This window comes from Phodopus roborovskii, unplaced genomic scaffold, assembly GCF_943737965.1.
Source record: "Phodopus roborovskii unplaced genomic scaffold, PHOROB, whole genome shotgun sequence".
In the NCBI taxonomy this organism is placed as follows: domain Eukaryota; kingdom Metazoa; phylum Chordata; class Mammalia; order Rodentia; family Cricetidae; genus Phodopus; species Phodopus roborovskii.
In genome coordinates this window covers 29,361,740-29,429,044 of record NW_026125052.1, presented here as the reverse complement: position 1 = coordinate 29,429,044, position 67,305 = coordinate 29,361,740, and the positions used below count along the sequence as shown (strand labels likewise).

Sequence of the window (67,305 nt, the reverse complement as noted above, 5' to 3'; positions counted from 1 at the left end):
GTAGCTGTCCTGGAACTCACTCTGTAGACCAGGCTGGCCTCAAACTCAGAGATGTACCTGGCTCTGCTGGGATTAAAGATGTTTGCCACCACCACCCTAGGGTGGGGGTGTCAGGAAATGGACTCAGCATTTGTCACGATGATGGTGACACTGAGCTCCCCTCTGAGCTACAAGCTGAGATGGAGGAAGTGTGTGTTAGTGTGAGGGTTTCCCTGAAGGACTGAAATCAACTTCAGACAGGGGGAGAGGAGGGGAAATGGGAAGCAAACGCACCCATTCAACTTGTACCAGGACAGAAAATGGATCTATAATGCTGAGCTTTGGGCCACCTAAGGGTCATGGACCCAGAAGCCACCTAGGGGACATGTGTGGATCGCGGAACAAGTTAAGCAGAACTGTAACCTTCTGTATCATTTTTAGCTGTGTGTCTTGCTATGGGAGGCATGGGCTTTGCCCTCCAGGCAGGAAAAGTCCTGTAGCCACAAGTGAAGGAAATGTGGCTTCTGTAAACGTGATTCCCTCAGTTTACTATTTATGCAGGTGTCACTTGACATGTCCTTCATGCTGTACAAGTCTTAACCGGATTTCTAAGCATTGCAGACATGCCATGTCCCTGTGCAGCACCCCTGTCCTGTGTCACCTCCAAACAGGGTGAAGGGAGTAAACCACCTGCCTGGGGCAAATAGAGAAGTCGGCTGAGTGTGGTGGCACACACCTTGAATCCCTGTGTTTGGGAGGCCCAAGTTGGGAGAACTCTGAGTTCAAGTCTAGCCTGGTCTTCATAGCCAATTTCAGGCTAGCCAGAGCTACACAGTGAGACCCCCCCCAAAAAAAGAAAACAAAACAAAAAACCAAAACCAAAACAGAAAACCTTAAGAGAAGGCAAAAAGCTCTACCATCCAGGTGAAAGTTTAATGTAATATTTTTAGAAATTATGACTATTATGGCCCATGGAGTAATTACCTGGTTTTGTGAATAAAATCTTTATTGGCCTCGGGTCTGAGATTAGAGTAAGATGGGGCAAGGAACCCACCGTCGTCGTGGATCTGCTCTTCACCGTTGTGATGGTCTGACCACTGTGGGGTTTGCACTAATGTCGGGAATCTTATGATAAAGTGGTGTGCATCGAGTTCACACCCCTCTTGTGTTGTGCTCACCCTCCTCTTACATTTTTGGTTGTGAGCCTAGCCTTGAATGTCTGAGCCATCTCTGCAGCCCATGCCCACCCTCCTCTAAGCACCTGAGAAACCCCAGGAGTCTATAGTCCTCAACAGACAGGTATGCCTTCCCAGCACAAGCTCTTTCACAGGTGCAGAGAATGACAGAGAAAAGTACTGAGCACAGCACCTGCCGATGGGTCACAGCCCAAAGCGTCTTCAGGGAAGGTGGAAAGGGAGGCAGAGGCAGACAGATGGGTCCTGACCCCTGCCGAGGTGCAGAAGACACAGTCAGCCTCAGGGTGTTGTGGGGTATCTACCAGAGAAGGTTGCTAGGACCTGGGTTTAAGCCAATGGAAAGTCTTTACTAGCCAGCGACTACATTGGGAGTTCAGGTTCCCAGTGTAGCACTGAGCCTTTCTCAGAGTGAGCTTTTAAACACAAAAACTGTATCCTGGGTTGACACACTTCACTTAACAACAGCCAGGAGCGGAACTTCAGAAACCAAAAAGCAAGGTTGGCACATATAGAGACTTTCCCAGATCTATGGACTTTGATGGATCAGGTTTTCGTTTTGGACGGAAAACGTTTTCATTTGGCAGGTGGTACTGCTATGTGTTGTTTTATGGCCTGAATTGTACTTCCATCATGGAGACAGTTGTGCTAGGGTCTACTAAGGTCTGTTACCAAGGGGAGGAGGAAGAGAGACAGGGAAGGAAGTAAGACAGCTCCCTGGTGGCCACACCCCCTCACGTGACTGAGGATTCCAGTGGTCTCTGCACTCACACTAAGGAGCGTTCCTGCAGTCCTTTAACAACTATTTATGATCTGCTAGGTATCAGGTGTTGCTGTCTGTCTCTTTCCCAGCCAGCTCCCAAATCATGATACGGAGGCTTATTAATTATGAAAGCTTGGCTGATAGCTGGACTTGTTTTTAACTAGCTCTTATAACAACCCATATCTTTTATAACCTATGTTCTTTTATGTGACTCAGTTACCTTTACGTTGTAATGCCTGTGCTGTTTGCTCTGTATCCTGGCATCTCCCCCTTCTTCCCAATGCCCTCTCTGCCCTGAAAATTCTGCTTAGCTATTGATAGTTTAGTGTTTTATTAAACCAATCTGAGTGACACATCTTCATAGTGTACAAAAAGATTATTCAACAGTATTTTCCCCTTTTTGTCTAAATAAAATCGTTTAACTCTAATATAGTAAAACTATATACGATAAGAACAATTATCAAGTAAGAAAGAAATACATTTACAACAAATCCATATAGTATTTGACAAATTTAGAGAAAATATTCCATTATCTATCCTCTCTTGATGAGTCTAAAGTTTTGTAACTAATTCACTTTCTTTTTTCTTTTTTCTTTTTTTCAAGACAGGGTTTCTCTGTGTAGCTTTGGAGCCTGTCCTGGAACTCACTCTGTAGACCGGGCTGGCTTCAAACTCATGGAGATTCACCTGCCTCTGCTTCCTGAGTGCTGGGATTAAAAGCAGTTGCCACCACTGCCCAGCTATAAACTATTTTTTTTTTTTAATGACTGTCTATACCAAGTTTCTTGTCTTTTTAAAGCCTATACCCATTTTTTTTTATATACAAAAACACACTGTAACCTGTTTAGAGATTTTTTCCTGCTTGGGCCTGTCTTTATTGTGCATCTGTAACTTTTTCTGTGTGCATGAGCAAAGCTTAAGCTGCCCGCAGCTTAGCTCAGTGTGCTGGCAGCTTAAGCCTGCAGACAGTGGCTGGGAGATGCATCTGTCTACCATAGCCCGCATGAAAGACTGCAGAACTGGAAGCTGTGTTTGGCTCCATTTTTGTGTGTCTGGAACCTTTTTAAAAGCTTTCTCAGGTCTTATGTCTAAATATGTGCCCCTAGGTTGGATGTCATTTGTTGAGTCTGCTGGCTAGCTCCCAAATCACACCATGGAAACTTATTATGAAAGCTTGGCTGATAGCCTGGGCTTGCTTCTAACTAGCTCTTATAACTTAACCCATATTTTAAAATCTATGTCCTTTGATGTGGCTCAGCTGCCTTTACTTTGTAATGCCCATTGCCCTTGCTGCTTTCTCTGAGCCCTGGCCTCTCCACTTTCCTCTTCCCAGCACCGCTCTGCCCTGAATACCCTGCCTAGCTAATTAGCAGTTCAGCTTTTTATCGAACCAATCCAAGTGCTAGTTAAAAGCAGAGTTCCATGGCTGATGAGTTGGCTCAGCAGGTAGATGTACTTCCTGCCAAGGGTTTGATCCCTGGGACCCACAAGACAGAAGGGTAGAACCGACTCTGGCAAACCATGCTCTGACCTCCAAACATGTACTATGGCACATGCACACACAGACACACACACACACACACACACACACACACACACACACCAAGCAGGAATTTAAAAACACTAAAGTTTTTTTTACAACTAAAGATGACTACCTGTTGTTCACCCTACACTCTTAGCACTAGGGGAGGGGAGAGGCAGGAGGATCAGGTGTTCAAGGCCAGTCTCAGCTACACTAACTTTGAAGCCAGCTTTATTACATGAGAGCCTGTTTCAAAACAAGATGAGGCAAAACACATAAAAACCTCAAACCAAACCAACGGTTCCCGTTAGAGATAGTTCAGGGGCGGGGTCTGTGTGCAGCGTGGACAAAGCTAAGCTCTGACTTTTCTATCTCCATCTCCATCAAAGAGATTTACCAAGTCCTAGAGCAGGGACTGGAGAATTTAAATGTGTAGGTGGTACTCCAGAGGGAGTTCCTGCCCTGGCTTCTTCACCTGGCTGGGAGCAGGGAAGAAGGAGGGGGCAGCAATTCTAGGGCACTTGCTGACCTTGTCACACTGTAAGTCCCCTTCTGTGATACATACTTAAATTGACATTAATGTACTCCTGCTTACCTAATGGTTGTAGTATAATTCATGCACAGTGATTTTTTTTTTTTTTTTTTCCTGTGCTGAAGGTTGAACTTGGGGCTTTGAGTGTGCTAGGAAAGCCCTTACCATGGAGTGGCATCCCCAGCTGGGTACCTGGGTACCCACCACGCGGAAGTCCCAGGATACCAGGGCTTCCCACACACCATCCTGTGCCTGTGTCCCGGGGGTCCGGGGAGTGGGGGTGGAGGGGTTGGGGGTGGAGGGGTTGGCACAGCAGGTTGGTCAGCTCCTTAGAGGAAGCAGCAACCCTCCTGCTTCAGCGTCCCGAATGCTAAAATTACACGTGTGATCCACCACATGCCCTGCTGACTCCTTCCCTGATGCTGGAAGAGTGAGAGTTGGGTGGGGAGGCATGATCTAGGCCTTGGGAGTAAGGAAAGCCTCTGCTCAACATGGTGGGAGAGTTCCATAGCCTTATCCCCTACAGGGACAGCAGCCCATAGGAAATTAGTCAGGAGCTGTGGAAGAGTCCAGGTGGAAAGGTCACCTCTCAGGCATAGCCAGCCACAGGATAGCACCTCAGGACACCTTCAAAGCTCAACATTGCTCTCCTTACCCCAAAAGCAGCTCCTCAAGGAGAAAAGAGTGTTACTGATTTCTGCCTGAACAGGCAGGGCAGGGCTTGAATTCCCAAGTGTCCTCGTGGTGGGTTCCGCCTAGTCTGGCTGCCAGCTGCCTTGCCCTAGGGGCTTTCTCTCTTGTGACCTTTATCAGTTCGTGGATCATTAACTTGGCTGAGAGCTTGCTTTAGACCCACAGGAACTGTGGCTGGCTGAGTCTGGAAACTCAGGTTGCTTTTGCAATGGACAGGAACCCTCGGCTTGGGGTGTAGGGGGTGGGCAGGGTCCCTTAGCAGGGGCCTGGACTGGCCTTGGGTGAAGCCACTACAGACTTCCAGGCCTGGGCAAGTTAGATGAGAAAAGCCTGGGTGTCCACTGACCCCCCTCAGGGGGAGGGGCAGGGAACTGCTCTCACTAATCATAAAGATGATGGTGGGCGCTATCCACAGCATTATCCACAGCCTTCCATGCTGCAGACACCACTGACTGCAGACACTTTGTTCTAGTGAGGTCAGTTGCCCTGCCGGTAGGCTCGAACCTGGACCTCCAACCTCAGCCCTCTGGTCTTGGATCTAAGTCAGGGCTGGGCTCCCCAGCCCTAACCTTCCAGTCCGCAGATAAGCTAGAACTCTGGCCAACTCTCCAATGCCACCCGCACTTCATAGTATGGACACCTGCTTGGCTCCAGCCTCACCCAGTCTGAGGCTTCACAGGCTTTGAAGGTAGTGGGAAATGACGTGGAAACCAAGGGTTGCCAATGCTTGGGAAAAGGGCGGTGAGCAGAGCAGGAGTTTGGTTTTTGAAGGGCATGCATGGGCTGTCATCCCTGTTCCTAAGGACCTTCAGTCTGGTTCAGGTCCCTCTGGGTGTTGCTGGCAGACATAGGTCTGGGAAGCGGGCGGGCCACCCCAGGGGACCACGCCAGTGCATAGAGTCTGTCTTTATTGGCAGCTGCCTATGCCTCCGGGTACTGCTTGAGTGTGAGGGAGGCTCCGCTACTGACCATGACTGCGGGGTACAGGGGCTCCAGGAAGGAGGTGAGGAAGCGGTAGAGGAGGCTCACGCCTCCCGTCACGCCATAGAAGGACAGGCAGCCGGCACCGAAATCCAGCGACACTCCGAGCGTGTGGTGGTAGCATCCATGCAGCACTGTCTGCGTGTTGTTGTGCCACACAGAGAACTTGAGCGAGTCCCACTCCAGACACCACGAGTAGGGGTTGCGGCCCAGCAGGTAGATGATGTTGCGCCGGGGGCGACCGCCCAGCGGAGGGTTGTGGCGGTATGTGACACCCAGGCACATCCACGAGTTGGACACCTCGGCTTCCCAGTAGTGACAGCCCTCCGTCAGGCCTGGGCAGCACAGGACCTGGGGCCACTGCCTGAAGCCTGGTAAAGAGCTGTTGGTGGTCGAGGGTTCCAGAAGGATGCCCAGGTTCAACACCGAGTGCGTTTCCCTGAACAAGAACAACTCTTCGCTGGCCGTGGCGGGGTCGAAGTTCAGGTTGCAGTAATCTGGGGTGGGGGATGAAGACACAAGGCATGCGGGGGTCATTGTTCCCAGGGCAGGGCGCTAGCAAGGAGCAGGTATTCCCAAACGAACTCAGACCGCTTCTACTCCATACTAGAAGTAGCACCCTCTCTGCCTAGTGGTTTATTTTATTTTTGTGCTTTTGAGCCCAGGCTGACCAACTTGAGGCAGCTGTCTCGCCTTAGCCTCCCAAATGCTAGCATGAGCAGCCACACTACTTAAAATAGCCCAATTTAACTGGACAGTGATGGCACACTCCAGATCTCAGGAGGCAGAGGCAGGTGAATCTCTGAGTTGGAGGCCAGGGTGACTTACAGAGAGAGTTCCAGGACAGCCAGGGCTACACAGAGAAACCCTGTCTTGACCTCCCCCCACCCCCCTCAAAAAAAAGCTCAATACTGGTGGGGCTGCACCAGGCAGCCTGGAGGAAGTGTGCAACGGTGTACTTTCTGGAGGGGTTGGGAACAGGGATCTGTCCCCCAACCCCAGATCCTAACAATCACTTTTCTTATTTGTTCAGGGATGAGGCTGCTGAAGGTAAAGGGCTTCTGGCTGAGGTGACCCGCAGATCAAAATGTTCCATATCTGATCCTCACTATCTCAAAAGCCTTGGGATTTGGTCCTAGGGCCAAGGCCAGGAAGAGGGCTGATAGGGACAGCAAATAAATGGATATTTGGAGTTGGAGGCAGAGATAATGCCTATTCCGGTTGACTTGGCTAATTCCCCAGGCGAGCTGGCACCCACCAAGATGAGGGCAGCAGTCATGACACACAAGGCTCAGAAAACCACAGAAGAGCAGCCTTTTGAGGCAGGAAGGGACAGGGTCTCCCTCTCTCTCTGTGGGGGACCTCAGTCTGCAGTGAGAGGTCAGGGAAAAGAATAGGAAGTGCCTCAGAAGCTGGGAAGTCACAGCCCCCTTTCCTTCCCCTCCCCCAGGTTGGCCTCTGGTCTGAGAACTCACTCTGGAGTAGCGTTTTCCTGTCCACAGCTGAGGGCAGCACCTCATAGGAGTTCATCTTGATGCCTGGAGGGGGGGGGGGGAGACGGATGGATGGAGCAGCTTTGCTGGAGACACTCTTACAGCCCAGCATCCTTCCACAGAGAGGCATAGCCAATCCCAGAGCCCCTGTGACCTGGGAAGGGTGCACACAGGCAGGCAGGGCTCCACAATCACTGCCACGTGGGGAGGCGCTGCTCCCAAGTGACAAGACTCCAGACCTCTCAGACACTAGACTGACCCTTCAAGAGCAGCTGGTTGACGAAGCTGAGACCGATGTCCATCAGCCTGGTGCGGAGCTGGGCCAGGGTGTCTGGCAGCTGGAGGAACCCATGCTCCTCACAGTTGGTGCCCATCAAGGGTTCCACACATGCAGGGAAATGCTTCAGTCTGGGGAACTCCTGCTAGGCAGAGAGGGCAGCTAGTATGCTATTGGCCCAGGGGCACCTCCATGGGCAGGTGGAGGAGATGTTGCCCCTTGGCAAACGTGAACATCTGTCTCCTCCTAGTTGTTTGGATAGGGCTTCACTGATGGTCTGGCTGCCAGAGAAAACAACTGGAGGATTTCAGGGGAGCCTTTAGTTGCTCGTAAAGATCACTGCCAAGTCCATCCTGCTGTCCAGGGAGGGACAAGGAGGGCGTGATCTTTGAAACCAGTCCAGGGCTATGAGGACAATTTAAGGGAGGAGACCCAAGACATAAGGGTTTGTCCCTGTGCAAAGAGAAAATCGCTGCAGATTTCACTAGAGTCCCCATCACTACCTTCACCTCCCACCACCTTGCAGGAGGAGCAGACCACAGCTAGGGAGGAAAATGGATTCCAATGCATAGACTGGCTTGACCTCTTTTCTGGCTGTGGTTTGGGGGGAGGTTATCTTACACGCTCTGAATCCCAGGGCACTCTGCATGTTCTCCTGGGACCCAGAAGCAGGAAAAAGCAGTGGGTGCCGACCTGGGGCTCTCCCAGCCAGAGAGTGGGCAAGGGGATGCAGAGCCACACCGTGGTCGCTTTGTCAGGGTGTGTGTCTGTGTGTCTGTGTGAGTCTGTGTGTGTGTGTGTGTATGTGTGTCTGTGTGTATGTGTCTCTGTGTCTGTGTGAGTCTGTGTGTGTGTGTATGTGTTTCTGTGTGTGTGTGTGTCTGTGTGTGTGCGTGTGCCTGTGTGTGTGTGTCTGTGTGAGTTTGTGTGTGTGTGTCTGTGTGTCTGTGTGTGTGTGTGTGAGTGTGTCTGTGTGAGTTTGTGTATGTGTGTGTCTGTGTGTGCGTGTGTCTGTGTGTCTATGTGTGTGTCTGTGTGTGTGAGTGTGTCTCTGTGTGTGTGTGTGTCTGTGTGTGTCTCTGAGTGTGGTTGTGTGTGTGTCTGTGTCTCTGAGTGTGTGTGTGTGTCTGTGTCTGTGTGTGTCTCTGTGTGCATGTGTCTGTGTGTGCGTGTGTCTCTGTGTGTGTCTGTGTGTGTCTGTGTGTGTGTCTGTGTGTATGTGTGTGTGGTGGAGGGACGGGGCCTGGTCTAGAGAGGGGGTCTTGCCTGTAGGAACTGCTCATCATTCCTGTTGTTGAGCAGGCTCTGGAGCCAGACGCTGTCCCCCTCCAACTTCAGGAGCCGGTTGTGGCTCTGCTGGATAGAGTTGCCCAGCTTTCCGAGGGCAGCCGCCTCCTCTTTCTCCACAAAATCCAAGACCTTTATCTGTAGCTGTTTAATCTCATGAAGGATCTCTGAGAAGCAGTTGTTCACCTCATCTCGCATTGTCTGAGTCATTTTCTGGGGTGGGTGTGTAGGGAGGCATCCCTGAACCCCACTCCTATACCCAACTATCCTGGTCCAAAGCCGAGCCATGCATCCCATCTTCGTCCACTGGTTCCCCTTCCCACAACCCCCTGTAGTTAGTTTCTGGGAGGTCCCAGGAGCCTGATTGAAGATACTGGGACAGCCTGGGATGGGGGCAACCCACCTTACCGAGAGAAAGCTTACTCGTCCCTGGTGTTTCTGGCTTTCCGAGGCAATGATTAACATCTGGTTCTCCACGTTGGCCTGAATCTTCCGAACCTCCACCTGGAACGTGTGGTGAGGAGAGGCAGAAGCGAGTGAGGGGCAGAGGAAGGGCCCCGATTCAGAGAGAGGGCTTTGGAGAAGCCTGACTGCCAATTCAGGAAGAGATGAGCCCCTGGTGATCATAGGCTTCAGTGAGCATAAAACCAGGGCCGAAGGGCGGATGTCTTATTTATGCTTCTGGGTTTTGTTCTTTCACTGTGCTGGAGTCTGGTTCCTCACACAAAGGAATCTGTTTCTTTGCTAATGGTGAGGACCACAGGGCTTCAGGACACAGGAAGGAGCTGGGAAGGGTTCCATGGCTTGAGCTAAGTGGGTGGTGGTGAGACCACACAGGGTGGAGCTTGTATGTAGCCATCTGGGTACCCCGGGCGGTGCTGCTAGCTCCAGCTCTACATAAGCCCACAGGTACTTGTGTTATCACAGTACAGGGGGAATAGAGCTTTGGCGAGTTCCTGTATGGGAAATGGTGCTGGCCAGCCTGTGAGTCCAGGCGCGGCTTCCTTCTTTTGAGAGGCTCACAGTGAAGCAGGGGTCAGTTGAACTAAATGATGTGTTTAGCAATACCATTTTTTTTCCCTATTTACCAGATTGATGATGGTTGGTTGAGTATACCTCGTGGGTTAGCTAAGATCCAAGGAGCTCACTTCTAAAAATAATGCAAATAAATTAAAATTTGAAAGCAGAACAGAAGTGTAGGTGGGAATATCAGAAGTTCAAAGTCATCCTCAACCTCATAGGGAGCTCAAGACCAGGCTGGGCTACTGGAGACCCTGCATGGGAAGGGGCTGGAAGGAGCAGAAGAAAGAGGAAATTAACTTAAGCTGCACTGTGTGTGTGTGTGTGTATACATACATACATATGTGTATGTACATACATATGTGTGTGTACATACATACATACAGGTACATATGTGAGTACATGCGTATGTGGAAGCCCTATGATGGGGGATGTCCTTCTGTATACCATGATTATATGTTTCTCTTATTGGTTGATGAATAAAGCTTTTTCAGCCAATGAACAGACAGGATTTAGCCAGGTGGCAAATCCAAACAGGGATAGAGAAAGGTAATAGGTGGAGGAAGGAGACACCATGTAGCTTGAGAAAGCAAGAGGTCCTGGCATCACTGGGTAAACCAAGACCACGTGGGGATGGGATGCACAGATGAACAAAAATGGGCTAATAATTAAGAGAGAGCTAGCCAATAAGAAGCCTGAGCCAAATTATAAACAAGTTTATAATTAATATAAGCCTCTGTGTGTTTATTTTGGACTAAACAGCTGCAGGACCAGGTAGGACAGAAACCACACACAGACACACACACGCACACTCATACACACACAAATCAACACATACAAACACACACACACACACACACACACACACACACACACACACGGGTGTTTTGCCTGCATGCATGTAGGTGTACCGCATGCATGCCTGCTATCAGATCTCCTGGAACTGGAATTACAGAAGTTGTGGTGCTGGGAACTGAACCCAGGTCCTCGGCAAGACCAGTGTTCTCAACTCCTTGGCCATCTCTCTCTCCAGCTCCTCCTCCCTCCTTTTCTGTAGCAGGGTCTTTCACTGAAGCTAAGGCTCATTGTAGAGAGCCTTAAAGATGGCGCTGGCTTCCACCTTCCATCTTCCCGATGGTGAGTGCTCTCTGTATTAAACAATTCCATATTTGGCTAAAGCGGAGAATCTGGCTTGCTTCCATGTATGTGGACCTGTCTTTGTTTTTCACAGCATGGCATTCTGGGGTTGACTGCTCAAGGGCTTTTAAGCTGTGGGCTGGGCTGCCCCAGGGTGAGAAGATTATACAAGGTTCCTGAATAAACTGCTTAAAGAAGAGTCTGAGCGTTGCATTTTCCTTGCTGGTCAAGGTAGATGCGACAGCTCATTGATAGTTAGACTAGCCAACCAGCCCCAGTGATGCCTGTCTCTGCTTCCCTGGTGTGCACCACTATGTTTGGCTTTTTTTACATGGGGATTGGTTGAACTCTGGTTCTCATGCCTATAAAAACACGCACTTTATTTACTGAGCCATCTCTCCATCCTAGATTTTATTCGGGTGGGGGCAGAGTTTATTTTATGTAGTTCAGGTTGACCTTGAATTTAGGGTCCTCTGGCCTGAGTCATTTAAGTGTTGGCACTCAAGATACACCCAGGTTTTGTTTAATCATCATTATTTTTTATGTGTGTGTGGGTTTTTGCCTCTGTGTAACTTGTGCGTGCCTGGTGGCTGTGCAGGCAGAAGAAGGCATTGGATCCCCTAGAACTAGAGTTGTGAGCCACCATGTAGGTGCTGGGCATTAAACCTAGGTCCTCTGGAAGAGCAGCCAGGGCTCGTAGCTGCTGAGCCATCTCTCCAGCTCCCCCTTCTATGGCTTCTTGAGAGAAGTCACGTGTTCCCTAGATACCTCGAGGGGAGACTGCTGTAAGCACCATCACCACCCGCAGTTCACTGCAGATATGGAATCAAATTCTGTACCTTCTTTATTAACCTCACTTACCGATGCCTTCCTGTGCTGTGACATGACCCATCATGTCAGCAACTGCCTAACTTAGAAACATTATTTTTGTGGGGCCATGTGTGCATGCCAAGGCCTTTCTGTGGAGCCCTGGCTGTCCTGGAACTGCCCGGAGTGCTCGGATTAAAGGTGTATGCCGCCACCACCAGACCACTTTTTTTTTTTTCCCCCTTTTGAGACAGGGTCTCACTATGTAGCTCTCTGGCTGTTCTGGAACTCACTGTAGACCAGGCTGGTCTTGAGTTTACAGAGATCCACCCGCCTCTACTTCCCATATGGTGGGATTAAAGGCTTGCATCGTCAAGACCAGTTCTCCCTCCACTTAAATGTAGGTTCTGAGGATGGAACTTGGGTTATTCGGCTAGAAAGTGCCTCTACCCTCCCAGCCATCACGCAGGCCCTTCCTAACTCTTTTGAGACCGTTCTCTTGTTGCTTACATCGCCCGGGCTCTCTCGAGCCCCTGCCTTCGAATCCTGGCCCGAGCTGTGTTACTTTCCTTCAGGGAAAGGGGGCAGACTTGGAGAACGTGGAGCATCCCTTCCTCACCCTCCTCACCTCTTTGTGGGCTCGTTCATCCTCCAGGGGAGTAGAGTCATGGTTCTTGTGTTCCTCGAGCAGGCAGGCTCCGCACACGCAGCTGCCCTCCGTGCGGCAGAACAGCTGCCGAAGCTTGCGGTGTTTGCGGCACAAGCGGTTCTTGAGGTCCCACACGGGCTCCAGCAGCTGGTGGTCCTGGAACAACTGGTCTTCAAAGTGGCTTCGCAGGTGCTTCTCGCACAAGGAAGCCATGCATTGCAGGCATGACTTGACTGACCTCAGCTTCTGCGGGGAGCAGAAGTCACAGGGCACATCGGTGGGGCCAGCCAGGTTCCACAAGGACCCGGAGGTCTGGCCCTTGGCCTGGGTGAAGCAAGCCACCATCTCCCCAAGGATGACATTCTTGCAGAGGCGGGGCCTGGTAGGGAAGATCTCTCTGCACTGGGGGCAATAGTATGTCTCTCCGATGGCAGCCTGGTGGTCCCAGAAGCTCTGGAGGCAAGACATGCAGAAGTTATGACCACAGGCAGTGGTGACAGGGTTTTGGAACACCTCTAGGCAAATGGGACAGAGGACTTGGTCCTCCAACATGTGCTGACTGCCGTTGCTGCTGCTCATCAGGGCCTGGATTTGAGAGGCTCTGCAGGACTGGGAGGAACGCTGTGAGGGGACCTGGTCCTGGGCTGATCCTGAAAAGACAGAGAATCCAAGTACAGCAGGGGCTGGGGGCAGGGCGCTGCCCTTCACGCCAGGGACACGCGTGCTCCACCCCGGGCATGCTCCTTCTTTATGTAAGTTTCTCTCAGAAGCAGCCTCCATGGGGGCTCATATTTCCTGGTCTCAGCCCCAGTTACGGGTAAGATGGTGGAAGGGAAGAAGGACGGGATGATGCGGGGAAGGGGCCACTCCCTTGGCACTTGGGAGGGGAGGTCAGAAACTTGAACTCACGTGAGACCTTCTGCATGTCAGCGAGAGTCAGAGAGTTCGCTGTCCTGTGCCAAGAATGGAAAGGCCCACAGACACTCAGGTACAGGCACCTGGCCAAGGCTCGCTCAGCTGTCCCCTTGTGTCCTACCTGGGGGCTGATGATGGTCACCTTCTCACCTTCCCCTGTGGCTGCTGTTTCGTGGTCTCCCTTCCCAGAGCCTGACTTTAAGGATGGTCCAGGTTGTGCTGATGTCATAATCCAGGTGCACCCAGCTCCTGCACCCTGCCTGTGATGTCATCAGGGCACAGGTGTGCCATGGGGCAGGCTGCAGTGCTGTGTAGAGCTGATGCATTTTGCTTCTCCATGGATGGATGCTCAGCTCCAGAGTCCCCATCTCTTGGGGGAAGAGAAGCTTCTGGCAGCTAGGACCACTTGCGCTGATATCTGCTCATGAGGGATAATGACCAGTGAGCAGTAGGAGGGTCTTGGGAGCTTGGTTTTTTTTTCCTCTCTGGAGTGTGATTCTTGTGAGTCGAAAGGACAAGACCTCTTGTTGGGCTAACATGCAATCCAAGCATCATTCTGGTATTCTCTTCTTCAAAGATTTGTTTTTATTGTATGTATGTTTTGTCTGCATATGTGTATGTATACCACATGCATGCAGTTCCTGAGGAGGCCAGAAGGGGGCGTCGGATTCACCTGCAACTAGTGTTACAGATGATTGTGAGTCACTGTGTGAGTGCTGGGAACTGAACCCAGGTCATTCGCAAGAGCGGCAAATGCTCTTAACCACTGGGCCATCTCTCCAGGATCCCCCTTTCCTCCTCTGCCTCTTCTCTATGGTGGTGCTCAAACCCAGGTCCTTACACATACTACATCCCCAGCCCTAAGCGTCACCTTGATGGGATATTCTGTCTGCTTTCACTTTGTTTCCAACCTGGGAAGAAGACATCAGGGACTCAGAAGCTGAGGAGAGCCGCCATCACCCTGGTTTAGTGGCTTTTCTCGAATCTTCTGTCTTTCTGAACCACGCAAGAAGCAGCTTTCTAAGAAGTTTTTGGTCTGTCAATCTGCCTCAAAACACCAGCCTGACTCCTCTTGTTGGACACAATTGGGGAACAGAAGGCAGTCCTCCTTCATTGTGGGGTTCAGAGGAAGCATGCCAGCATCTTTTTCTAATTACTGTGTCTGCCGCAAGGTCTTGGTAGAAATCTTGTGTGAGACTAATGGGTTCTTTTTCTTTAGGGTGTTGGACATCAAACCCAGGTCCTGGTGTATACTGGACCCCAGCTTTTCACACACTGGGCTTTGGAAAGTTTCTGGGTTCCCCCTGACAAATGTATTCAGGACCTGATGGCAGCACTCAGCTGCCTTAGGCAATTTCACTGAGGTCTGCACACACACACACACACACATACACAAACATACACCACATGCAGTTTGCTCGATGTGCGTCACCACAGCCCAGAACCACAAACACTTCCTCACACACCCCTGCTCAGATGGGATACTGTTGTATGTTGTGAACTGCAGTGTTTTGACTGTACATATGACGTTGTTGTGCTCTTATGGAAACATAACGCTTTAATTACAAAAATACAACATTTTACTACTGCTTTCCTCAGAATGCATCATATCAGGACGCCATTAGAGCGTGGCGTTGAGGTATTCCCTCAGCACTCTTTTTCGTTTCTATTTCGTAAAAGAGTGAAGTTGCACAGACTGGTCTTGAACTCATGGCATAGCTAAACATAGCCTCAATTCACAATCCTTCTGCCTCCCAACAGATGACACTAGGGGTTTGCTAGTCTTGGGCCCAGTCCCCCCCTTAGTTTGCGGTGTCTGACACTCCAGGCATGGATAGATATGGCTGCCTAGGGGTTTTGTTTTGTTTTTTTTTTTCCAAGGGGATTAAAAATAATAGATTACATTTATTTTTAATTACAAATGCTTTGCCTGTGTGTGTGTCTGTGTGCCACGCGTATGTGACTGGCACCTAGGGAGAGCAGGAGGCATCAGTTCCCCTGGGACTGGAGTTACAGGTGAGCCTGAGCTGCCATGTGGGTGCTGGGAACTGAACTTGGATCCTTCGGAAGAACAGCAAGTGCTTTAACTGCTGAGCCATCTCTCTAGTGCCAGCTTTAGTTTTCTGTGTGTTACTTATACTTTTTAAAACTCTGTAGAGGGCTGGAGAGATGGCTTTGTGGTAGGGAGCACTGTTCTTGCAGAGGACCCAAGTTCAATTCCCAGCACCCACATGGCCCACAGCCATCCATAATTTCAGTTTCGGGGAATCCAGCTCCCTCTTCTGACTTCTTAGGGCAGTAGGAATGCATGTGGCACACACACACTTCAGTAGTGCATGGGGCTTTTAATCCTAGCACCCGGGAGGCAGATGCAGGCAGACCTCCAAGTTTGAGGTCAGCCTGGTCTAGTGAGTTTCAGGGCAGCCAGAGCTACATAGTGAAACTCTGCCTCAAAATAACTAAAAGGTTCAAGGGGGTGGGAGTGTATGTACAAGTACTTAGTGTGTGTGAGGACCTAGGTTTCCCATCACCACAGAAAAAGAAAAAAAAAGTAATTCGGGTTCCAATGTCAGCGAATCTCATACAGGGCTAGGTTCCTATTGCTGGGCTGCAGGAGGCCCACCGTGGTTGGCTGGCTCTGCCTGGGTCATAATCAGTGTATTGAGTATGGTAGAGGAGAAATGAAGGGCACTCTGAGGCCAAGGGTAATGCTGTATTCCCTCAGAACAGAGTTAAGATTTCTGGGGAGCTGGAGAGATGACTCAATGGTAAGAGCACAGGCTGCTCTTCCAGGGGACCCGGGGTTCAGTTCCCAGCCCCCACATCAGGCTGCTCACAGCTACCTGTAACCCCCAGTGATCCCAATACCCTGTAGCCATCAGGCACACATATGGTGCACAGCCTCATATACCAGCAAACACCCACATAAAATAAAAGATAAAAAATGGGCTGGAGCACTAGCTGCGCTTCCAGAGGTCCTGAGTTCAATTCCCAGCACCCACATGGTGGCTCACAACTATAACGAGATCTTGTGCCCTCTCCTGATGTGCAGACAGAACACTGTATACATAATACATAAATCTTTAAAAAATAAAAAATTAAAAAGACTCTTGCCAGAGGCCACGGGATCTGAATCCCCGAGGCCCCTTGGTCCGATTAGAGACCAGTAGAACCCCAAGCCTCCCTCCGTGGCAGAGGCTTCCCTGCTTCTGCGTGGCTCTGCTTCAGCTGTGCCCTGAGCCCACAGCAGTGGGCTTTCACCGGTGGCCCTGACCTGGCATCCCTGGCTCTCCGGCTTCCCTCTCCCCTCCGCTGGGTGGGAGTGAAGGAGAGCTTTGTGAGCCCATCTGTCTGGATTAGCAGGTCCCCCCCCCCCCAAACCCAGGCTCTAAACACAGGGCATGCCCCTTTGAGTTTCCTCCAGGATTGAGATCCTTTCTTTGCCACACCGTGGCGCCCTCCACCCCAAACACAGGAACCAGGGCTCGTCAGAATCTCCCGCGCTTGACTACCAGTGCCACAGCGTGTGCCATCCCCGCACTGGCCTGGCTTCTCCATTCCACCACTGTGGCTTTAAATGCCCACACTGAGTGCCTCACAGAAGCCAGGCGCTGCACGCAAGCAGATGGCCCGCCCCTCCCGCTGGGAGCCGGACACGTCCCCAGCACAGTCACCCCTCTGTGGACCTGCCGGCCGCCACGTGCGTTCCCCACCACTTCCTCTTCCTGCCGTTTACAGCCTTCTGTCCATCCCAGGGACATTCACCCCACTCTCAAGGCGTCCCCCTGCTGGTGCCAGTCTGTGTGACCGGGTTGGTGCAGAGCTGGATTCGAATCCTCCCTGCTTGAGGAGCCAAGTGTGAGGACTGCAGTTGGACCCGTGACGTGATCCACATCGCTGGGCAGAGACATGTGAATCGAATACACCGCTCCCAGCCCTTTGATAACAGATTCGGTAATGTTCGCGGCCACCATGAAGCAAGCCAGCCTCTGTTGAAGGTTTGGCTGTGTGACTAAGCAAGCTGCCCTAGCCCTCTCTTCCCACCTTCCTGCTGGATGTAACTTGGCCCAGAAGGAAGGCCTGGACCTGCCACAGGGGGATGCTGTGCTTGAAGGTGGCAGAGCCTAAAGGGAGGACTCACACTTTCCAATGGAACCGCCCACCACACCACCTTAGTATAGCTGTGGTGAACTCTGCGAGAGAACCTGCCATGCTGAGGTCGTGGCATTTATGAAGGTCACTGACGGTAGCACCCCAAACAATGGCTTAAGAAAGCTCTACTTGTAAAAGTAAATTAATAAGTTAATTAAAAAGTAAATGTAAGCCAGGCATTGGTGGCACAAACCTTTAATCCCAGCACTCAGGAGGCAGAGGCAGGGGGATCTCTGGGAGTTCGAGGCCAGCTTGGTCTACAGAGCGAGTTCCAGGATAGGCTCCAAAGTAATACAGAGAAACCTTGCCTCGAGAAACCAAACAAACAAAAGCTCTCCTCTCCTTCCTCCCCTCCCCTCCTTTCTCCTCCTCTCCCTCTCCCTCTCCCTCTCCTCCCTCCCTCTCTCCTCTCTCCTCATTGGCTGGTGAGGTGGCTCAGAGGGTAAAGACCCTTGCAGCCAAGCCTGATGACCTGAGCTGATGGTAGAATATTATTTTCAGGTGTGTGACTTTTGTTTATGCTGCATTTGCTTAACTCTGTGCCTGTCTAAAACACCTGATGGTCTAATAAAGCACTGAGTGGTCAATAGCTAGTCAGGAGCAAGGATAGGTGGGCGGGGCTGGCAGGCAGAGTAAATAGGAGAAAGAGGAGCAAAGAGAGAATGAGGGGAATCGGTGGCCATACCACCCTGAATGTGCCCGATCTCATCTGATGTGGGAGAATAAGGGGAGGAGGACATCAGGGGCCAGCCACCCGGCCACCCAGCCACCCGGCCACCCGGCCACCGGGCCACCCGGCCAGCCATGGAGTAAGAATGAAAGTAAGATATACAGAAGTAAGAAAGCTATAAGCCCAGAGGGAAAAGGTAGATGGGATAATTTCAGAAAAGCTGGCAAGAAACAAGCCAAGCTAAGGCTAGGCGTTCATAACTAAGAATAAGCCTCTGTGTGTGATTCACTTGGCAGCTGAGTGGTGCCCCCCCCCAAAGAGCCAAAAATTGTAAAAGAGCAGCAACAGGGTCCTGTAACCTCACAGTGCTGTGGCTTGAGTGATTCCCCCATAAATAACACTTAAAAAAAAAAAAAAAAGTAGCAGGCTACACTCAGCTTTACTATGTGCAATCCGATAGTTCCCAATGTTAAGAAATTTTCAAATGATTTGCTTGCATTTTTAGCATTATGGGCTCCTGTAGCTCAGGTTGGCCTCAAACCTGCTACGTAGGGAGCTTGATCTCCTAACCCTCCTGCCTGTCTTTCCTCGGGGTAGGGATTATAGGCATGTGCCACCATATCTGGCTAGAGCTGTTAGGGGACTAGGCATATCACGAGGACCTGTGAGATGGATAAAGATGTGGTATGCAGGCCACATCACTGGGTCCCACGGATGGTAGTCAAGAAACAGCCCACGTGTGTCATGGCATGTGCACCTACACCCATAAATACATAAAGTGTCAAGAAAAAAGATTTAACATGGAACTTGATGTGAGAACATTGACTGGACTTTGGCTTACAAACAAACATCTATGGGGCTGGAGAGATGGCTCAGGCAGCAGTTGAGAGCACTGGCTGCTCTTCCAGAAGAGCTGGCTCCTAGCACCCAGATGTTGGCTCACAACTGTCTGAAGCTCTAGTGCCAGGGGATCTGATGTCCTTTCCTGACCTCTGTGGGCACCAGATACTCGTGTGGGGGACTCGCCGCTCCCCTTTCTCCTATTTACTCTCTGTGCCTGCCAGACCCGCCTATCCTTGCCCCTGGCTAGTCAGAACACTCCTGTATATAAAAACACAGTACGTTAAAAAGCACCCAAGTGTTTGGACAACTGCAGCAATCTGCACAAGGACTAGATATTTAGGTGACATGGTACATCTGTTTTTTGAGACAGGTTTGGTGTATCCCAGGCTGCTCTCTGACTCGCTGTGTAAATGAAAATGACCTTGAATCACCAGTCCTTCTGCCTCATTTCCCAAGAGCTGGGATGGCAGGCTTGTGCTGCTGAGCTCAATTTTGCATGGCTGGGAAATAGCCCAGGGTTTCCTGCACGCTGGGCAAGCAGTCTAACTGAGCTACATCCCCAGGGCCAGGTATTGTGGGATTTATTTATTTTGGAATTTTAATTTTTATAGCTGTGCTATTGCTATTGCGTTTGTGGGGAAGAATGTTTTTATTCTTAAAAGATGCTGGCTGGCCAAGCAGTGGTGGCGCACGCCTTTAATTCCAGCGCTCGGGAGACAGAAGCAAGGGGAACTCTGGAGTTTAAGGCCAGCCTGGTCTACAGAGTGAGCTCTTGTTTGCTTCCATCACTGACAAACAGCAACATCTTGTGCTCTGATGTCAACAGCTGGGTTGGAAGTAGGGCGGGCTCACTGAGCCCTGGGACAGCGGTGCCAGCATCTCCTCCTGACACGTTGCTAACCCAGCCTCTTCCCTCTGCTCCCGTCCAGAAAGGGCAGCTGACACCCCACCCCGGCATCTGTGGTGCGCAGGCTCTTCCCCTCACTGGCGGTAACTGCACCAGCCAGTTGCCCCTGGAGACCCGGCAGCACTGCCTGCCCTCCGCTCATCTTGTGGGTCCCCCCTTCCCAGCTGCAGCCCCCTGGCCTTTAAAGGTTCCCCTTATCCCAGTGCCTGTAAGCAACACCTGCCGCTTGGTTCCTGGAGTCTCACCACCTGCTCCTCACCCTGCCTCTGCCTGGTAGAAGATGGGCACCTGGTCCCTCCTCTTCAGGAGCTCCTCCGGCTCTGTCCTCTCCTGCTCTCAGCACGCCCAAGCCTTTCAGTTCGGAGAAGGCCTAGTGTGCCTCTGACAGCTTCAGCAGGGCAGGATGACTTGAGAGCAGGTTCAGGAAGCCTGTCCCCTGAAACCAGCCAGCCCATCAGGAAGTGGCCATAGGAGGCGGGAGCCAGCAAATGCACACATGGTCCAAGATCCAGTGCTTATTTCTTTATTGACAAAAAAAGTCACATTTCAGACTTGTCCAGACACATGAGCAGTCACCAAGGGCAGCAGTGACTGGCATGGTCCCAGAAGCATGGAACAAAGGCCATGATGGAGGGGTGGGTGCCCCTTTGCCCTACTCCCTTAGCATCTCATCATCCCCTCCCCACACCTTGCTGACAGCCAGGAAGTGTGACTGTGGAGATGAAGTCACCTGAGGGGAGGCTGGTCCCATCCTGGGACAAAGGAAAATGCAGAAAGACACCTCCCTTTTGGCAGTCCTGGGGGACACAGCCACCCCCAGCTGACAGATCTGCAGTGGTCAGCAAGACTCCAGCAAGGTTTGCAAAACCACAGTTACTCAAAGAAAGCAGGGAGTCCCCTGGATGCCTGGAACACAGGGCTGTTGAAATAACCCCGGGTACAGCAGGGAGCCATCAACACTGCTCTCTGGGGGTGGGGAAGGGTGGGACACATTAATGTCTGTCTCTGGGTTTAGGCTTGAGGCTCGGTGGTATTCTTTACACAGGACCAGCTGGGGCTCTCTGGAATGTTCAATGAGGATAACACTTACCAGGTACTTGACTAACCCCACTCTTGGTGAATGTGCGGCTCGAGGCACCAGGCCTGTCCGGGTCCTGGTCTCCACAGACCGCCTGGTGTGCCTGAGAAAAGCTGAGGGACAAGGGGCCTTGGCAGGGTGAGTGAACAAGAGCTTCCAAATGAAGACTGCATCTCCAACAGAGCAGGTCCCTCTGCTAAGTTCTAGCTATTTGGGCAGAGCAGCCTGTCCCCCACAACAATATTCCTTGAATACTCGCATCTTTTCTTTTTTTTTGAAAGAGATAGCAGGATGGGTGACTGGGACCCTCTGGAAGGTGGGCCACTTTTCCTGAAGGCAGGCCATCTAACATGGTATGGCTGTCAGTGACGCAGCCGGCTGGCCTAGTTGACATGCAGGGACCTTGGACAGAGTTACTTCTGTGCTACACTGTAGATACAGAGGAGGGAAGAAGCTCCTGGGGAACAGCGAGGCCAGCTGGGCAGTCAGCCACAGGATGGGAGCTGGCACAGGAGGTGGCCTTTCTAGAAGTCACTACCCTTGAGCCCGTGGTAAGCAGCTGTGCTATAGGATGTAGCGTTCCCACTGTATAAGCACGGAATTCTTGTCTGCTAACACTGAATGCCCAGGACAAAGTAGGGGGCAGGGGTGGAGATGCAGGGAGTATACGGACTGCCACCATACATACGTACGCACGCACGCACACACGCACGCACACACAAGCCCTGCGGCTGCTTTGCCAGTTAGAAAGCATCGAGAGACACAAGTACAACCTATCAGTCAGTGCATGTTCCGGACAATCACAAAAACACCGCCACCACTTTTAGCTATGAAAACATGACACATTTGGCAGCTTCCACAGAAACAGCCTTCCTCACCCCAAGCCATTACAGAGGTTCACAAAGACCCTTCTCTTTGGTCCAGTTCACGAGGCTGGGGGAGGAAGACAGGGCCAATCAGGTAAGAAACAGGCAGTTACAGCAACTGCTTAGTACCGGTGTCCGTCCAGCCCTGCTTAGGGTACCACAACTTCTAATCTCCTGCCCGAGGCTGGGCCAGCTGGGGCCCCACCGTGGGACAGACACCAGGTGAAGCCACCCCACGGGAACAGGGCAGTGCTCCAAGCACACGGGACACCTCATCCTCCCACCTCTGAGGCTCCGGTCATAGGATTGTGGGTCCTCTGGTAACTCTAGTCTGTACTTAAACCTCGGTTCAATGCACTAAGGCTGGGCTCCTCTACCCCCGCCCCCAACCTCAAAGAACGCCTCAGTCAGGGAGGAATGGTCACGGGACTGCCAATGTCCATCACGGCACACACAGGCTGCTTCCTCTACTCTAGCCTCCTTGGCGTCTAGATGGTTTTCCCCCAGCTCCCCACAAGGCTCCAGATGCTCTTGTGAAGGTCTATCATAACACTGGCTAGAAAACAAAAGCAGGTTTCTGGAAAGGGGCCGTGGGGCCAGAGGCGCACTGTCTTCGTCCGAGGTGGGCGGGGCTCCTCTGGTTTGAGCGGACACCACTTCTCTGGGACCAGGCGCAGCTTTGCTTCGCAGTAGCTCAGTTACTGTACAGGTGCAGGGTTTCCCTTCACAGCTGCTCGGCCGATCAATCGCTCTCTTGCCTTCAGAGTTCTGGAACTTCAGATTCTCTGTTTACATCCGAGAGCCTCTCTCCTGAAGAATCTGAAAGTGGAAGACGCCAGCAGACGGTGAGCTGGGCGTCTGCTGAAGGGGACGCAAGAGCAGAGGAGCTTCGGGGAGGCTCAGGGTGACGCATGCAGCAAGGCAGGCTTGAAGCCCCCATCTCACTGGCACTGAGTGCCAAGAGCTCTCGCCAAATACACGCATGCAAGGCTGTTGTGGAGCAGAAGGTTCTGTGCTGTGGATCAAAGTCCTCGGTCACTACAGTCAGGCTCTCGGGAAGCGTGTAGTGTGTGTGTGTGTGGGGGGGGGCAGCAGGGTAAGGGACTAACCGGCTGTCAGGAGCAGGGCAGACCCTGCCTGATGGAGTCGGGCGACACTGAGGAGTGCCATCAGTGAAAACCCCAGCCTCTTCACCATCCTGACAGGCGGCACAGCCCCCTCACCAGTGTGTGTGTGTGTGCGTGCGTGCGTGTGTGTGGGTGTGCACCTTCCGTTATCACTCTCCACCTCTTTTTGGAGGCAAGGTCTCTTCACGGAAGCCAGGGCTAACCAATTTGGCTATGCTTGTTGCCTACAAATCCTGATTTAAACCCAGCAGCCGGGAGGAGGAGAGAAAACTCATAGTTGGAAAAGGAATGGAAGGCAGTTTGGGCAAAGGTGGACAGAGCCTGGACACAAAGGAGGCAGAGGGCGCTTGGGGAAGCCGTGCCTTACCTTGGCCTTTTCGCTCGGCTCTATGACGATGCCATTGGTAGAATTATTTAGTTCTCTGGACACAACACAGAGGAACTCTGCCTGGTCTTCGTTTCCATAGTTATAGGAGGAGCCAATGTTGATGAGCTGGCGAAACAGGAGGGCGGTGACTGTGCGCCCGTGTAAGCAGGCTTCAAACACGTAAGCCCGGCCAGGCTGGACGCGGTGCTGCACACTCGGGATGCAGGGTTAAGCAGATCTCTCTGAGTTTGAGGCTAGCCTGATCTACATAGTTTCAGGGAAGCCAGGGATGTTTAGTGAGACCCTGTCTCAAAAAAAAAAAAAAAAAAAAAAAAAAAACAAGGCGGCAGATGGGGAGATTCACAACTAACCACTGGGCCGAGTTCCCAGAGCCCAGTCGAAGAGAGGGAGGAGCAATAATACGAGCAAAGGGGTCAAGACCACTTTGGGGACACCCACAGAGGCAGCTGGCCTGAGCTAGGAGGAGCTCACTGACTCCGGACTGACAGTTTGGGGAGCCTGCATGGGACCAAACTTGGCTGTCTGAATGTGGCTTCGGCAGGCTGTGAGGCCACTGGCAGTGGGACCAGGACTTATCCCTAGTGAATGAACTGGCTTTTTGGAGTCCATTCTCTCTCAAGGGATACCTTGCTCAGCCTAGATATAAGGGAAGGCCTTAGTCCCACCTCAAAAAGATATGCCAGACTTCGTTGACTCCCCATGGGATGCCTTACCCTCTCTGAGGAATGGATGGGGTGAGGAAAAGGTGGGTAGAGTGGGAACTGGGGTTGGTATGTAAAATGAGAAAAGATTAAATTAAAAAATGTTAAATAAATAAAAAACAAACAAACAAAAAAGCACCCCAATGCCACAGGAGTCGCCCCCCCAACTGGGCAGTTTTATGCTTCAAAGGATAAAAATTCTCAGGGGCAACCAAGGTCCAGAGGAATAAGTGGATCCTAATCCTGTATCATCACGGAGAAGCAAAGTGAGCTCCATCCTGTCCCCTGACCCCATCCCAAGGGCATCAGGAGTATTAACATGGTCACTGCCCTATCAGCATGAAGTAGTCCAGTATTTCTACAAGCATTCCCTTCAGCCCCGCCTGCTCACGCTGGCTCTTTCTCCCAGAACCCAGAGAGACCTGGAAGTATCAAGCGAACAACCCCGCAACCACCGAAAGCTGCATGCCATGGTACTTTTAGCCCTTTTGGAGAAACAAATTCAGCTTTAGCTCTACATTGGAAGCTTGGCACAGAGCACACGTGGCCTCACGGACACAAGGCTGAAGTTGGGGCACTCCTGCTGCAGGGGTGGGCACCCCACGCCCAGCTTCCTCATCCACACATGGGAGGCAGGAGGAGCAGACCCCATCCTCCTTCAGGACATCAGTGAGGTTCCACATGAGGACTAAGCGCAGATCAGGGTTAGGGAACTCACCAAGACTGTGTGAGGCCATGGGTTCAAGTGCCAGGCCTGGGTTAATACTTATACGCACCATTTAAAATTATGTTACCTTCACAAAGAACATTCACATACACATAAATGCATTTAAAATAATCTCTGCTTAAGATTATGTATCAGGGAAAAGAGCTGCGACAATAAACCCTGGGCGGCATTTGGCCACCCATCACTGACTGGGAACTAGGGACCTATATGACGGGACTGGTTATGCAGTGCACACAGAGGCATCTCTGCCTCTAGCTTTAACTAACAGTGTTTACACAGCTGTAGCTTCTGCTCTGTAAGTGAGCTTCTGGTGACAGTTCAGCTGGCCTCTACAACTCCACATAAACAGCTTCACACAATATCTCATTCCCTGTGTGCAGGCTCAGCTTCCTGGTGAGCTGAGGCAACAAAACAAACGAGGCTGCCATCTAGTGGAAGAAAATGGTAAAATCAAGGTCCTCAGGGGCTTTGTTTTCATAATCTCAATTGAACCCACAGAGAATGCTTCCAAATGACCATGGCACACATGTGTCTGGTCCCCTCCTAGCACACCTAAGCCCCATATATCCAGAACTGTAAGCTCCAGAAAGCTAGCCTGATGATGTCATTTTGAAAGGAATGTTCCAGGTTAAAAAAAAAAAGGCAAAGGGAGGTGCTTGGGTCTATAAGCTCTGTGACACCCGGCACTACTGTCAAGTTCAAACTCTGGATGTGAAACCAAGAAATGTGGCCCTCCTCCCAAGCCTTCACAAGTAATCACACCAAGGCGTGATTTCCGAATTATGAAATGGGTCACACCTGCCTCACCCACTCCCAGGGCCCCTGGCTGGCTGGTTGTGGCTCCCTGGGAGGAGGTGCTGGGTCGCTGCTCTTTGAGAAATATACCTGTTCAAATTTCCAGCCGTCAGACATGGTGGAGACCATCTGAGTGAGTTCTTCCTCTTGACACTGCAGGACCCTGTACACGTGCTTCACGGGGCCCTGCAATGACAGGCAGGCTAGCATAGCAGCACAGGGACACCACGCTGACCCCACCAGGACCCCTGCCTCCCGCAGCTGCCTGGGACCACCCACTACCTCTCTCCAAACAGCACTGTGGGATCAATGAAAACTCATCCGCTATAAGAACAGAAAGCAAGACCCAAGGGATCGATGCACACACTAGCTCTCAGCTCCAGAGGCACAGTTTGTGTGAGCAGCTTTGCTGAGACACTTAGAGCAACCCTCCTCAGCCACTCTGGGGAGGAAAGTCGCGTTGTTTTTAAGTGGTTTGGATGCGATTTGGATACTAAAATGCACACCATATTTTGGTGCTCCAGACTGCATAGAAATGATTGTGTGAATGGCCTTTTTGAAATTAAAGACATTTGTTTATGTATCATATGTTTCTGGGATCCCTTGGCGCTGGAGCCATCTAGCATAGGTGCTGGGAACTGAACCCCAGCCCTTGGCACTCAGCATGCACTCTTACCCGCTGAGCCATCTGCTCAGCCTAACCCTTTTTCTTTTGGGGAAAGGGTCTCAAATGTCATCTTTGCAGTCCTGGAAGTCATTGTGTATAGCAGACTGGCCTTGAACCCAGGTCCATTTTTCTCTGCCTCCCAAGTGCTAGGATAATAGCACGCACCACCACATCATGCATGTCTGTCCAAGATGTCCTGGAACGCGCTATTTATCTCAAACTCCTGGTTTTGCCCCTGCCTCAGTATCCCGTGTGCTGGGATTATGGCACACCACCTGGCAATGGGCACTGATGTTAACCTATTATCTTATCAAGAAGAAAACACATATTGTACAAATATTCATTAGTTTCCCCTTTTGCTGATGCTACCAGGAAGCCGCAATGTTTAACAGTACATTCCTGTTTCAGCGGTGTGGGATAACAGAAAAGAAACATTTACTTTTTTGTCTGCATTCTTGGCAGAGCTTCCCAACCCCTTAGGATTTCCTGAGTAGCTGTGGGGGGCATGGAGCACATTTGTAACCCTTGCACTCAGAAGGCTAAGGAGGACAGCTGGACTGCACAAAGAGGCTGTATGGCAAAACCGAGAAATAAAAAAGTGTCTCTTGGGGCTGGGGGTGTGGCTCAGCAGCAGAGTCATTGCCTAGTATCTGTGAGGTCCTGGGCTCCATGCCAGGCACCTTAAAGACAAAATAATAAGCCTGGTGGTGCTGGCACACGCCTTTAATCCCAGCCCTCAGGAGGCAGAGGCAGGGATTTCTGCCTTTGAGGCCAGCCTGGTCTACAGAGCGAATTCCAGGACATCTGGGGCTAAGAAGAGAAACCCTGTCTCAAGAAAAAAAAAAAAAGGGGGGGGGGCTGGAGAGATGGCTCAGTGGTTAAGAGCACTGCCTGCTCTTCCAAAGGTCCTGAGTTCAATTCCCAGCAACCACATGGTGGCTCACAACCATCTGTAATGAGATCTAGTGCCCTCTTTTCTGGCCTGCAGGGAAACATGTAGACAGAACACTGTATACATAATAAATAAATATTATAAACAAAATCAAACAAACAAAAAAACCTAGGCAAAGAAGGGAACATGCCCTTCTTTGAAAATACAGACAAATCCCCTGACAATTCTCTGTGGTTCTCTCCATACATTTACCCACACATCAGAGGCAGGCAAATCTTTGTGAGTTCCAGCCTGCTCTCAGAGTGAGTTCTAGGACAGGCTCCAAAGCTACACAGAGAAAATCTGTCTCAGAAAAGCCAAAAACCAACCAACAACAACAACAAACAAGCAGACAAACAGGGAGGAGGAAAGAAGGACAAGAGGCCACTGCAAAAGGGGCTCAGGCTGCCAAATGCCTGCCACGCACAGCCGACAGTGCCCGTGTTGAGGGTTATCTGGGAACCTGCAGTCTCAGAAGCATGAGGGACACAGGAAGACAGAGCCTTTGAATATCAACCCATCTCTCAGAGTTCACTACATAAAAAGGACAGATGAAAGGTCAGTGAACATCAAAAAGGTCTTGACATTCCTGGAACAAAAAAGCTCCCGACTGGGTGTGAGTCCTCAAGCCTTCAGAATCCAGGGGACTAATTAAGTTAATTGCTGCCATCAAATAGAAATCTTAGGATGCTCTCAAGGAATCTACTAATGGCAAAGAATGCAGAACGTTCAGGTTCTGTGATTATGGATGGTTTCAGATTATGCAATTCAGGGTACCATCAAAATTTCTACTAAGCAATCAAGTTTATTTTAGAATGTGGGAAACTGGGGACAGAGCGAGACTTCTGAAACATCTAAGCTACTTATTAAATATCTACAAAGCAAAAGATGCCAGGGAAATGTAAGCGGCCGAGACTAGGGAACGCAGGGCCCTGTTTCCTACCTCCCAGGTATAAATCTCCCTGTGAACACCAACAAGACTCCTAAGCACGGGCCAGAATAAATCTATCTCTGCAAACGCCTGAAGGCAAGGGCTCAGCAGCGCTGACTCCCTTTCCTTTAGTAGTGACAGCCAACACCATGACAGATTAAGGGAAAAAGAGCCACCACAGGGATCAGGTGGTGTAAGAAGCAACTGTGCCACTCAGACAGGTGGCCCCGGAAGGAGGGAGGGGCACAACCTCCTGCCTGGGCCTGCAAATCTGGAGCTGCCAGTTCTTAGACACAAGAAAAGGACAATAGCTGCTCACCCACGTGATGGACGGCACGGGAAGCAGGCTAAGTCTGCCCAGTCATCTGCTCTCCCCCAACAGGAGACATTTCTCATCACGTCTACTGACTTAGTATGAAAATCCAGATATTGTGATACAAAAGGAGGCTGGGCTTCATCTTCTCAGTAGCACATTTCACACCTCTTTTTAAAAAGTGGCTTGCAGATACTGGCGTGAGGTGATCACAGCTTAAAGACAGCCCCAGTACAAGACAGGAGCAAGTGAGACAGTTGGCTTTCACACGGAGGGAGGCAGATGCTTCATCAGCAAAAGCAGAGCTCTGCTGGGCTTGGGAATCCCAGCACTAGGGAAGCTGAAGCAGGAGAGCACAAGACGTGGCTGGGCTACAACCTGGAGAGCAGGCGGTGGACCTAGAGCGGGCTGGGATCCCACAACCATATGGTGAACAGCAACGCTCTGTGTATTCTAAGGGATGGGGCTGTTCTGTTTTCTCTGCTATTCCGCCTTAACTTCCGCACTCGGAGCCATTCTGACCCTCCGGCTCTGAGGAGAAAGGTACCCTTTTCACATCACACACAGAGACACCACGGGAGAGGTTTGGCCTTTAGCAGTTTCAGACACCTTACTTGTGAAGTTCTGTTCTCATTGTCTCGTATCCTTTCCTTAACCAGCCGCACGAGGGATGCAATATTGTAGAACTCTGCTTCCTCCAGTACACCTAGAACAAGGACCAGACCTAAGTCAGAGAAGTGTGAGCTCACCCGAAAACAGCAAGACAAGGCTTGCTGAGAACTGCATCTTGATAGCGGTGGTGGCCCATGCCTTTAACTCCATCAGGTGGATCTCTGTGAGTTCTAAGCCAGCCAGGGATACACACAGAAACCATGTTTGAAAAACAAAAAAATAAAACAACAGCAAAAAACCAACCAACCAAAAAAAAAAAAAAACCAAAACCAAACCAAACAAAAACCCAAACCACAGGAGTTTCTTCTATGTGCATTTGGTGTTTTGCTTGTGTGTATGTGAAGGTGTCAGATGCCCTGCAACTAGAATTACAGACAGTTCTGAGATGCCATGTGAGAGTTGAACCCAGGCCCTCTGGAAGGGCAGTCAGTGCTGTTAACCGCTGAGCCATCTCTGCAGCCTCCCAACACAAGGTTTCTTTGCCTTCCATCTTATCCCTCCTGCTTCCTCCTGGCAGCCACTCATTCGCTATCCATATGCCACCTAGTTCCTGGAACCTGCCACACTGGACAACAACTGACCTTGCAGCATTTACCTGTTTTCCCTAGAAAGGGCTGATGGATGGGTTCACGTGCATACACTTCAGAATTTAATAGAGTAATTATTATCTGAACAACATTAAAAGGCTATCAGGGCTGCACAGTGGCAAAATGCTTGCTTAGCAAGGTTTGATCCCCAGCTGGAAAAAAAAAAGGTGTGTGTGTGTGGGAGATGAATCATGGTAAACAAAACCAAAGATCTTACAAGAACTTTGGGATGTATGACCCTGCACTAGGAAAAAATGTTCTAATGAACATTATCACAACAATTGACAAACTGCAAAGATGCAGACAAATGATAGATTTTAAATTTCCTGAGCTGTGAAACAGGGTTATGCCCGGTTTCCATTTTTTAGAGTAACACAGAGAATTAGTAAGGTGTGAAATCTGCATCTATTCTCAAACAGTTCAGAGAAACTCTCCCGGGAATGAGGGAGGAGGAGACAAAGTACAGTGATAAGGTGCGGTGATAAGGTGGCACGCCTTTAGTCCCAGCACTCGGGAGGCAGAGGCAGGCGGGTCTGAGTTCCAGGCCAGCCAGGTCTACAGAGTGAGTTCCAGGACAGGCTCCAAAGCTTTTTAACATTTATTTACTTCTGTCAGGTGTGGTGGTGGCCTCTTTAATTCTAGCAGAGGCAGATGGATGGAGTTCCAGGTCAGCCAGGGCTACATACCCAAACTCTCCCTCAGTTTGTGAGCATGAGTGGGAGGGGCAGATGGAGGGCAGGGGACAGTTTGTGTCATCAGTCCTTCCAGGCTTGGCCACAATATAAAGATTTCCATTAAGGACATGAAAAGACTGTAGGCACTAGCCGTTAGGGCAGTGAGCACATGGAATTTGTTCTGTTTCCTATTAGTATGACTCTGAAATGATCCCCCTTTTTTGGTTTTCGAGAGAGTTTCTTTCTTTTATTTAATATTTTCTTATTTTACATATCAATCCCAGTTCCCTCTCCCTCCCACCCCCCCCACTAACCCCTCCATCTCATCTCCCTCCCATCCACTCCCCAGGGAGGGTGAGGCCTTCCATGAGGGATCATTAAAGTCCAACAAGTCATTTGGGGTAGGGACTAGGCCCTCCCCTGTGTCTCTAGGCTAAGGAGTATCCCTCCATAGGGAATGTGCTCCCAAAGTCCGTTCCTGCACTAGGGATAACATCCTGGTTCCATTTTTAGAGGTACCATAGACTTCCCAGGCCTCCTGAGACCCATGTTCAGGGGGTCTGGGTCGGTTTTATGCTGATTTCCTAGCTATCAAGAGACAGGGTTTCTCTGCATAGCTTTGGAGCCTGTCCTGGAACTCACTCTGTAGACCAGTCTGGCCTTGAACTCACAAAGATCCTCCTGCCTCTGCCTCCTGAGTGCTGGGATTAAAGTTGTGCGCCGCCACCACCACCACCGGCTTGAAATTTTTTTTGTTGTGGTTGTTTTTGTCATTTATAGACTCCCTTCAGGGAGAAAAAAAGATGAGCAAGAATTCACAATTCCTCTCTCCTGACCGCCATGAAGCTGCTGGCTATCACAAGCTTTCCTAGCCAGAGGTTGTAGATCAGGCATCCTGGATTTAGGAAAGGACCCCAAATTTGCACTGGGCATCTCCAGAGCGATCAGGGAGGCCTTTCACATGGAGGACTAGACCCACTTCCAAGGCAAATGCCCTACAAATCGGAGTGACAAGGCAGCCAAGGCAGCAGGAGAGTCGGCTGACAAAGAGCTTCGGAGTGAATTGGGTCAGCTGCACGACTTCACAGGGAAGCATGAGACCAGAGTCTTAAAGAAATGAGGTCAGGTCTTTATTAATATTATTTTTGCAAGTCCAAAGGAAAATGGGAAAATAAAAATAACCAAATGCCAGACATGTGGCGCTTCTGGTTACGGGCATTCACTGCTATCGGATAAGATCAGTTCTACGGGCTCCAAAGCCTAACGCAATCTGCAAAGCAGAGCAACCCAGCTTCCCACTACAGCAGCTGAACAGAGCCCAGAGCAGCCTCCTTCAAGGGTCTCCGGGCAAGCCCTGGGAACCGGAAGCTTCCTGCCCACCTCTCCCATCACCAGTTAGTTACACCTGCACACCTCCAGTGAGGACCCCAAACACAATCAAGCCTGTGAGGCTGGAAACCACCCAGTGAGGTGTCCTTACCTTCTTCTGCCAACTCCTTGGTGATGATGAGTTTCCCATGCCGGAGGTAGTTCAGGATGGGGCCAAAGTAGGTGGGGTCTCTGTCAATCAGATACGCTCCTGTCTCGTCCTGTCAACGGAGCACAACCAAACACCGTGAGCCTCTCAGGAATGTTTTCTAAGTAACATTCTCCCCTGATCTGTCAGTGTACCCGAGCAGCAGATTCATCCCATCAGCGAAACGGGCATCGGCTGTGGTGGGACACCCTTCGGTCCCAGCTTTGTTATTCTTTCATTGAGGCCTGTTATGCTACACACTTTGCTCATTTTAGACCGCTGGCTTTAACATGATTTCAGGTTAGATGTCCTAGACGCACAGTCATCCCCATTGCTAGGCCTTTATTTCCTGGGTTCTTCTGTAGGGTATCAGTTACAGGGATGAAGGGAATACCACAGCTGTGTGTTGAACATTTTGGTCCTTCATCGCCCCCGGAATACATTCCTAACTCTAAGAAAACCTCCGTTCTATTGGCAACTCTCCTGAGCCCAGGGCCAACATCAGTGGGAGTCGGCATCGCCAGCTGTAATCTCACACACCCTAGCTCTGTGCCCAGAGGAAGCCTGGTGCTGCCAGGACTCGGCTCTGGGCTGCTTTAATCCTACTCATCTTTAAAGCAAAAGAAACAAACTGGCTTATGTGGCCATAAGGTATATAAGAATAACTCTCCATAAACAGGAGTTCTAGAATCTCTTCGGTCAGGGCGGCTTAGGTTCCCATCAATTTGGTATCAGAGGAAAACAGATGAACTTGGTTACGTGTTTAAGCCGGTATAACTCTGTTAACCACAAAGTGGTTACAGTGCTTTACTGAGGGCATCTGAAATTCAAAGGTGAACCTGCGAAAGTTAAACTGGAAGTGCTCAACCCTTTGGTTAGCAGTCTTCCCTCCCACCTTGTCTAACAGGTATTCCTCAGTCTACACATCTGCCGGGTCCTAACCGGTCAGCCTAGATTTGCATGGACAAAATGGAAATCATCCTTCCAAGGAATGCATTTACTTCCAAAAATGTACCGAAACGGCGATTGTTAACCGCATACAAGTTCTGGGACCAGGATTTTAGAAAAGCTGGGTAACACCGCCAAGAAGAGCACCTCCTGCAGCCTTCGGCGGTGGACGCGATCTATCGTTTAAACCCCAAGTTTACTATCGCTTTGCACAGGGATCGAACAGGGAGGGAGTCCTGGAAAAGCGACCAAGACGTGGTCGTTCACCCTGACCCACTTCTGCGTGCATCTGGCACTGGCAGCGGGGGCTGTACGGGGGACCAGGGGGAAGTTATGCAGATCTGAGAAGGTGGGCTCCTCGGGAGGGGCAGAGACTGTGAGAGGAGTGCGCAGGGGGCTCCCGTGGGTGCAGGTGGACAGCGCCTGGAAGGAGCAGCCGGGGAAAAGGGCGGGGCGCGGAGGGAAGCCGGAGTCTGCCTCAGGATGGGGCAGGACGCGGAGGGGAGACCCTTCCATGGCGGCAGGTGCCAGCCCAGGGGGCGAGGGGGACTGCAGTCCGGTGTGCAGGGCCTGCGGGCGGGATCGGAAGGGCAGGCTCCAAGGCTCCCCCAGCCGGGGGCGGGGCGGGGGGGGGGGGGCGCACCTTGTCCGAGTCCAGCTCCGGGTCCTCCTGGCAGCACAGGCGGCAGAGGAAGGACTTGGGCTCGCGGCCTAGGGTCTGCCTGGTGGTCACGAAGTAGGTGCCGCCCACGTTGAGCCGGACCCAGCGGGCCGCCCCGCCGCCCCCCGCCCGCTCCGGAGGTCCGGGCCCCGGCTCCAACGGCTGCGCGCCGGCGGCGGGCTGGCGGCCGTGCCCGCGGGCCGTGGGGCCGGCCGGGCGAGGGCTGGGGGGTCCGCGGCCCGAGCTGCCCCCGTCGCCCACCGCGCTGCCGCCGCCCCCTCCCAGCCCCGCCATCGCCGGGTCCAGCTGCAGCTCCGCCATCTTGGGCCGCCGCCCGCCACCGGGCCGGCCCATTCCCCGGCGGGGAGAGCCGGGCCGGCCCATCGGCGGGGGTGGGGCGGGGGGCGGGCCCGGGAGCGCCCCCAGCCAACGCGGGCCCAGACCGCGCACGCGCCGCGCCCGCCCGCCCGCCGCCGGGGGCGGGGCTTCCCGAGCGCGGCTCCACGCTCATTGGCTGGCATGTCAAGCAAGGCCCGTCCATTGCGCCTTCGGATTAGCCGAAGGCAGAACTTCCGGCTATCCACTTCCGTCCCTCGCTGCTGCTGACGGCGCTCCGCCGCGCCGGGGTCGGTGAAGGTGAGTTGGGTTCGAGGTGTTGTTGGGCCCGATCTCCGCGGCCTCTCCCGCGTTAGGTCCGCGCTCCGGACCTCGCTTTGACGCTTGTCCCGCCCCCGCGGAGGACGCCGGGCCTTCGAGCTGCCCCGCTGGCCGCGCGCCCGAGGTCACTGCCGTGCCCCGCTCACCTTCGCGGCCGGCGAGGCTGGGGCCTGGCTGTGACCTGCACCAATCACCTCTGATTTAGATGTTGCCACACTGTGTGACGGACTCGGGAGTGCCGTTTATGGCTTGGGGAAACATCACATAGCCGTGGTGTAGGGGTAGCTTTCCGAGGGGCCGCAGCGCTACGCCCTCCCCTCCCTGGGAGGGATCTAGGACTCCAGTGTGGGTAATGCTAGTTTTCCCGCTGGTCGAATAACCACAGGTCATTCGTTCCCTATTCTCACGACCTGTTGTTGCAGGCGCTAGAGATTAACCAGACGACAGCACGTCTGTGACTCCTGAGTTGCCCTCGTGCCCAGGAAAGTACATTCCATCTCTGGGATCCTTAGTTCATCTGACAACTGCCTTAGCCTCTCCCCCTCCTAGAGACGTTAGCTGTTCTAGGAGGGAAGGAAGGGGACTGGCATTTGACAACTGGTCGTTAGGAAGGTATCCTCCACGGTGCCTGGAATCCACTTAGCTCGTACACATGGCTTCTACTTGAAAGCCCTCTGACGGTAGCGATTGCCTGTACTTTGTCCTGTTTTGGTTTCAGGACAGTCACAGTCACTTTCTTCTCTCACTATCATTTGGGTAGAATGCCTCTGAAAATGCAAGGCATGTTTGCTGTGGACAGTATGGCATATGAAGGTTCAAGTGTATGGCAGGCAGGCGTTAAGGGTCACTGAAGTCTATAAAACTGTGGGAAATTGATGCCTACCGTTTCCCTTGGTGTTTTTAACAGCTCTCCCCCAGTTTGCAGATGAGGAGATTTTGTCTGGTGGAGCATCAGTGAATGAAGCACAATTGTTATTTATTTGACTTTTGCGTATCAATGTCCTGTAGCAGTGTTTGCAAAGAAACATGTAGACCAAAAAATAGAAATGGGTTTCTAACGATAAAGGGTTGGGATTATAGAAGGGTTACCTAGTAGGACAAATTATATTTGTATTCTGTGTTACACATCTTGAACTGAAAGCTTAACTGCCCATTTCCGGATTTATTGAGGCAGGCTATCATGGCTCCCAGGGTGGCCTTGAACTCACTGTGTACCCAAGGATGACCCTGAACCTTGGATCCTCTTGCCTCTGCCTCAGCTTATATGTGGTGCTGGAGATGGAACCGGGGCTTTGTCCATGCTCACCAAGCAATTTCAGCAACTGAGCCACAAGTCCTCATTCCTTTAGCTCTTGTGTAGACCCACCAAGTGCTTAAACGATGGTGGTCTGTCTCGTGGAAAGACACTGTTTAATCTGACCTGCTCTGTTTTTAGGATCGCAAGATGGCTGGCCGTAAACTTGCTCTAAAAACCATTGATTGGGTGTCTTTTGTGGAGATCATTCCCCGAAACCAGAAAACAATTGCAAACTCCCTGAAGTCCTGGAATGAGACCCTCCACACCAGGTGAGTGTGTTGTGAGAAAGAGCCCCGTGCTTGTCACTGCGCCCATCAGCAGGTTTTGACATTTATTGCATTCATTTCGTATGTTTACAAGTGCACACCTACTTGGTGTGTCGTGGAGGACATACGGACGGCAGGGCAGGGCAGGGCAGCTCGTGGGTGTTGGCTCTCTGCCTTCCCCTCCATGTGTGTCCCGGGTATTGAACACACACCCTCGGGTTTAGCAGCAAGTGCCTTTACCCAGTTAGCCATCTTGCCAGCACCACACCGGCATTCCTGATACTCTACTCTACCAGCGCAAAGAAAGTGATGTGATTTGTGAATGAAAGCAAGTTTTGGCGGTTTTGAGGCGGTCCTTCAGAGACTAGTGCTGACGCCCCAGTGTGACAAGGATTAGGGAGATTGCTGTGTGAGCAGCGTCTGTTGCTTGGGGAACGGTCCTGACTTTTACTTTCCCATATGAGCAGGTTGGCCAATCTGCCTGAGAAACCACCAGCGATTGACTGGGCGTATTACAAGGCCAATGTGGCCAAGGCTGGTTTGGTGGATGACTTTGAAAAGAAGGTGAGCCTCCGGATAACTAAAGCTCTGGTCTTGTATGGTTTGTATCCGTCTTGTACGGGGCTGGTATAAGGGATCAGTGAAAGTGGGTGTGGCCAAAGGCTCTGCAGCCGTGGGCTTAGTGAGCACCCTTAGAGTATGGAGTCTAGTCACTCAGCAGTACAGGCTAGCCTTGCTCCCAGGAGCTAGAGGGCTGCTAGGGCTCGCCCTCCTCCCAAGTTCCCCTTTAGTCTCTTACCTGCTTCCTATTCACAAACTAATGTGTTTCCCTTCTTTCATGGCCCTGCCCCCCCCCTTAAAAAAGTTAATTTCATGTGTATGGGGTTTTGCCTGCTTATATTTCTATGCACACAGCTGGTGTCAGAAGCTTGATGAGGGTATCAGACCTCCTGGAATTGGAATTATAGACTGTTTATGGGTGCTGAGAATTGAACCTGGGTCCTCTGGAAGAGCAGCCAGTACACTTAACCTCTGGGCCATCTCTACAGCCCCATCAGTGATCCGTCTTCTTTTGATACTTAGTCTCAATATCTGGAGTTCATTTGCTTATTCATGTGAAGGTGCTTCTAGAAAGTCAGCTCTGTGTAGCTTAGCGTACAGTGCTAGGGCTGTACCACTGAATAGTCCTCTAAAGACCATTTCTACCTTCACAATACTAACTTGATTCCTTCCAGTCAGCTCTTGGGGGTTTGAGTAAAAAAGAATTTCTTAGACTGCAAGGTGTGCTAAGTGGTTATTACTGGTCTGGTAGCCCTTGTCAGAGGAGGAAGCTAACACTTGTGATAAGGACATGCGGAAGGTTTTTAGGTGGTCAGTGACAGGGCTGAGGGGTCTAAGTCTTCCCACCACAATAGCAGAGGTTGGGAGGGATGGAGTGCTTTCCTGTGCTCAGTAAGGCATAGAGGCTTTCATCAGTCCTTTGGGTTTGTGGGTGTGGGGTTGGGTTTGAGGGTGACTGCTTTGTTCTTGGCCCTAGTATAATGCCCTGAAGATCCCAGTGCCCGAGGATAAGTACACAGCCCTGGTGGACAGCGAGGAGAAGGAGGATGTGAGTAGTAGGCGCTTCGTTTTTCTTTGTTTTGTTTCCTCCACAATTGCCTTGGTTTTTGTAAAGTCTCACTGTGTGGCCTTGGCTGGCCTCAGTCATGGTGATCCTCCTGCCTCAGCCTCCCAAGTGTGGGGATTATAGGCATGCACCACTATGATGAGATCCTGAAGTTTTCTTAATGACCATTGGTTGCCATTAGTAGAAAGGGTAGATAGTGAATTAAGAGGAATGGATTGTTAGTGAATGCAGCATGAACAGCATGAATGAACCTAGAAATAATGGCTGATTAGAAGAAGCCGTGGAGGTGCACACCTTAAGAACCCAGCACTCTGGGGGAGACGGGCAGGTCTGGGGTTCAGAGGCGGCCAGGGGTACACAGTGAGGCTCTGTCTTTATAAGTCTCTAGAAAATGCAATTACTCTTTAGTAAGAGAAGGCCTGAGAGGCTGCTTGGGGAGAGGGTGGGGTGAGCTGATAAAATGTCACTGTTGTTGAGTTTGATGACACTATGGCCAGTGAATTGCATGCTCTATTGGAAGTCCTGGAATCCATGCATCTCACTGTCAATGTCAGTTTTACATCCAACAGATCTGTTAAAAACAGGACATCAGCTTTAAAAAATAATTCATTCACCACCCAAATACCTATTTGCCTGAAAATACCTCAGGCCAACATGGGAACTTGGCCGGCCCCAGGGTCATGTGATTTGTTCTGACTGTTCGGTGCCCAGTCCTCAGCTGCTTTATGGCCTGGGCGCTTTGTGGGTGCTGGAAAAGCTGCGGGTTGCCTCCTTGGAAAGCGCTCTAGACTAGGTCAGCGTGCTCTCCCTAGATGGCAGTGGGAAAGGAGCAGACAGCCGCTTGCACCTCAGTGGTCAGCATACCGTTTGGTTTCAGGACAGTTTCTCCTTCCTCTTTAAGGTGAAGAACTGTGCTGCATTTGTGTCTGAATCCCAGGTCAGGATCCAGGAATATGAGAAGCAGGTGAGGAGGAGCCATGGTCTCTATGACATGTTGTCTCTGTCAGCCTGTGACAGTGACCTTCCATGGATTCTTGCTTTGATCTGGGTGGCCTTGCCTGTGTGCTATAGCTAACCTGCTTCTGCTATTTCTAGCTGGAGAAGATTAAGAACATCATCCCCTTTGATCAAATGACCATTGATGATTTGAATGAAGTCTTTCCAGAAACCAAGCTGGACAAGAAGAAGTACCCGTACTGGCCTCACCAGCCCATTGAGAACCTGTGAAGCAGGCCAGGAGGAGCTCCAGCCCTTCCTTCCACACTCTGGACATTAAAATAAAACCTTTACATAGTGTGGGGTGCTGTCTCTCAGTGGTGAACTCTCCTGAGGTCCCCCCCCCCCCGAAGCAATGTGTTCTGTGAACTAGTTGTCTCAGGGGCAGACTATAGGGAACTGTGGGACTTGGCCAGCAGAGCCTGGACCACACTACAGGGAGGACAGTCTGTGACCTCTGTATGTGCATTCTGGCTCCTACATCTCTCTCTCTCTCTCTCTCTCTCTCTCTCTCACACACACACACACACACACACACACACACACACACATTGGAAAACTGATTTGTTCAGGCGGTCGGAGGAGACATCCCTGAAGGCAGGACTTGTATGCCCAGTGCACAGTTGCTGAGTTAACTCCCGGGGCTGTGTTATCCTCACAAGCATCAGACCGTAATGGGAATTAAGGAGGTTGCCTGGGTTCGAGATTTCTAGACATTTATGTACCCCCCATCTCACATACCATAGCTTAAATCATGTTGGGGCAGCATGATCATGCAAGGGTTCCAATGCACAAGCCAGAAAATGGATGACTTTAGTGGAACAGCAGGGCTGGCCTGGCTGAGGGTCAGGAACCCATAGCTCTTTAGTGGGGTGCCAGTCCCATAATTTAGGGGGTCACTCGGTGTTGTGTTCTGCTGTTGTAGACATTAAAGTCAGATAGCTACCTGTCAATGTCTGAGCTCCATGCTTTTGCTCCTGCCCTGGACTTGTCAAGGCAGGGCTTAACCTAACCTTGTCTCCACCCCTTCCCTCCCTGACTGTCAGGGTTGTGAGGCTGTGTGGGGAAGGGGTGAGAGCTACTCCATAGCTCTGCATCACCGTCCTATCTGGGAGGCATTCATCCAAAGACTTCTCTCACTGGAGAGCCTCAGCAGCCGGAGAGGATGGAGTCGGGCCTTTTCCCTGGTGGACTGCATTCATGTGTGTATGTATGTATGTATGATTTAACATACATGCATGATTTAGGCCCTCTAACTACACATGCACATGCCTTCAACCCCAAGCCGGATGTGTGGACTGCAAGTTTGAATCTAGCAAACCACAAATCACAATTTTTGGTTTTCGTGACAGGGTTTCTCTGTAGACCCGGCTGTTTTGGAACTCTGTAGACCAGGCTAGCTTCTAACTCACAAAGATCGGCCTCCCTCTGAGTTGGGATTAAAGACATTCGCAACCACTGCTAGTCACAAAAATTGAATTTAAAAGCAACAACAGGAAGCACCCACGTCGGATCAGACTCCGGATGCAAAGGTCCCTTTATGTACACCTCTTAGCATGTGGCCTCTCAACAGGAAATTCTCCAACGCTAAACTACCAAGTCTTCCAAGGGGGAACATTTTCCGTTTTAAACATGGATTACATCAAGGTTCACTTGGGAGGACCCATGTGGGGATGAAAACGTTTCATTGCGACCACGAAGGGACTCGAACCCTCAATCTTCTGATCCGAAGTCAGACGCCTTATCCATTAGGCCACGCGGTCTCATTGCCCGTGATCCTTGGCTGTAACGTATTGTTTGATGAAGATCAGGATCGGCTCCAGCGGTCGGCGGTGTCTGTCACTGCGGGGCGGCTGCGCAGCGCGACTGCGTGGCTGGCTTCGGGCCAGTTCGGATGCTTCCCGGTCGGCCCTGTACGGGTGCGCACCGCACGGCCCCGTACAGGGCCCCGTACCGGCTCTCTCCCATCTCGCAGCGCGTCGCCGCCGCCTTTTGCCCGCGTCTGGCGACCGAGTGTTCCGTGTGCCTTCCGGGATGGGGCTGGCCACGTCAGCGCGCCGCGCTATCACCGACCACGTGAACACCGCGTTTTATCGTGCCCCAGTGGCCTAATGGATAAGGCACTGGCCTCCTAAGCCAGGGATTGTGGGTTCGAGTCCCACCTGGGGTGGTTCCGTGCTCGTTTTGGAAGAGGCTGCTGTATTCCGTGTCCCGGGCATGCGTCTCTTTTTACAGAGTCCATTTTGTTTTTAAAAAACTGAGCCATTAGCTCAGAAGTAGTGAGCTACCACCATTACCCCAGGTGGGACTCGAACCCACAATCCCTGGCTTAGGAGGCCAGTGCCTTATCCATTAGGCCACTGGGGCTCACAGCACGTGAGCGACGCCTTTTCCATTCTAATGTGTGCTGATGCGCCCGTGTTTAACGCCTCATTCAAGTGTGGTGTTTTGGTTGCTGCTCGGGAGAGCCGCCAAGACGCGCACCAAACGCCCGAGCTGGGTCACCGCCAGCGCCGAGCACTTAGGGCAGGGCCCGGGGCGCCCGAGGCTGCCCGCACACGCCGACCGGGAATTAGTGGGAGTTTCCACGGCGTTAACTCCCCGCCCCCCACCACACACCACCACCCAGCTATTTTGTCCTTTCTACACCTCTAAAGAACTGACAGTGACTCCCGAAAGGATGAGAAATAAGTATCAGTGACAATATTGGCAACATTGAAACATAAGCACTGAAAACTTCCCAATCCTTCATAACGATATTTATACACAATGTCTGTCCTTTGCACGGAGAGGGCGGCCGTCAGTCAAGGGAGGAACGGGAAGGGAGGTAGACAGGGAGAGGCAGTTCTTAGTATTGTAATATTAACACACGCTTTAAAAAACAACAAACAAAACGAAACGAAAAACCCGAGGGAACGGAGGCGCAGAGCAGTCTGGGAAGCACAGTTTAGTTCAGGGACTTAGCAATGTCTTCGTAATAGGCGTTGAGGTTCTGGGAAAGGGCTGAGGCTTGAAAGGAGGTATGTATGATTTTTTAACTATGTAACCGAGCACAGGAAGCATTTGTTTAGATGACTTATCCGTGTGGAATTCTCGTAGTTCAGCCTAACAATGCCCTGGTCTGTTTGTTTCTCAACGCTGACTTCACGAAAAGCCGCAACAGGACCTGCGGGGGGGGGGGGGAGGGGGGATCCCGACACGAGGAAGATGGCACAATGACCCTAACACACTTGGAGCTAAAGCTTGATGAGCATGAAGTCTGGAGCAATGTGGAGATTGGGAAGAAACAGAAGTCGTGGACATCGTAGGAAGCGGTGATGGAGTAGTCACTGGCCTCAGCCATGACCCAGGAACTGGTACAAGATCATAGGAATTGTTAGAACCCCGCCCTAAGCCCAGTGACAGCTCATATCAACTGGGAGGTATTAAATTTTAGGTATAATCTCTTGCAAGCCAGGGCCCTGGAACAGAGTAAAATTACGGCAGAAATATAAACCAAACTTAGAGAATTTTCTTGCAGGCCAGCGCAATGTTTCACCTCCTGCAGACAAGTAACGCTAGCCTGACAGTAATGAGGCTCAATTTCCAAGCTGATATAGAATTCACATTCTGGTTTGTCACTGGGAAATTTGACCAGGCCAGAGCTTATCTGATTAAAAAAAAATTAAGTTATATTTGTGTGTGCACACGAATGATTCATGGAGCTTGTGGAGGTCAGAAGCCATTATCTCATGAGTCTCCTTACACCACGTGGGAGCCAGGGATCAAACTCTTGGCAGCAAGCTCCTTTATCTGCTGAGCCACCTCTCTGGCCTTTATTTTTTGCTCGTGTGTGTGTGTGTGTGTGTGTGTGTGTGTGTGTGTGTGTGTGTGCACGCACATGAAACAACTTGCAGGGGCTGGTGATATGGTTCAGCAGGTAACGGCTTGTGGCTGATGTAGCCAAGCCTGATTGGTCCCTGGGGCCCACGTGGTGGAAGAAGAGCACTGGCTCCCACACGTTGTCCTCTGACCTCCAAACACGTACTGTGGTCCATGCGTGCCTCTCCTCACAATAATAAAATCAGGTCCGCCTACACGGCTTGGCAGGTATTTGCCTTTAAGCCTAGGATGAGTTCCACCTCCGTGGTGGAAGAGGTGGCTCTGCAAGTTGCTCTCTAACCCTCAGGTGCGTGTGACACACAACTGCCCCAAACTCCCAATCAACCAATGGGTTTTGATGCTCTTACCTGCCTTCCTCCCAGGTGTACCTCCCAAGTCTCCTGCACAACCTGCCATCGGGCATCCCTGGCTTCCTTCCTGCCCACTGTGTTCGGTTTCTTTGTGTTTTTGAAGGGCCAGCTCAAATGCTGGCCCTCCTGCTGTATGCTCCTTGAGGACCTACCTACAATGCTCTGCTGCCCAATGTGCTGGCACAGCGCTGCGCAGCATCTGGGAGGGGTTTAGGCTGAAAGGCAGGAGCTCTGTTGCAAAGCTCTGAGAGGTGAAGCTCCTGTACGCAGAAGTTTATTGCATCCAGTAATACATGGGGTGGACAACCGAGGAGGCTGCCCCGATGACCTGTGGCCTTCCCTCCTGAGGAACATTCTGGCAAGGCTCCAGTTATGGAGAAGAGTCTCTTCGGCTGGTGTGGCAGCTCTCTGCAGAGTCGCATGGCACCCCGGTCTTTGCCAGCAGTGGGGGTGACTTCAGTCCATAGTAACCCTCCTGCTCATCTTTATGGAAGAGTTTATTCTTTTCTGGCGCAGCCTCTCCCGATTCATGTTTTCTATCCTGAAAACAAAAGATGGCTATGAGGCCCAGATGTGCAATCAGTGCTTTTCAAAGCTGGAGCTGAGGGGGAGCAGAGCAGCCTGGGCAGCTGAAGCCAGATGTGCGCTAGGCCTGGGTCGGCAACACCCTGCTGGAAGCCCCTGGACTCTATCTCATCTGCCCAGCTGTACCTGAGCCTCTGGAGCTGGACGTCTTCTTTGGATGGCTCCTTGGGCACCTGGCTGGCCTCCGCAATCATGTCTCGAATTTTCTGTAGGCATTCTGCCAGATTCCGGAACTGATAGCGACTGCTCTCAGAGGTGAGTACCAACTCTCCTGCCTTGTTGATCTTGTTTTTGTGCTGCCAAGGAGGAAAATTAAGGCCCACAAGCCTACCCCCACCCCAGGGACCCACAGGGACAGAAAGGGGTGGATACCTTGAGAGCAATCTTCTGGCGCACGGGTTCAGCAATCCAGTCTGCACTGGCCAAGTGAAACCTGACTTCAGCCTTGGAATTCACTGTGGACAGGGAGAAAGGAGTGGGATCCTGAGACTCTGGGGTCATGGTGCTCAGGAAGTCAGGGAAAGTCCTGAAGTCAGGGGAGCCAACTACCTAGCCAGGAACATTCCAGCCTATGTTGGAGCTAGCCATGGAACAAGCCCACCAGGCAAGTATTGGGACAAAACTAGACTTGTGGGATCCAAATGTCCGCAAGAGTTTTACTGGCTCCTGAAAAGAGCAGGGGGATGGGTTTCGTGAGAGCAAAGGAAACCTGTTCTCTGTGGATCCAAGCAGGCTGCCAGCCCATGCTGTGAGCTCTCTTTGTTTACCCTCAAAGCCAATCCCAGCCTTAGCAACCTGCAGCTGAGAGCCAGACAATCGGGCCACATTCAGAAGATTCAAAAGGATTGTTATAAGCTGGAGGTGTGTGAGCGCTGCAGAAAAATCCCTTTATTCCATAGGAATGTGAATGCAGGGTTTCTCACAGCCCCCTCCCAGCTGACACTTAAAGCAGACGGGAGCACTGTGCGGTGCCTGTACCTTTGTTAACGTTCTGCCCCCCAGGACCGCTACTCCGACAGTAAGAAATGCTCAATCGATCTGCAAAACAGAAGAATACTTACACAAGAATTCCCCAGGAAACGTGTAGACTGCTAATTTAGTGAATGTGACTACTCACCTAATTTAGTCAATATGACTATAACATGTGCGTGCGCATACACACACACACACACACACACACACACACACACACACACACACACACCAGCAAAGATATCCAAACTAAAATTGGGACAACTGACTTTCTCAAGACCTCCCAGGGAGTGGAGGAAATAAAACAGTGACCCAAGTCTAGCACATTCTACCAAACCCTTCTGCTGATTTTGTTTGCTTTAAAGAGAAAATTCTTCCAGAGGCTCATGTTAAGAGACAGACTTAGTTTCACATAGTTCAAAGAGTGGTGGATATGGAGTCAGGATGGGCTAGAAGCTGGCTCGAGTGGACAAAAGGACTAGGTGGGCGGGACAGCACATTCCTTGTGATGCTGGCACTTGGGAGTCTGAGGGGGGAGAATACTGAGTTTGAGGCTACACAGTCGGACAGGGACAAGAAAGTATTGTTTCTGGGTTGAAACTATGTGTTGGGTGGATGGGAACTTGATTTTCAGTTCGGGAGCTCTCATCCTGAAAGGCAGTGTGGCCACTAACTACATGTTGCCAAAGTCCTACAGCTTCTCTTGTGTTGTGGGATAATCCTTCTGTATGCTGTGAATACGTATTATTCTCACTGGTTAGTAATACCGCTGCTTGGCCTATGGCAAGGCAGAATAAAGCTAGGCAGACAAGCAAACTAAAGGCTGGAATGGAAAAGGAGGTGCTGACAGATCCCAGGGACTGCCCAAGAAGCAAGATGCTAGGGTTAAAGGAGTGTGCCACCACCGCCCGGCTACTTGTTTATTTTTAAGCTGGAGGATGGGGTTCCTTCCTCCTATTTCTATAACTCATGCAACCATCTTGTAGTGTCTGGGTAGGGGAGACACAGCAGCAGCAAACTGCAAGGCCAGCTGGTAAACCACAGCAGTGTAGGTGCTGAGGTACTGTGGTGCCCATCTTGGGACCATCTCCCAAGACTCCCACTTTTGGAAAAGCCAGTTAAATCTTGTTCTGACTCAATAACAAAAGTACCTGGTACTGCAGGGGAATGGATGTGCTATGGAGCCCAGCAACCCTGCATGTAAGACAGGTGGGTCATGCTGGCTGCAGCTGAGTCTGCTGAAACAGAATGCCCTGTAAACCTCAACCTCCAGAGAGTTCCGGAGGCCGGGAGAGGCGACAGCTGTCCACTGAGCAGAATGCCTGTTTTTCCAGAGTCTGTGATGAGGTACATCCCTTGGCTCCCACTCTCCCACACACCTTCCTTCCTTCCACAACACTCAACCCCTGCGCCATAAAGACTGTTCCAAATCACAAGCACACCAAGAGCTGTTCGTATGGGGGGAGACCATGCGGTCTACACGCATGGCTAAGCTATCGCTCATTCGCTGTTCTAAGCTATGCTACAAAGATTTCTTTCCACACCCATGGTTGTTCTCGCTACTGGCTTTCACAGGTGTGGTGAGATCTACAAGGAAGATTCAGTAAATGGCTGTGTGTGTGGTGCTTGGGACTGATTCCAGGTCCCCTAGCCTAAAGTGACTGATTTTCAAAACCATTACTTACCTAGAGGGATGTCACTGCTGCCTTGTTTCGCATGTTCCTGTAATATAACATACATAGTGTCAGGAGAAAGAAGTCACCTGCCAGGCTACTCCTAACTGGTCCAAGACCGGGGAGGAAAAAAAAAAAAAAAAAAAAATTAGTGTAAAGCTACGAGCCAAATGTTATGTGTTTTATGCTGGAGAAATGACTCAGTGGGTAAAAGCACTGTATGTCACACCTGACAACCTGAGTTCGCTCTCCGCCCCCAAATCATCACCGTGTGTGTTCACAGCGTGCTCTCAAGAGAAGTCTGCAGAATGAAGTGTGAGTTACTGAATGGAAATGCCGGATGCTCTTTCAGTCAACAGGCTCCCTCTCTCCTGCTCTGGCCAGTGCAGCGTGTCTACACAGAGCAGGTAAACATGGGTCCTGAAGAAACAACTCTTGCCTCTGGCTTCCTGACGATGCTGGGGGCTAAAGGCCGGGGGACCTTACAACCCGCGGACCTCAGCTTTCACTGTCCACTTTGAAGATCCGTAACTCACACATCTCATAGGACGTGGGCCAGGGGCCCAGAAAACAAACGCGGAGGAGCTGGTGATCTTGAAGGAGGCGAAGCAGGAGGAGAGTGCAGGCTCTGTCTCCCGGGGCCTGCACTCCTGGAAGCACCAGAGCCCACCCCCACCCGGGGCCAACCCGGGTTGCTAGGACGACCAGCCCGCCCGCAGCAACCAAAACGATCCACGCCGCCCGCCCGGCTTCCTGGCGTCGCCCAGCAGCGAGGAGAACCGCCCTTTCCGCCCCGCCTTTCCAGGCTCACCGGGACCTTCCAGGCCGTGTCCGCGCCCTTGGATTCGGGATAGAGCTTGTCCAGGCTGTAGATGCTCTGGAATCCGGTGCCCTCTCCCTGTCTGTGCAGAGCCCGGCGAGCACTGCGCGCGGGCGGCCGGAGCAGCAAGGTTCCAGCTCGGCGCAGGCCCCAGCGCAAGCCCCAGGCGGCCGCCATGTTCGTCTCTCAGGGCCGCTTCCGGTCGGTGCTCACTCTCCCGTGGTCCGCAAGCTGGCGTTGCGCTCGCCTCTTGAGTTCCGCCTGATTTTTTCGCGCTCTGGGCTGGCCACCTAGTGTGGTAGTGGTAGGGACCCAGCTGACACCTGGCAGAGGTTGACAGGCGGACAGCGGCCACCTACGGGAGATTCTTCTGAAAAAGGCTCCTGTATCTGCCTGGCTTGGTGGTGCTCATTTGCACTGCAGATTCTAGCCTAATGTAGTTACATATTGAATCTCTGTCATAAAAATAGTAAGTGGGTAGGAGATGGTGCACGCCTTAATCCCAGCACTCCAGAGGCAGAGGCAGAGGCAGGCAGATCTCTGAGTTCGAGGCTAGCCTGGTCTACAGAATGAGTTCCAAGACAGCCGAGGCTACCGGGGGGGGGGGAGAACCAAAAATAACAATAACAACTACTAGTAGTAAAATTTCTGGATCCCATGTCCCCAGAAATACCCCTTCCTCTTTCTCTTTTTGAATCTGTTCTCTTTACCTGGACCCAACAACTTAACCAAACACATCAACGAGATCTTACCTGTTGCCAAGCTGTGGCGGTGCATATCTTTAATCCAGCATTTAGGAGGCAGAGGCAGGCAGATCTCTGAATTCGAGGCCAGCAGATTGGAGGACAGCCAGGGCTACACGGAGAAATCCTATCTTGAAAAGCCAATAAATAAATAAATAAATAAACGAACAAACAAATGAATAAATGGTCTTATCTGTTCAGTTTGGATTATCCCTGCTCTCTCCTATCTCTTTCTCAGTGTGTGAGCCACATCCCTAGCCTGCTTCAGACAGAAGGGTAGATAGACACAGACATATAGATAGATAATTAATCTGTGTGTGTAGTTTAATGGTTGGTTGATTTATGGTATGTATGTATGTATGTATGAATGTACTGAGACAGGGTCTCAGTTATGTGACCCTGGATGGCCTGGAGCTCACTATATAGATTGGGATGTTTGCCTCTCTCCCCAGAGCATTGGGATTAAGGGTTTACCCAACCAGGTCTGGCTTTTGTTTCTGTTTTGTTTCCTATGTAGCTTAGGCTGGCCTTGAACTCCTGACCCTCTTGCCTCTACCTCCCAGATGCTCATATTACAGGTTGTGCACCACCACTCAAGGTCCAGTCTTGTTTTCTAATGTAATTAGATTCTAATGCACGTCTCCTCGATAGAATGTAGGCTCTCTGCTCTATCCCAAACAGGCAGAGCATGGCCCACCATGGACACACCACAAATGTGGATCAAGTGAATTCCACGGCAACTCATTTTTGAAAGCTGAGTTTCAGTCAAGCTGAGTTGTAGAACTTCATGGTTTATTTTGTTTTTTATTTGTTTGTTTTGTTTTTTTCTCCATAAAACAGCCTATAAGCCACACTCACCAGTGTGTGACTTGTGATGGATGGCTTGGTTTATACCCAGCCTAGTGGGGGGAGGCACATCATTGAAGGTTCTTTCCCTCTAGTTTTAGGGAGCAGCAGAGTGGGTTTTTTCTAGCCAGTAGACAAGACAAGCTGGAGAAGTAGGTGTAGCATTCAGAAGACTTTGGGTTAAGCAGAGCCATTTCATGTTGGTGTTAAGGCAAGAACCCCAGAATTGCTGAAGTTCTCACGCTAAGACTACAGGTAAAACCGTTGATGTTTGAAGGTGACTAATCCCTGGCCAAGTTACTTAGTTGGGGTTGTTGTAGAAGAAACTAGAAGCCAATAAATGTTACTAATTGTTAGTAATTCTTGTGGTTAGCTCGTAATGAAGAGTTTAATTTTCTAGGAGAAAGTGTCATTACCTAGAAAAATATGCCCCTGGGATCATTTAAATATTCCCCCAGGACACTGGCTGATTGAAATAGGAGATTGTCATTGAAGCAAGCCTTTAGATCTCAGCATTCCTGGGGAGATAAACAAGCCCCTAGGCACTTTGTGAACTCGCACTAGGAAGCATAGGTAACTGACAAATTCCCTGGGACCCTGGGTTGATAGGAGTCTTGTGGGTCCCTCCCTGTCTGACAGTCCCAGAACCTCAGTGGGAGCAGAGATGTTTCCACAGTGACCAGAATAAGCTGCTCAGGGAAGCAAACCCAGACATTGACTCAGGTTATGGGTTATGAATAATGAAATCAGTGCTGTGTCATGGTGTCCTTGCTCCTAGGCGGGGGCTCTAGCCTGTGCCTAGCCCACGGGTTGTAGGGAGAGGAAGCTTCACGTTTCCATGACTCTAAATAAACACAGCCTGCTCAGGCCATCTGGTGGCCTGGATTCTGGGAGAGACAGGAATAGAGCAGGGAATGAGGCAGGTTGCCCTGTAGTGGGGAGAGTACCTGGCAGGTTCTCTCATTTGCTGCTGCCAGGAACCCTTCAGTTAGGGGGCTCCTGGGAGGAGGACTGGGCCTGTGAGGTGACCCCTGCTCCCCTAAGTAGGTGAGCACTAAGTGGGGTGTGGGCGAGCATGCCTATAATTTCAACACTTGGAGACTGAGGCAGGAGGATTACTGTGAGTTCAGGGCCAGTCTCTGTTACCTAGTGAGTTTCCTGCCAGCCTGGTCCTATAACAAAACCTCCCTTTAAATGATAACAAGAAAAAGGCTGGCACTGGAGGTTGAAGCGAGCATTCCATGTCCCCTCATTGATCTTCCCCAGACTGGATGGCCCCTCATTGATCTTCCTGAGACTGGATGGCCCCTCATTGATCTTCCCGAGACTGGATGGGCTGAGATGGTGCTGGGGGTGGGGGTGGGGGGCATTCACTCAAAATGAGGGAAAAGGAAGAAAGGGTTAAAGGGTCAGTTCTGGAAGCTGGGGAATTTGTAGATGCAGTCTATGTGAGCTGGCATATGAAGGGACCCACGGGTTTCCATCCTCCTGAGTGAGTCAGGCACAGGTTGTTGGGTGCAGCCATAGGGTAGGAAATCCATTCTGACAAGATCTCTAGACTAATTTTCCTTCCCAGAGGGATGAGCAGCACAGAGCATGCTCCCTGGCTTGAATGAAAAAGCAAAGCTGCCCCCTGGAAACCGCACCCTCTGTGCCTCCAATTTCCTGCTTGGTCCCTTGGGAACAGCCTCCTTCCCTCTCTCTCTCTCTCTCTGTGTGTGTGTGTGTGTGTGTGTGTGTGTGTGTGTGTGAGAGAGAGAGAGAGAGAGAGAGAGAGAGAGAGCTTAGGATGAGGCTGAGACAGGCGTTGCCTGATTTCCTTACCGCAGTGATTCACTGTGTTCAGCCTTGGATCTAGAAAGGTTTGGGTTCAATGAGACAGAGAACCAGAGAAATCACTGTGGCATGGTAATGCTGTACCCCAGCACTTGGGTGGCTGCAGTAGGAGCACCCTACCAGCAATGCAAGCTGCCCTCTGACCTCATGCATGCTTTACGTGAAGCCTCCCTGGCTTTTAGTGTATGCAGTCACTAATTTGGGGTCCAGCTGTGTGCTCCCCACCCTTGCAGAGTTCCAAGGAGGGTAGGTGGAGTCTTGGTGACGACATGCCTCCTGGATAGCAAGTTCACAGTGGCTACTGTCCTCTCCACACTGTTAGGAGGAGCCAGGTCCCTGGGAATGGTTGGAAGTTGTGGCTGTTATATGCATGGAATGTAAGTTTAAAAGCCAGGAGATAAATGGCCCTCTTGTTTTTCCCATAGCCATCTTATGGTCTCAGTGGGCAGGAGCTGGTCTGATTGCTCATCCTTTGTGTTCCCTCAAGGTATCAGTCTCTGTCTGCCTGTCACTCACTCAACCTCTGGATGCAGCAACCCAGGAAAACTGGGGCCAGAAAGATGGCTAAGTAAGAAAAGGCGTTAAGTGCCCAGCCTGATGACCTGAGTTTGATTCTTGGAACCCACGTGGTGTAAAGATAGAATCAACTTCTGAAGGTTATCCTATGGCCCCACATTCAAGCCATAGTATGGGGGACCCTCCCCATACTAATAATAAATAATAATTAAAGATGGGGGGTATGGAGGGTGCCAGAAAGATGGGTCTAACAGTTAAGAGCATTGGCTGTTCTTTCGAAGGGCCTGGGTTCAGTTCCCAGCATCCACCTGAGGGCTTAAAACTGTCTATAACTCCAGTCCCCAAGGATCTTAATGCATCCTTCTGGCTTCTCAGGCACCAAGCATTCACTTGGTGCACAGACACATGCAAAGAAAAAGTACCCTACATGTTAAAAAGACACCGGGCCTTCCTTCTCTTCCCTGATAGCTCCAAAGCAAAGCACTCTCCCCTACCCCCTGCTTCAGCCCCCTGACCTAAAGCCAGGGTGAAGGCTTGGAACTCTGAGAAGTTCATGCTGAATGGCCGCCACAGCCACATGCTGACCTGCCCACCACCCATCCTCCAGGAGCCGAGTCATCAGCAAGAGTCCTCCGGTGAGACCAGCTTCATCACCAGCCACCATCAGCTTCCCTGGCCTTGGAGTCAGCCATGGAGAAGCCAGAAGAAATAGCTTGTTAGTGGCTGTTACAAAGGTCAGGGTTAAGTCCAGATTGAGCAGCCTCGGAAGAAGCTGTGTGTGACCCATGTGACCAAGGTCAACACCCTCAGGCTGGAAGGAGAGAGGGTACGTGTTTAGCTGGTTCCCGATCATGATGCTTTGGATGCTGTCAGCAAACCTGGGGTCATCCAAACTGAGCCCTGCTGGCTGTGTGTGTGTGTGTGTGTGTGTGTGTGTGTGTGTGTGTGTGTGTGTGTGTGTATACATATATATTTCACCATAAAAAGTTTGTATCGAAGGTGAAAGATGCCTAAATAGGCTTATTTGAGGTTGTAATGAATGATAATGGTAAAGGAAGGCCGAGCCAAGTGTGGTTGGTACTGCACACCTATAATCTCAGCACGCTGCACGCTCAGGAATCCCAAGTTGAAGGCCAGCCAGGACTAAACATCAGGTTCCAGTGCAGACTTAGTTATGTAATGAAACCTTTTCTCATTAACAACAGAGGAGTGGGAAAAACAAAAGTAGTCCGGGCACTCGCTGTCAGTGTGGTGGTGCTGGCACAGCGTCTGGATCAGGGGTGGGGTGGAGATGTCCCCAAAGACTTGGAAGTGAAGGTCTGGTATGGGGGCACACACCTGTAATCCACGCACATGTGGAGGTCAGAGGACAACTTCATGGAGTGAGTTCTCTCCTTCCAACTTTACATGGATTCTGAGGATCAAACCAGTGTTTTAATGACTGTGGCAAGTGCCCCTACCTACTGAGCCATCCCACAACAGGCCCCTGTGTGCATGAAGTCAGAGGACAATCCAAGGGAATCATTTTCACACGCTGAGCCATCTCAAGGGCCCCTCCGCAACTTTTTAAAAACGTATGTTGTCATACATTGTATCTGTGATCTCCACATCTTAAGATTAAAAAAGGAGCCAGGTGTAATGGGACGTACATTCTTTGGACCACCAGCTCCTGAATAATAGCTAGGACCAGAAGTTCAAGGTCACCTTTAGCAACACAGCAAGTCTGAATCTAGCCCGACATCCATGAGATCCTGTCTCAAAAAGATAAAAAAAAAAAACCCTCCCCAGTGGTGGTCGGGTAGAGCTCCAGCTCCCTGACCCCAAGCCAGAATATAAACTCTAAGGCAATGCAGACCCTTTGTGTTTTCTTTATGAGCATGATTGGCATAGCTCATTTTGCAGACACAGACTTTGCCAAGGGTTCAGGGGTCAGAGTGACCTCAAAGAAAGGCAGAACTTGGGGTGGGGATGGAGCTCCATCTGATACACCCATCTGCAGTGGGGCACGAGGCAGCAAGCCAGTACGACACAGAGACAAAACCGAGGCGTCAGGGCCGTTTCTGCTTTTAGAATACTGGTGCATTTTTTATTAAAGAAGAGAATAAAGCATTTGTAAATATATTTCTCTCATGTATACTTCAAAGGTGATGCTGTTACAGAACCGAGGAGTGAACAGGCCTGAAGGCCTCCTGTACCCTAGATGACAGAGACACACAGAGGGCCCGGAGGTGCCCGCCCCACAGGATGAAAGGTTCCAAGCTGCATGAACAGAAAGCTCCAGATGCCAGCTGGCATCACAGTGTCACCTGGAGCAAGGATGCTTCTCCAGGGATGTCAAACATGCTTGACATAAGAAAGCCCCTTTACCCAGAAGGAGGAGGTAAGGCATGACGGTTCCCATTGGGCTCCAGCACAGAGGCCAGGGTCACTGCCTCCCACTGGATTGTATGGCTCCTTTGAGTTCTAGGTTCTTGGGGAAGGGTGTCAGAAAGGAACCAGAAGCCCGGAAGGACTGCTGAAGTCCAGCTGGGGACCTGGGCATCTCTTAGACAAAGCTGGACTTGCTGAAGTTTTGTACTAAAATATTGAACCCCTGACCCTCTCGTAAGGGTGGGGATAAAGAGCAGGCATTCTGTAGGAACTTGGGAAAGGAGGAATTTCTTCCTCAATTTAAGAAAACTTAACATGGAGTAAAGATCTTACAGTCCCTGGTGAAAGACAGGGATGGACACTGGGACCTGGACCGGTGACACTCGCACAGGACATTCTGGAGGCTGCAGATGTGAACTGTACCAGGGCTGGCCGGAGGCAGTGAGGAGTGGATGAGACGTCGTGGTCCCTGAGATGGGGCAGGAGGAGCAGAGGTGGTAGGCCCCGCCCCCAGCCCCTGGAAGGCTTCGTGCCCACAAGGCATCTCCAGGGATGGAACTTGAGGAGGTTGGCTCTGAGAAGGAATGGACATGGGGACTACCCATGTATGGCTGCAGGTCTGCGGGGAGCTGAAGGTCTTTGCCAGGCCTGGAGGGGGCCATGCTCCGGGGAGGGGGGGGGCGCTACCTGCGCCCTGCTCTGAACTGAGGGCGTGGAACACGGTACAGCTATGGGAATGACAATGACGACAGTCATGGCTGGCAGGGAGAGCAGTGAATGGTCGAGGGGACCCCAGACACCAGCAACGGCTGGCTGGGAGATTCCCTTTCAAGTGTTTCCAGCTGTAGCAAGGCTCGAGGAGACCCTGCGTTGCAAATCTCTCAGAAAAACTAATCTGTGGGCAGGGGGTGGGGTGGGGGAAGCCAGCTGAGCAAGAAAGGCTTGCATAAGACTGGTCACAAACTGAGGGTGAGGCCAGGGACGGGGTGGGGGGGGTCTAGAGGTCGAGAGCTGAGAAGCCCCCAGGGACAGTGGGGGAGGGCGTTTGGCTTTTAAACTGAGCTGTGCCTTCAAACTGAAGCGAAGCGGTCAAGGGAAGCAGGGCAGGCGATCCAAGCCATCAGAAGCAAACATGCTGTGTCCCCAGATCAGAGAGGCCTCCCTGCTCATGCTCCAGTCACCTGCTAGGATATATTGCGTGTGTGTAGCGGGCTCTCTTATCTGCCAAGAGGCTGCCATCCAGGCACGAGGGACCCCCTTGGCGGGGAGGCAAGGGAAGGCTGCAGGTCTACAGGGGTCACTTGCTGCTATGCGTCTTGACTTTGGTGGCGTTGATGTCTGCCTTGGTCTTCTGGATCCTGGCGAAGATCTCTTTGAAGAGTGCCTTGTACTCAGGTTGGCTCTGCTCCAGCCGCTTATCCACGGCCTCCACGTGCTGGCTTAGGCTCTTCTCACCTGCCTTGCCCTCTCCCTGGCTCTCCTCGCCTCCCAGTAGATCCCTCCATGAACTGTCCCTGGAGATGGGCCGCGAGGTCTGCACGCCCGCGTGCCGCACTCCGGCACCATGCTGCCGGCATTTGCTCAGCAGCTCCTCATATTTCTCCAGCAGTGCGTGGTACTGCTCATCCACCTCCCTCAGGATAGACATACCGCGCCTGCGCACGCTGTTGGCGTGCAGAGTGAGGTTGCCAGCGTGACGGCTGGCTGGGTCTTTGGCCACGATGGCATTGAGTGCTGTGTCACTGCAGCTTTTGCGCACTGCGTGGCTGGGGGAGGCTGCAGGCGAGGAGACACCATCCTGGGCATTGGAGTCATCCCCACTGCCTGGCTGGGGGTCATCAGCCTCAGGGGCCTGAGTGAGGGGTGCCAGCAAAGCCTCTGCCAGGTGCTCATCCCGGGCCAGCAGGTAGGTCTTGGCCTGCTTCATCTGCTGCAGCTCCAGCAGCTCGGCCTCCAGCTCCTGCACGCGCAGGCGACAACCCTCCATCTCACACAGCTGTCGCTCCAGCTCCGTGTACTCCTGGAGCACCACTGTGTACTCGCGCTCCGCACGCTCCTTGCGCTGTCGCTCCTGGCTCACCTGGGAACGCAGCACCCCCACCAAGGTCTGCAGTCGTTCATTCTCCTGCTCCAGGGGCCGAGGGCCAAGCTCCAGCGAGGAACTGTGCAGGCGGAAGGCATCTTCACACCTGCTGCGGGACAGGCAGTGACAGTTAGGTCACGGCCACCACCCCGGACCAAAGTGTCCATCTGTCTAACTCTGCCCCCACTGAGTCTAACTTTCTCTCTCGGCCGCGTCTGACCTATACGGATTCATCCAGGATTCTTCAGCCATGGGAGGCACAGGGATGGTTGCAGGCGGGGACAAAGGGGGTTCTCAGGCTCTATCTTTTTCTAAGCCCTTTCCCCGGTTGGTACTGGCCAGAGAGACCGCTCCATACCTTCCAGAGATGGGAATCTCTCTTCCTCGAGACCCTGATGCCTAGGGATGGTAACGGTCCCTGGACCTCGTTTCTACCCACACTTCTTTTTTTGTTTTTTGAGATAGGGTTTCTCTGTAGCTTTGGAGCCTGTCCTGGAACTAGCTCTGTAGACTAGGCTGGCCTCAAACTCCCAGAGATCTGCCTGCGTCTGCCTCCCACGTGCTGGGATTAAAGGTGTGTGCCACCACCGCCTGGCTAAACAGGATCTTAGACAGCTCAGTGTGAGCTTGGACTCTCTAGCTGAGGGTGACTGTGAGGTCTCGAGTCTCCTGCCTCCACCTTGTGAATGCTGGGGTTACAAGTGTGCCTCACCACTCCTAGGAGGTGTTGGGGATCAGACCCAAGGACTTGAGTGTTAGGCGATCAGTCTTCCAGCTGTGCCCCTCTCTAGCCTCACCTTGCTCCTCTTTGTTAATCTTCTGTTTTAGGCTGGGGATCAAACCCAGGGTGACACACATCCTTGGTAAGCGCCTGCACAGCTGAGCTACATCCCCAGTCCTGTATTCTTATATTAAGTCCGTTGTTGAAATAAGATTTAGTGGGACCCAAAAGGGACACTGCTTAACTCCTCCTCCTAGGTTAGAAGTCTGGCTGGGCCAAGTACTAAAAACACATGACCTTGGATGAGCCACGTAACCGCCAAGTTTAGATTTTCTCTTCTGACCTGTAGGCAAAATGGATGTGATGACCGTTACATCAGCATAGTAACACCCACGGCTGTCCTTAGCAAGCACCCTGATGGCTCAGACCAGACATTAGTCCTCCTTCCCGGCTACTGTCTACTATGCTCCCTTTTCCTCCTTCAGCTAGAACCCTTGGAGTCCTAAGCCACACCAGGCCCTTGCCTACCGGGGGCTTGCCTACCGGGGGCTTGTGCACAGCTCCTTCAGGCAGGGGAAGGTATGGATGGTTCTCCTGCGTTCCCGCTTTTCCCGGCGAACCCGAAGCTGCTCCAGGCCTCGAAGTTGTTCCACCTGGGCCTGCAGCTCCTCGACCTGGCACTGCAGGCGCTCAATGGTCTCTGTCAGCCTGGAATAGGATGAAGGCACCCATGGGGTTTTTGTCGTTTGTTTTAAGGATTGTTAGGACCGGAGAGGTGGCTCAGCCATTAAAAGCTAGGCTCACAACAAAAATGTTAAGATTGGTGTGTGTGTGTGTTCGCGCGCGCGCGCGCGCCGCGCGCGCGCCTGAGGAGGCCAAAAGAGGGAGCTGGATCCCCTGGAACTGGGGCTGGGTGATTGTGAGCCACTCACTGTGAGAGCTGGGAACCAAACCCTGGCTCTAGAGCAGCAATCACTCTCAGCCTCTTAGCCTTAGCCATCTCTCAAGCCCCACCCCAGGGGAAATCTTAAGGAGACAGGGACAGCCTCTTCACTGCCACCTGGGACCCTTATAGATGGAGGACACGGAGGTAAGAACAGACAGTCTTGAGCATGCTGTCTAGGGTTAAAGTCCTAGAACTCTCTGCCATATCCAAGGACTTGCCCTTCTATACATCCCAGGCACAGCCAATCACTCCTCAGCCTCCTTTGGTCCTTCTGTATCTGTGCTCACAAGTGCATGTTCATGTGTGTGGGGGGGGGCAGGGGATGGCCTGGTATCACACTTCAACAAGCTATCCAGCTTGTTTGTTTACTCAGGCAGGCTTCCACTAGGCCCCAGGGGATGCCGATTCAGCTCGGGTGGGGCCCACCCACGCCACCTCCCCAGTTTGAGATCACACATGCTGGTTGTTGTGCCCTACATTTCACACAGGTTCAAGCACTCCAGCAGCCAGGCCACTTCCCCAGCCCCACCTCAGGCTCTTGCACACCCGTCAGTACCAGCATGCACTGCAGCATAACATCATTTACATGTGCACCTTTCTTCCCATCTTTGAGGACCCAGAGGGCAGGGCAGAGTTACCAAAACTTTAGTGCCTCTTACTGAGCCTGCTGTAAAATTGGTGCATAACCACAGGTGGGTTATTCACTGGAGCATGGGTGACTTTTCATCCATCGGTTTTGGGGGCCTGGGGAGGTGGCTCAGGGCTAGAAGCACTTGTTGCTCTTGCAGAGGACCTGGCTTTGGTTTCTGCCACCCACAAGTATGGTGGCTCACCACCATCTACAGCTCTAGCTCCAGAGTGTCCCATACCCTAGCCTGGCCTCAGAGAACACGGCCCACACGTGGTGCACAGACATACACGCAGGCAAAAACATCCATCCACACAGAATAAAAACATAAATCTTAAAAAGAAAGGGAGGGCTGGATGGTGGTGGCTTCACTCAGGAAGCAGAGGCAGGTGGATCTCTGTGAGTTCAAGGGCAGCCTGGTCTACAGAGCGAATCCCTGGATACCAGGGCTACACAGAGAAACCACCATCTTGGAAAGAGGAAAAAAAAAAAAAAAGGGAAGGAAGAAGAAAGGGAAGGAACTCTAGTTGTTTGTGGGATGAATGTTTAAGCACACACAGCAGACAGGGATGGCCTTGCTGGCAGCCCAGGCTCCTGTGCACTGTCTTCTAGGGAGTGCGTGAGTCTCCCGAGCAGTCCACTCGGCCATGTGTTCAGCCCTGGGCTCGTCCCTCACCCGTGGATCTTCTGCTGGGCCGCCTTACTGTCCAGCGCCAGCCTCTGATTGGTCAGCTCCAGGTCTCTGGCGGTCAGGTCCAGCTGCTCGTACACTTTGGCATGCTGTTCATTCACCAGCCGCAGCGTGTCCAGCTGCTTGGTCAGGTACTGGGGGAGGAGGAAAGGGGGGGGGGACAGACCTTTACAACGAAGGACAGACAAATCTCTCCACCTGGCCCCCCCTACCACTCCTAGACCAACCACCGGCTTTGTGAGGTCTATGTTGAACTGAGCTTGGGGTGAAGACCACGGTGCCGCAGGCTGGCTAGGATTGGGGAAGGAGGGGTGGAGAAGCCATGCGGAGTCCAAGGCCCCTCACCTCGATCTCCTGCACCTGCTCCTCGTTGGTGGAGTACATCTGCTGCAGGGACTCCTCCAGCTCCTTGTTCCTCTCCAGCAGGGTCTTCCCGAGCTCGGCTGCCAGGTGCAAGTCTGGGGGAGGGGAGGGGGTGTAAACAAAGAGCCCTGGGCCAGGACTCAGGGAGCCCTCATTAATGCTCTAGCATTTATCCGTGGCTGGGCTCCGGGTGACTCAGTGTCACCGTGACATAGGCTATTCTCGGAAGCCCCAGCCTGGCTAGAGATGGAAGCCAGGGGCCGGCGGGGCCTCTGGGCCCTTGTCACTCACATCTGAAATGCCCTTTTCCCTACATGCTCCAGGCTTACTCCCTTCTTGTCCTTCGGGTCTCTGGATGGTGCTGTTTGCACAGGATCTTACTGTGGAGCCCAGGCTAGCCCAGGGCTCATGATCCTTCTGCCTCAGCTTCCTGACTGCTGGGATTGAAGACATGTGCTACCGACCAGCTTGGGATTTCTTTCCGCCTGACGCAGAAAACAAATAGTGCAGAAAGGTGAAAAGCCAACAATAATTAAAAAAAAAAAAAAAAATTAGTTGAGCTGGGTGTGGCGGGGCATGCCTTTAATTCCAGCACTCAGGAGGTAGAAGCAGGTGGGTCTCTGTGAGACTGAAGCCGTCCAGGGCTACATAGTGAGGCATGGTCTCAAGAAGAAAAGCGAGGCTCTGGAGAGGTGGCTCAGCACCCAAGGGCTTTAGGCTTGAGCCAGAGTTTGGTTCCCAGTAAGCAATCACAACCATCTGTAACTAGTTTCAGGGGCTGGAACATTCTCTTCTAGCTTCCATGGGGAACCTGTATACAGACACACACACACACACAGACCTAAAAAAAAAAAAAGTACTGGACCAGTAAGATAGCTCAGTGGGTAAAGGTAATTGCTGCTAAACCTAAGTTCAATCCCCAGGACCCTCACTGCAGAAGAGACCCAATGCCTACAAGCTGTCCTCTGACACTATTAGTGGAGGCAGAAAATGTACTGTCTATAAGCTCTAAACACCATCTAATAGTCCTTATTGTTGAATGTTTACGGCGTCTTTGAGTACTTTCTCTATTAAAAGTGAAACTATGAGCCAAGAATGTTGTGGGAAATTTGTACACCGAGTAAAGATATATTGCTGTGATTAGTTTAATAAAGAGCTGAACGGCCAATAGCTAGGCAGGAGGTGTAGGTGGGACTCCTGGGCAGAGAAGAAATAGGAGGAGATAATCTAGGCACACAGAAATGTCAGGAGACTTGGAGGCAGCATGGGCAGTACAGAGATGAGGTAAGGACCCTCATGGAAGATTAAAAAAATATATATCGGTTAATTTAAGTTATGAGAGCTAGTTAGGAACAAGCCTAAGCTGAGGCTGAACTTTTATAATTAATAAGAAGTCTGTGTAGGGCTGGTGGTCCCAATGAAAAAGTCCCACTACAGGACATGCGAGTGCGTGCCAGGACTCAGGAAACTGAGGCAGGAAGTGCAGGAGTTTGAGGCTACTCTAAGTTACATGAGACTCTGCCTCAAAAAACAAAGTGGGACCGGGGTGGAGCGCAGGTGGCTGAGTGCTTGCTTAGCATGCATGCTTAGCTTAGCATGTGTGGCCTCCAGGACCACACAGATTAGGTGTGGATGTGCACACCAGTAATCCAGTACTGAGGGGAGGACCAGGAGTTCAAGGTTACCCTTTGATGTATAAGGTTTGTTCAAGGCCAGCCTGAGTTTCATGAGACCCTGCTTAAAAAACAAAATAAAACAAAAACAAAAAAAAAAAAAAAAAGGCAGCGTAAAACTATGCCATAGACCCAAGACCCCAACTCCTCAGGAAGCTGAGGCATGAATACCACAAATTCAAGACCAGTTTAGGCAACTCAGACACTGTAGCAAAATTAAAAAGTAGCTGTGTGGTGGTGGCGCACAACTTTGACCCCAGCAGCACTCAGGAGGCAGAGGCGGGTGGATCTCTGTGAGTTCAAGGCCAGCCTGGTCTACAAAGCAAGTTCAGGACAGCCAGGGCAGTTAGACAGAGAAACCCTGTCTTGAAAAACCAATGAATGAATGAATGAATGAATGAATGAAACAAAATGTAAAGTGAGGGTAAGGATTTGGGCCTGGTAGCTCATCTCTGTAATCCCAGCATTTGGGAGGCTGAGGCAGGAGGATTGCATAAAGTTCCATACCAGTCAGACCTATAGGGTGAAGCACTGTCTTAAAAACTTAACTTCGTAGTGCTGGAGAAATGGTTTAGTGGTTAAGAGTACTTGCTGCCTTTAGAGAGGACCTGAGTTCAGTTCCCAGCATGCACATGGCAGCTTGTAACTTGCGGCGACACTAGTCCCGGGGATCCAATGTCCTCTTCTCTCGTCTTTGGGCCCTAGGCTCCCACGTGGTACACACAACTGGGGAAAACAATCATACACTAAACGTTATAGTCTTTGTTAAAGATCACTGACAACAAACGGAAGTTTAGGGTTGTAATTCAGTGACAGAAGCAGTAGTGTGACCACTTAGCACGTGTGAGGTTCTGGGTCTGAAAAACGAGTCAAACTGAGATCAACTTCTGTAATGTGATGTTTTATTCTTTTGGGGTTTTTTTTGGGGGGGGGGAGGGCCACCACGTAGCTCCCAAATAAATCATACAGGGAGGCTTATTATTAGTTATAAATGCCCAGCCTTAGCTTGGCTCATTTCTTGCCAGCTTTTCTTAACTAATCCTGACTAATTTTTGCCTCTGGGACTTTTCCTTTGAATATCTTACTTTCACTTATTCTGTGGCTGGTTGTGTGGCCGTGTAGCCATTAGGCTGTGGGCTAGGTGGCTGTGTGGCTGTGTGGCTGGGTGGCCACGTGGCTGGGTGGCCGCGTGGCCGCGTGGCTGGGTGGCCGGGTGGCTGACCCCTGATGTCCTCCTCTCCTTGTTCTCTTGATGCTCCTTTTTCTCCTCCTATTTATACCCTCTGCCTGCCAGCTCCGCCTGTCCTTGATCCTGCCTCGCTGTTGGCCATTCAGCTCTTTATTAGGCCCGCCAGGTGTTTTAGACAGGCAAAGTAACACAGCTTCGTAGTTAAACAAATGCAGCATAAGCGAAAGTCACACACCTGAAAATAATATTTCCCCAACAAACTTCATTGTATTAAAACCTTAGTGCAAATCACTGCTGTTGTGAGAACACATGGGGTAAACAGCAAGCCTATGTGGCCCATTTGTCCCAAAGCAGGAGAGATTTATCATTATTGACTATTGTTATTGTTGAATACGATGAGGCTCTTTGTTACACCAGCCTTCATTCTAGGCTGATGGTGTAAATCTGGAGCAGGATTTGTAAAAGCAGTTCTCCCTGGGCCAACAAGACACAGTGCTATTTTTATACATAATGATATCTCTGCCTTCCCTTAAAGACACGGGCTCTCTGGTCCTCCTGAAAAGTTAGATACACCGTTGTTTCGGCTACTCCCTCCAGTGCAGCAGACAGGAAGGTGGGGCCTTCCTCTTGCACCCTTACAGAGCAGGGACCCTGGATGGGCAGAGAGCAGCTCTTTTAGCTAAGCCTAGGACAGGGCTGTGTTTCCTTGTGAAAGCCAGAGCCGCCTGCCAAAAGGCCCAGGCTTAGGAATGTCGCTCCCACATGAGGGTAAGGCTTTCTTCTTTCTCTCTAAGACAGAGTATCGTAGCTCAGGCTGGCCTCAAACTTACAAAGTAGCTGAGGATGACCTCGATGTCCTGTTCTCTGCCTCCACCTCCTAAGTGCTGGGATTGTTGGGATGTGCCACAATCTCTTGTTTTATGTGGTGCTGGGAAGTCAACCTCGGGGCTTCCTGCATGCTAGGCGAGCATTCTACCGACTGACCTCTGTCTCCGGCAACTTTCGTTGTTGCTTTGAGGTAGGGTCTCATGTAGTCAGGCTTTCCTTGAGATGTAGCAAAGGATGACTTTGAACTATCTATCCCATTGCTCTACCTCCCAAGTGGCAGGGTACAGACATACCCAGAGCAGGGATGAGGTCTTAAAATAGCCACAATGGGGCCTCTAGAATTAAATTAATTGGAGAGGAGGACTTTATGTCTGATGTCGCTGGGGAAGCAGACCACAGCGGCTTCTCTCTAGCCAGGCTGTCATGACACCGCCTGGAACAAAAGCAGTTTCCCTGTAGGAAACAAAACTGAATTATGTAAATTAGCTACAAACCCCATAGCCTGGGGCAAGTAACCTGCTCAGCGAAGATGCCAACATATCCAGTCACCTAGTATAAACCTAGTAAGGTATTTGAGGACACTTGCTGTATGAGCTTATATGCTGGGCCAAAGTCTGGAGGTGTCTACAAAATTAATTTGAAGCCTGGTGCTCCCATAGTTGAATGGCAGCCTTGTGATTTGTCATGTGCTTGGGGTTAATAGGGGGTGGGCAGGGGTGGCTGGCTATGAGAGAACCTCACCACCTTCCTAGTCTGTAACAGGAAGGCAATGTTCAGCTCACCTTCCTAAATGCTCCAGGCCTTGGAACTGTTAGGTGGTCTAGGAAATGACCATTGCTAACCCGTACACAGGGGTGGCCTGCCTCAAGATCCTGCAGCTTAACCAGAATTCAAGGCCAGTGGAATGAGGAAAGGCCAAAGGCAATTCCAATGCCATGTTCTTCCTTCCAGGGGAGCTGGGGTGTGTAACTTCTTGCTCTTTGTAGGCTGGGATGGGGATGGGTTTCATACCACACTACGAACCAAGAGGCCTTGGAGACTGCCTGAGAAGACAGTCACATGTGACTCAGCCACCTAGTGGTCCAAGGATGATGAAGGAAGGAAGACAAAAAGGAAGCTGCTTGGGGAGGAGGGGGAGGATCTCAGAGCGACTCAGGGAAACTGGATCACACTGCAAGCTCAGCTGCTCAGAGCCACCTGGAGGGATGATGGAAGGCACCCAGAAGCTGGAGAGCCAGGGACCTGGAGGAGTGGAGAAATAGGGAGGCAGCTTGCTGAAGGACAGTGGCAGTTCTGGACTCAGGGGAGGGGGGCCTGGAAACTTGGAAGCTAGCTAAGCAGGATGTTGCACGAGGCAACAAACAGCCTGCTATGGCCGGATTAACAAGCAACTCTGAACCAAATTGGGGGGGGGGGGAGTTGCTGAGTTTGTGCTGCCTCCTTCCCTGCGTGAACCTAGGGGTTTCCTTCAGGGGGCTTCTGGGGCTTCCTTCAGCAGTCTTCAGTGATTATCGGTGAGGCAATGCCCCAGAGAAGCCAAGAGACCCTGAAATCCCATGGCCCTTCTGGGTGAGCATCAGGGTGGAGCGAGACGCTTTAGACAGAGAGGTAGGAAAGGGACAAGAAAATAGGCCAAGAGGCAGGAAGTAGGTCAAAGGACAAAGGTAAAGGGTGACTGAGGTGGAAAACGCCAGGTAGACGGTAGGTGGTAGAGCAGGGTGTTGCCCCACAGGGCACAAGGCAGGAGTTCAGAAAGGCCTTTAGGGGTAGCCAGGGTAGAGACAGGGTACCATTTTCTTTACCACCTTGTCAGAGCATTCCCTGGGGTGGAGGACTCAAGGTCAGGCTAGGCAGGAAGGGGAGGTCAGGTCAGAAAATCTGTGACTCAGCAGCCACCCTTAGTCTGGACAGAGATGGTCACAGGTGGGGGAGGGGGCAAGCAAAGCAAGACGCAGTGCTTAATAATTAATTCATGATTTTTTTTTCTATTTTTAACAAGCGCTCGTGGCAGCCCGTAGAAGGAACAGAGCAAATCCAAAGCCTCGCCTGTCCTGACCAGCTCCTGATCACCCCAAAGTCAAATATCATCTCTAGGGACAATCTCTTTGGGAAGTGAAGTTGGGGCTTGCTTGGTCCAGGGCAGGGAGGAAACAGGCGGGAAGACATTCCCACGTGCTGGTGAGGAAACCACTCTGCTGGCCACCGAGCAGATGGGGAGAAAAGGGGTTGGGGATGAAATACAGAGACGGAGCCCTCGAATGTGACTGTCGTCTGGCAGACACCCCGTCCATCCTCAGCTCCTGGGCTGGCAGGCAGAGCTGAGTGGCTAGTACTTCCTTTGTGCCCTGCTTCCTCTGCCCTCCATTTGGTCCCACGCCTTGGTACAAACATTCCTTCCTCCATTCTGCCCTCCCCTTCCTTCCTCCAGCTCAAAGCTCCCTCTGCTGAGGGGGCCACGATGTCACACAGCTGCCACTTTGATCCCACATCTGTCCCCTCTGCTGGAATGCAGGCTCAGGAAGAGATTCTGTCCCGAGACCCAGCACAGCCCCTAGCAGGGAGGTAACAGAGTGCTTCATTACTGGGCGTCCCCCTGGGCTCCGTCTGAGTGGAGCCGCACGCCAGGCCAGCAGGACCCAAGAAGTGGGGGGGGGCAGGGTTCTTTAATTCCACTGGAAGAGCAATTCCTGTCCCTCATCAGAAGCCACACATCTCCCACCCCTATTCTCCGGCTTCTTCCTCCCACATCTGGGCTGGGCATGGTGCCAAGCCTTCATTAGGGGTGCGGGAACTAAATGAGACCGATATAGTATTAGCATCTGCCTCCCCTAGAGGCCATCTTCCACAGAACTCAGCTTTTCATCTTTCCTTCTGAGCTAGCCTCTCCCAGGAAGCCATCCCATAATCACTTACACTCAGAGCAAACATACCCCCACCAGCCCTTGTGTACACAGAGGTTTGGAGCTGGGACTGTCCCAAGGTCCCGGGATGATGTCTGGGACTCAAATGAGGTCAACCGATGTTTACAGAGAGGAAAAGTTTTATGGGTAGTTGCCAGGACAGACACGAAGGTACCTGCCGTATGAGCACCTGGCAGTTCATCGCATAGCAATGTCTAACCCACTGCCCTCCATCCTACACGGGTATCCCAAGGTTCTGGTTCGCTGACAAGTACTGGGACAGCTCCTCATCGGCAGGTGAAGCCTGGCAGCCTGGAGTAGTGGGTCTGGAAACAAAAGCTCCAGGACCAGGTGATGCTTCCCACACTTGGAAAACCAGAACTCTGGGGTCCCGAGGATGGAGACCAGACCTCCGTGGCACACTCTGTGCCAGGCTTGCAGGCAACAGTGGGAAGGAGATACGTTTCCTCACCCCCTCAAGGTATCAGCAAGAGCAGGCACCTTGGCAGAGAAGAGGGTGGAGCCGACTCCACTCCAGCAGGCTTCGGCCTTGACCCGGGCCCTCTCAGGCCTCCAGGTCTGGTCAAGAGGGCGCCACCTCTGCTCTCAGTGATGTCAATTTAGCCACCTCATCACCAGCTTCTAACCCCCCTTCCGGTCATCCTCTGGGCGCTCAGATGAGAGCCATGGAAATGGCTCCCTCTTTCCCTGGGCATGGGGTACGTCTGAAACGACTGAAGGACGCCTGCACATCCTGAGCCACTTGGGTGGAAGCCCGGTGCAAGGAAGAACAAGGGGATGCTTTTCTCAGGAAGGCAGGCTGCAGACTCCAGGTTTCTTCCCGTGCTCTCTGCACCACCCCCTCTGAGCAGAGAGAAGCAAGCTGGGGAAACTTTCTGACAGACTCTTAGGGCTCACAAATCCTGGCCGGGACAGGTGCTGTTGATGTGGAGCGATGACAACTCAACACCGGAGTACACCCCCGACAAAAGTACCAGGAATCCCCTGCGGACTTCCATTCCACCTAGTCCCCGGGCCCCCTAACAATACCCTATCAGGGATACCCGAGTAGATAGATGCAGCTGCTAAGATGACAAGGGTGATGGATGCCCTGTCAAATACACACTTGTGCAGGTCACCCTCTAACGCGTCCGAATCTTCTAGGGCAGCGCCCCTCTCTGTCCACGTCCCCGTTCTCAAGACTCATCATGCGCACCAGGTCCAGCCCAGCCCTTTTCTAGGTGATACCGCCCAACAATGGAGTATCGGCCAGGGGTCTCCGGGCACACGCCACTTCCCTTCCCGCCATGCTCACCCTGCTCCAGGTCCTGATGATCGTACCAGGACTCCTCCTCCTCTGCGGAGTAGTCCTCCATCCCGGCCGCTCTCCGCATGGCCCCGCGGGTGGCGGTGGGCGGGCGCTGCGGCAGCTCAGGGCCTGGGCTCGCAGCCCGGGACAATGCGTCGGAGGCGGCCCGGGCTTCCCACGTCGCGGGCTCGGGCTGCAACGCCCCTTCGCCCTCCGCGCGCGATCGCCATCCGCTACCGGCCGTGCGCACAGCGGGGCCTCTCGCTCCCGCGCGCCCTGGGTCCCGCCGAGCTGGGGACGTCGGGTGGCGGCGGCACAAAGGGCGGAGGGGTGGGGACTGCAAAGCGGGGAGATGGCTGGGACGAGCCGGGGCCGCCTGCAGGGCTACGGCGTCAGGAAAGTGTGGGTGCCGCGGCGGATACCCCCTGCCCGCCTCGGGCCCGCACACCACCCGGCCCGCGCCGCGACACCCGGAGCCGCTGCATCTCCGCCGGGGCCGCTTGCAGCGTCCCAGGCCGCCAGCTCTGCGGGGAGGGGCCTGCCGCCGGAGACAAATCATAAGACGTATGCAAATAGGGGGGCGGGTCCTCGGGTGAGGACCTTCCTGGTGTCCTGGTCTGGGAATTGTGCTGGATCAACCCTCTCTCTGTCCTCCTTTTTCCTCCTCGTCCGACTTTGGTTTCCGTCCATCTGAAATTATTTTGTTTACTTGTTGTCTGCCCTTGCTTTTCTGAGAGCAAGGGTCTGTCTGTTGTCCACAGAGGTCTTCACCGCGGAGAATGGGCTGACCCACGGAACATTCTTTAAAATGGTATTAATTTACAAATACCTTTAAGAAGCAGGATTGGGAAGCCGGGCGTTGGTGGTGCTTGGTTATTAGAGAGAAGAATGGGGGTTAAGAGCTCTTACTAGAATCTGAGTTCGGGTTTCTGTACCCATGTCAAGCAGCTCGCAGCAGCCTGTATCCCCAGCTCCCAGGGCAATCTGACACCTCTGGCCTCTGGGTACCTGAAATCACAGGAACCTTCACACATGCACAACACACATACCCAAGGTTAGAAAGAGCCAAGCATGGTGACTCCTTCCACTGATAATAGGACTTGTGAGATTGAAGCAGGAGGATTGTCTTGAGTTCC

General features: G+C 51.7%; 5 protein-coding genes and 3 non-coding genes across 10 annotated transcripts; 2 read left to right on the top strand and 6 right to left on the bottom strand.

The window, feature by feature from the left end:
* Positions 1-5,603: 5,603 nt before the first annotated feature.
* LOC127221113 (E3 ubiquitin/ISG15 ligase TRIM25) lies at positions 5,604-13,477 on the bottom strand. Its single transcript, XM_051183040.1, has 7 exons — positions 13,243-13,477; positions 12,313-12,983; positions 9,129-9,224; positions 8,700-8,933; positions 7,416-7,575; positions 7,139-7,201; positions 5,604-6,160 (listed from the first exon to the last, which is right to left on the bottom strand). Exons 1-7 carry the CDS (start codon positions 13,475-13,477, stop codon positions 5,604-5,606), a joined length of 2,016 nt encoding a protein of 671 aa, XP_051038997.1.
* A 6,843-nt stretch (positions 13,478-20,320) lies between these two features.
* Positions 20,321-33,738, bottom strand: Kctd2 (potassium channel tetramerization domain containing 2). Its single transcript, XM_051180349.1, has 6 exons — positions 33,385-33,738; positions 31,758-31,866; positions 28,959-29,050; positions 25,593-25,688; positions 23,259-23,384; positions 20,321-22,583 (listed from the first exon to the last, which is right to left on the bottom strand). Exons 1-6 carry the CDS (start codon positions 33,721-33,723, stop codon positions 22,554-22,556), a joined length of 792 nt encoding a protein of 263 aa, XP_051036306.1. The 5' UTR covers positions 33,724-33,738; the 3' UTR covers positions 20,321-22,553.
* A 242-nt stretch (positions 33,739-33,980) lies between these two features.
* On the top strand, positions 33,981-38,545 carry Atp5pd (ATP synthase peripheral stalk subunit d). 2 transcript variants are annotated; one of them, XM_051180329.1, is made up of 6 exons: positions 33,981-34,038; positions 35,495-35,625; positions 36,090-36,186; positions 37,160-37,231; positions 38,151-38,213; positions 38,345-38,545. In XM_051180329.1, the coding sequence occupies exons 2-6, from the start codon at positions 35,504-35,506 to the stop codon at positions 38,474-38,476; spliced, it is 486 nt and encodes a 161-aa protein (XP_051036286.1). In that variant the 5' UTR covers positions 33,981-34,038; positions 35,495-35,503; the 3' UTR covers positions 38,477-38,545. The 2 variants fall into 2 exon arrangements, with proteins under 2 accessions (XP_051036286.1, XP_051036294.1); XM_051180337.1 differs by lacking the exon at positions 37,160-37,231.
* A 1,390-nt stretch (positions 38,546-39,935) lies between these two features.
* On the bottom strand, positions 39,936-40,008 carry Trnar-ucg (transfer RNA arginine (anticodon UCG)). The gene has a single exon. It is a non-coding gene; the product is annotated as a tRNA-Arg (tRNA).
* A 334-nt stretch (positions 40,009-40,342) lies between these two features.
* On the top strand, positions 40,343-40,415 carry Trnar-ccu (transfer RNA arginine (anticodon CCU)). Its single transcript has one exon. It is a non-coding gene; the product is annotated as a tRNA-Arg (tRNA).
* Positions 40,416-40,539: 124 nt separating this feature from the next.
* Positions 40,540-40,612, bottom strand: Trnar-ccu (transfer RNA arginine (anticodon CCU)). The gene has a single exon. It is a non-coding gene; the product is annotated as a tRNA-Arg (tRNA).
* Positions 40,613-42,803: 2,191 nt separating this feature from the next.
* Mrpl58 (mitochondrial ribosomal protein L58) lies at positions 42,804-46,743 on the bottom strand. Its single transcript, XM_051180315.1, has 6 exons — positions 46,519-46,743; positions 45,720-45,756; positions 44,041-44,100; positions 43,435-43,517; positions 43,189-43,358; positions 42,804-43,018 (listed from the first exon to the last, which is right to left on the bottom strand). The coding sequence occupies exons 1-6, from the start codon at positions 46,702-46,704 to the stop codon at positions 42,934-42,936; spliced, it is 621 nt and encodes a 206-aa protein (XP_051036272.1). The 5' UTR covers positions 46,705-46,743; the 3' UTR covers positions 42,804-42,933.
* A 5,782-nt stretch (positions 46,744-52,525) lies between these two features.
* On the bottom strand, positions 52,526-66,735 carry Cdr2l (cerebellar degeneration related protein 2 like). Of its 2 annotated transcripts, none has more exons than XM_051180294.1 (5): positions 66,176-66,735; positions 58,253-58,365; positions 57,893-58,041; positions 56,186-56,350; positions 52,526-55,030 (listed from the first exon to the last, which is right to left on the bottom strand). In XM_051180294.1, the coding sequence occupies exons 1-5, from the start codon at positions 66,726-66,728 to the stop codon at positions 54,136-54,138; spliced, it is 1,875 nt and encodes a 624-aa protein (XP_051036251.1). In that variant the 5' UTR covers positions 66,729-66,735; the 3' UTR covers positions 52,526-54,135. The 2 variants fall into 2 exon arrangements, with proteins under 2 accessions (XP_051036251.1, XP_051036260.1); XM_051180303.1 differs by having other exon boundaries at positions 52,526-55,027.
* Positions 66,736-67,305: the final 570 nt, after the last annotated feature.

What these genes read in the sequence shown, in the direction of transcription:
- Atp5pd (XM_051180329.1), top strand. Translation starts at nt 35,504, where the DNA reads ATGGCTGGCCGTAAACTTGCTCTAAAAACCATTGATTGGGTGTCTTTT. An exon ending in AATGAGACCCTCCACACCAG is followed by an intron (nt 35,626 to 36,089) that starts GTGAGTGTGTTG and finishes CCATATGAGCAG; the next exon opens with GTTGGCCAATCTGCCTGAGA. An exon ending in TGGATGACTTTGAAAAGAAG is followed by an intron (nt 36,187 to 37,159) that starts GTGAGCCTCCGG and finishes TCTTGGCCCTAG; the next exon opens with TATAATGCCCTGAAGATCCC.
- Mrpl58 (XM_051180315.1), bottom strand. Translation starts at nt 46,704, where the DNA reads ATGGCGGCCGCCTGGGGCTTGCGCTGGGGCCTGCGCCGAGCTGGAACC. An exon ending in GCCAGAAGATTGCTCTCAAG is followed by an intron (nt 43,359 to 43,434) that starts GTATCCACCCCT and finishes CCTCCTTGGCAG; the next exon opens with CACAAAAACAAGATCAACAA. An exon ending in GTCCAGCTCCAGAGGCTCAG is followed by an intron (nt 43,019 to 43,188) that starts GTACAGCTGGGC and finishes TTTTGTTTTCAG; the next exon opens with GATAGAAAACATGAATCGGG.
- LOC127221113 (XM_051183040.1), bottom strand. Translation starts at nt 13,477, where the DNA reads ATGACATCAGCACAACCTGGACCATCCTTAAAGTCAGGCTCTGGGAAG. An exon ending in GACGAGTAAGCTTTCTCTCG is followed by an intron (nt 8,934 to 9,128) that starts GTAAGGTGGGTT and finishes CACCCACCCCAG; the next exon opens with AAAATGACTCAGACAATGCG. An exon ending in CAACCAGCTGCTCTTGAAGG is followed by an intron (nt 7,202 to 7,415) that starts GTCAGTCTAGTG and finishes CCCCCCCTCCAG; the next exon opens with GCATCAAGATGAACTCCTAT.
- Cdr2l (XM_051180294.1), bottom strand. Translation starts at nt 66,728, where the DNA reads ATGATTTGTCTCCGGCGGCAGGCCCCTCCCCGCAGAGCTGGCGGCCTG. An exon ending in AGCAGGTGCAGGAGATCGAG is followed by an intron (nt 58,042 to 58,252) that starts GTGAGGGGCCTT and finishes CTCCTCCCCCAG; the next exon opens with TACCTGACCAAGCAGCTGGA. An exon ending in GCCCAGCAGAAGATCCACGG is followed by an intron (nt 56,351 to 57,892) that starts GTGAGGGACGAG and finishes ATCCTATTCCAG; the next exon opens with GCTGACAGAGACCATTGAGC.
- Kctd2 (XM_051180349.1), bottom strand. Translation starts at nt 33,723, where the DNA reads ATGGCGGAGCTGCAGCTGGACCCGGCGATGGCGGGGCTGGGAGGGGGC. An exon ending in CGGAGCTGGACTCGGACAAG is followed by an intron (nt 31,867 to 33,384) that starts GTGCGCCCCCCC and finishes CTCCGTTGACAG; the next exon opens with GACGAGACAGGAGCGTATCT. An exon ending in ATGAGAACAGAACTTCACAA is followed by an intron (nt 25,689 to 28,958) that starts GTAAGGTGTCTG and finishes CTGTCATTGCAG; the next exon opens with GGCCCCGTGAAGCACGTGTA.